This window comes from Candoia aspera, chromosome 1 (genome assembly GCF_035149785.1).
Source record: "Candoia aspera isolate rCanAsp1 chromosome 1, rCanAsp1.hap2, whole genome shotgun sequence".
In the NCBI taxonomy this organism is placed as follows: Eukaryota; Metazoa; Chordata; class Lepidosauria; order Squamata; family Boidae; genus Candoia; species Candoia aspera.
The window spans coordinates 76,087,526-76,159,614 of NC_086153.1; the positions used below are offsets into that span (position 1 = coordinate 76,087,526).

At 40.3% G+C, this 72,089-nt stretch overlaps 1 protein-coding gene across 1 annotated transcript; it reads left to right on the forward strand.

Annotated features, from left to right (window-relative positions):
* The first annotated feature begins 1,167 nt into the window (after positions 1-1,167).
* Positions 1,168-58,096, forward strand: THBS2 (thrombospondin 2). The gene is made up of 22 exons (XM_063307435.1): positions 1,168-1,278; positions 3,395-3,469; positions 5,342-5,898; positions 9,845-9,929; positions 16,550-16,746; positions 24,038-24,181; positions 26,116-26,212; positions 28,308-28,478; positions 29,143-29,319; positions 30,195-30,368; positions 31,460-31,587; positions 31,717-31,869; positions 33,226-33,444; positions 35,153-35,260; positions 36,020-36,179; positions 38,929-39,047; positions 42,422-42,656; positions 50,821-51,048; positions 52,269-52,540; positions 54,346-54,443; positions 56,037-56,176; positions 57,551-58,096. The coding sequence occupies exons 2-22, from the start codon at positions 3,397-3,399 to the stop codon at positions 57,556-57,558; spliced, it is 3,543 nt and encodes a 1,180-aa protein (XP_063163505.1). The 5' UTR covers positions 1,168-1,278; positions 3,395-3,396; the 3' UTR covers positions 57,559-58,096.
* Positions 58,097-72,089: the final 13,993 nt, after the last annotated feature.

Consider the following 72,089-nt stretch of genomic DNA (forward strand, 5'->3'; position numbering starts at 1 on the left):
CACTTTTCTCTTTTAGCTTTCTATGGGAAGTTTTAATTGTTATCCAGAACTGAGAGCTGTCTATCTTGTCGACCACTTTGGATTTTTTCTAGTAGAAAGCAGAAAAGAAATAGTAGTGATGACAATAATGTCTCCTCTATTTTTCTCCCCTTCATGTGTAGAAGAGTTTGTGGAAATGCTGCACAAGCTGAGCGGCTTGGAGACCATGCTGAAGTTCATCAAGTTTTCCTGGGAACTTCTTTTACTAGGGATCAGAGTTCCCCAGCAAGCGATGGCACCTAGCTCAAAGCTAAGCAGCAGTAAACCTGGTTAGTTCTGGGATAGCAGACATCAAGAAATCCAAGGGCTGTAGATTAAATGGGAATTAGAATAAACATATTGAAAACAGCCATGGCAAAGCACTTCTCTATTGTTGCCAAGAATCAAAATGGTCCCATCAGTGTAGTCACCAGGATGAGTCATAGTCTCTGGCAGACTCAGCAACATCCTTGTCTGATAAACAGCAAGCTTAGTTCTAGTTCATACTTGGATGGGAGACCACCAGGAAATCCAAGGGTTGTAGATTAAACTGGGAAGTTGAATGAACATCTGGAACCACATCCTCACTGTGACAAGAAAACTGATGGGACAGCCCAAATTTGACTAGAGAGGTTCTTTATCTTTTAATGCAGGATTAAGTACACACCATGCACCTCTACACATCGCTGGGGGCAGCTTTGGGGCCGGCAAACCACCCCTTTCTTTCCTTCCCACCCATATCGCGGTAGCTTCGTTCGGATTCAGCGGACTCAACCTTTGGAGGCCAACCGGCTCCCTCCCTTCCCAGAATTAAAGAGCAGCAGTTTAATGCAAGCCGTGTGCGGCGGGGGGAGCGGCTGGGAACGGGTCTCTCCATTTCCCGCCTGGCTCCACCCCTCCCCTGAACGAAGAGCTGCCAATGCGCAGGGAGGGGGCTCGGAGGAGGAGTGCTGCGGTTCGGCATGTGGCAGGGCTGGGGATCGCCCTCCAGGTAGACGGCAACAAATTGTCTGCTTGGAATTGTAGTTTCCTCTGTTGGCTGATTGACAGCCCGCGCCCGGCTATATAAAGCGGGCGAGCGAGAGGCTGGGGAGCGACTTCAAAGACCTCTGAGCGGCCGCGCGTTCCTGCGCACCCCGACGCGGACAGTGCTTGGAGGGAGCTGGGCTTCGCGCTCCCGTGCAGCGGGCGGACCCTCTAGTCTTCTGGGCTTAGATTTGGCAGCTACAACCCGGAGGTTCGTGGGAACGCTCCTGGCAGGTAGGGGTTTGAGCCGACGCTTCTCGGAGAGGCGTCGAGGAGGGAGGAGAAAACCTTCAGTAAGTTTCCTCGTAAGGAAGCCCCGACTCGCGGCTTCGAGGAGTTTCGTCCTTCCTCTGCCCCCAGCGAAACTCCGCGAGTGAAGCGAGGTACTCATGTGGGACAGAGTCTCGATTTCGACAGGCACCCCGTGCATCTAATTCACAGTGCAACTGTCTGCCTGTCTGCTCCGAGGCAAGACCCGCTGAATTCATCGGGACCTGCTCCCAGTGATGTTTGGCCAGAATTAGAATTTCGGTCTGCGTCCAGACCCCTCTCCCCACCAACACGCACGGCCAGGGCACCGACTTTCTAATTTAATTAGCCCATACACTTGGCTCGTGCGTAAGAATTCATTCTTTTCCTAATTCCCTCTTGTAGAAAGGAGCGAGCTTTTCAATGGAGATCTAAACAGAAAATCTTTCTTTAGGAGTCATAGAAAGCACAACCCAGCGCTGGGGTGTTTTTCTTGCCGCGAGCCCCTTTAGGTGGGGGGAAACGGGAGCTATGTGCAAAGGGCTCCCACCCAAATCTGAGGCACTCAATCTTTGGGCAGAACTGCCCAATATCTAGTAACGTGTGTGCAGAAGTATGCAAGGCTAGACGTGTCTCGCCCAAAGAGTGTTGAGGAAGCTTGCAATGGCAGAAAGCCGTGTTCTCCACCCAATGCACAAGCCACAAGAGCGCCTTTGGGACACAGCCTCTGAAAAAATTCTCCTGCACAAGCTCTGTGAAATGAATATGACCTGCATAAGAACTTCCCTGTGTTTGATTGAGCTTAGCACTGGGGGCCTTCGTTTCCATCTGGGGCCCCTGATCGCATTCAGATGGACTTTCGGTACCCACCTATAGTACAGCCTTTTTACACCCCTGTTGGTTTCCTAAGGACAAACCCATGTCTATAAAGCCTGCTTTCAAAGTACAATCCAAGTAAAATGTTGCCCTTGCAAAAAGTTATGTATATGTGTACTGCATACTCTAATAGAGGTAAAAGAAATTCTTAAATCTCCCAGTGAGCTGAAATTGTGCTTAACTTTATCTCGCTTGGGGGTCACAGTCATATTGTGTGTGTGTGTGTTGATATACAGTTGTGTAGCTTACCATGTTTGTCAATGACTTGGTCACATCAACCTTTTTGACTTGCGGACATTTCTACCGGGTATGAATTTTCCTGCTTTGATGTGGAATAAATACACAGTTATGAGATCCACTGTGCAACCTTCAATAGATGTAGCAAATTTATATTCTACTTTTTCACTGCAAATCATATTAAATTTTCAATATTTAACATCTTGATAGCAAAACATTCAAGCAACAGTTAGTTATCCAATGAGTCTTCCAAGAACTCCACACAGTTGGAAACTTGTATTCCTGGCTAGATCATGAAATCTAAATGTTTTTATTAGTAAAGAAGCATAGAATTGATGAAAATGAAGAGTCAGTTTATGCTGATACAACAATAGATACAGAGAAATAGACTGTCTGCTATTTTTCCAGTGGTCAGTGTGTATATGTGTGTATATGGACTGGGTGTATGTGAGAGAAATGGGGATTTGCTGCTGAAGCATTAGCATAAGTTATATATGTGAAATCCTGCTGGAAATACCATTATCTTCTAAGAATGTAGCTCTGTAACTGGCCAAAAATGGGTTTAAGAGATTCAATAGCTAATAGACTATCCAGCACCCAGATGTCTCGCAGAAAACTTTTGAAGAAATTCTGTCCATATCATATATCTATTTCCTTGAATGTATTAGGAAGGCTATTACAGACTTGGGTTCTTTCCTGCCTTCTTTCCCTGAGTTTCAAATGAGCATTTTCACTCATGTCATCAGAATGAACACCAGATCAAGCTGATTGGCTATGCTTCTACTTCTGTGTGTGATCAAAGTAAAGCATATCGATCCTGTGCAGCAGCAGAAAATTATATATTCCCTATATACAACAAATAATTTTATATACTGTCATGCAGAGGAATTTTCTTAGCTGGTTTTCTTTCATGCTAATTGGAGATGAGTTAAGTGTTTAAAATAGGGAAAGGAGCCTCAATAATGGAAACATCTTGGTTTGTTCCTAGGCATGATGTTACACCGGAGTTGGTTACTGGGGCTAATGATCTGTCTAGCTTTGTGGATTTCATCACAGGCTCAAGGTAGGTCTGTGGATTTCAGTATTGTCTGAGCAGTTTCCAGCAGGCGAAACTTTAGTAACTGTATCATAATTTCTAACAAAAGTAAGGCTGCAGTTGTATGCACATGAATTTGGCTTGCACTTAAGAATACTGGCTCAAGTATTTCTTTCCACTGTGTGCCTAAAATAGCAAGTTGGAATAGACAATGGGCCTATCTCAAAAGCTGTGGTGGCAGAGGAGGGGGTCAAGAGGTGGAGATATGTAGATGAAGAACCTCTCTCCACTCTTACCTAACCACAGCACAGACATGCCATGATTAAAAAAAAAAAAACTGCCATGTCCCCATGACATTGCCTTTATCTCATCACCAGCCCATGAATGAGGCAGGATGATGACGACGACAATGACGATGATAATATAATTCATTGAACTTGTATGCCGCCTGCTGACCTTAGCTAAACTGGTATTGAAGTTGGGTTTTCCCCCTTCTTCCAACACCATCCAAAAGCAGCCTCAAAGTTTATAAAATCGGCTAAGCTTCTCTTCCTAACTTTGGAGGAAAATCCAGTTGCTGCAGTGGCTTGAAAGAGGCAATAGAGGCAGAATAGATTGATTGACGTCATGCCGATGGAGTTTTCTGCCACCTTACGAACTGGTGGTGGGCACTACAACTCAGCAGCAGGCAAAGGTCCAACATTTAAAATGGGCAGCAACTCAGGGTCAAACAGCTAACTACATGTGAGGATTTAGGCATCAGATTCACTTGTGATTAAAAGGGCACACCTCTTCCTCTTCCTCCTGAATTACTTGGCTAGTAAATGTATTTGTAATTTGGTTCTCTCGGAGAATTAAGACTCAGCAGACAGTTCGAAATCCACTGATGTTACTAGGTTTTGCTTATATGTTGCTCTTCTTTGAGAAAGCTCCCAGTGGTGTCCTTGACTTAGCAGATGCTCCAGGGTTGGATCTTTCTTGGTAAGCCAGGAGATTTGGCTTGAACTTTTATTCAGTTTTAGTAAGCACATCTCTTTCATATATTTCACTAGGAGACAGTAGCAGCTAGACAAATTTGCTTCATGCCAAAGAGCAGCAATTATTCATGCTAAGTATGTAAGCAGGTAGTACAATGATGTCACGCATGTCTTGATGTTATCGTGCAGATGGTGGAAATGATATCATTTTTATATTTCAAATTTAGTTACTGCCCATCTCACTCAAAGAATGACTGTGGGTGGTTTAGAATAACATTTAAAAAAATGATATCATGACATTAATGATGAATTTAAATCATTCCATTCACACGATAACATCATGAAGTATGTGTTGTCATTTCCATGAAAATACCCTGGAGGTAAGTTCCACTGAAACCATGCAAAGTTACTTTTTAACATGCTGTGTGGGTTCACACAATGTCTTAAACCATATGTTGACCCATCTAATTATGGATTATTCAGTAGACAAACTATGGTTTAGCATGTGCTTTAAGTCCAGAGCTTGAGGTATACCTGAGTATGAGACTAACTTAAATGATACCTACTGATTAATTCCCTAATTATTTATCCAAAGTGAGTCATTGATAAGAGTAGTAGGTTTGGATCAGAAATCCTTAATAAACATTTTTTGTTTAGGTGGCTGAGGCTGAAAACAAATCAAACTTTCAGCCTAAATTTCCCAGTCTGTAAAGTTGAGATACACATGTCCTACCTTATAAGTTTGTTTTGAGGATGAATGAGAAAACAGCTGCAAATTGCACTGTAATTTTAAAGAGCAATGATAAATAGTCATGCTAAAACTGTGCCAGAGAGAGAGAGAGATTTATTGGACAGATGATGGTCAGTCACACTGGACATTCCTTTGTTGTAACCATGTCACTGTTTGGCGGTGGCTTTGCAGATGGTGACAGAGAGGATGGGACCACTTTTGACTTACTGAAAATCAGCAACATAAACAGAAAGACAATTGGAGCAAAACTATTTCGGGGCAACATTTCTAATGTCCCAGCATATCGCTTCGTCCGGTTTGATCGCATCCCTCCAGTTAATTCAGAGAAATTAAGACAGATTATTAAACTGATGCAGCAAAATGAGGGCTTCATACTTACAGCCACCTTGAGGCAGGATAGGCGTTCCAAAGGGACCCTCCTTGCATTGGAAGGTCCTGGCATCTTTCAACGACAGTTTGAGATTATTTCCAATGGTCAAGACAATACACTTGAACTTTCCTATTGGGTTGACGGCGCCTGGAAACAGCATTCTTTGGAAGATGTGGAATTAGCTGATGTACAATGGAAGAATATCACGGTACAAGTTACAGGAGAAAACTACAGTATCTATGTTGGTTGTGACCTTATTGACAGCTTGAGCTTGGAAGAACCTTTCTATGAATACCTGAAAGCAGAGAAAAGTAACATGTATGTGTTCAAGGGAGCTACAAGAGAGAGCCACTTTCGGGTAGGTAACCTGCAAGACAGATGATCTGTAAAGTACAGGACCTGCCGTGGAATGTTATTTATATCTACTACTGAATTCAGTGAGTCTGTCTCTCAGGGAAGGTGGCATAGGATGTTTACTTGGAAACTGAAAGGTGTGGTAAGTATGCTGGGGGCTGTGATCATTTAGATCAGTTCATGGCATGGATATCACTGAAAATTGCAGTCTGAACTGATGTCTAGTTCTCCTCCTCCTCCTCATAAAATGGCTCAGGGACAAAGCACTTGATCTGTATGCAAGCTAGAAGTCAGTGACCGTCCCAAGGTACTAGTGAGCTAGCACTTTGGGGAGGAAAGGCCAGAGGGTCATCTCCATGGTTCAATGCTTTAATTTATTTTTTATTTTATTTATTAAATTTTTATCACTGCCCATCTCCCCCACATGGGGGACCCTGGGTGGTTCACAATAAAATTAATTAATTAAATTAATTCAACTTTCTCCAACCTAGTGTCCTCCAAATGTGTGGGGACTAAATTTCCAGAATTCACAGCTTGCATGGCTGGAGAAGACAATTCAAAGTACTGTGTTACACTTTACAAAGTAACATATAAAACAGGAAATGACATATCCAGCATTTCTAAACTATACAATATGGGGTGAGGGGGGGAAATAAGGTATGAGTGGCCAGTTTGGCCAACAATTTTCTGGTCTGTATGACATCTTGTTTCAGTCCTCCACGTCTGATCTGTTGGAGCATGATCACCTATAAGTTAACCATTTACAGGTAGCCCTCGCTTACTGACCACAATTGGAACTGACAACTCTGTTGCTAAGCACCGTGGTCTCTATGCAAAAAAATCACATGACTGTGCTAGACTTACCATGTCATTTCTATTTCTGTTGTGAAGTGAATCATTGTGGTTGTTAAGCAAGACATCACGTGATTGCAACTTGCTATTTCACTTCTGTGTTCTCCATTAATTCTGCTTGTTGGAAGCTGGTTGTGAAGCTTGCAAATGGTGATCATGTGACCGTGGGACGATGTGATGGACTATGCAAGGATTTGTCGCAAAGGTTTTTTTTTCCACCCATCATACCTTTTGAATGTCGCTAAACAAGTCAGTTGATAAGTGAGGACTACCTGTAGTATGTTTAACAAAGCACTAGAGCTGTCTTTCCTTCCCTGTGCTACCATCAGAGAGGTAATGCCCTCCAAATATAATTAGACTTCCATTCTCATCTTCTCATGCTGATTCATGCTAAGGAGAGTAGCAACATCTCAAGGGTCTTAAATTCCTTAATTAGCCCTAAATTAGACAGCTTCCCCAGCATTGAAAACTTAATAATGAGCTCAATTTCCTGAAAGCTTATGTTTTAACTGCACAATACTCTTAAAATACTCCTCATGGAATTAACAAAAATGTCATCCAGGTGAATTTTTGAAAGTCCGTTGTGTGTAGAATGTCTTTAGTGAACATAAAATAGCTATTCAAAAGTCATTGAGGGCTGCTGATCATATGTTGCATGACATCAGGAAGGGAAAAGAGGCAGCTTTGGAATATGGGTGCTTTAATAGGATCCATTCAAACAATACCTTGCAAGGATCACTTTGATTCTTTGGATTATGGTATTGTCTTAAGGAAGGACTGCTCAACTAAGATTGCTCTTTTGCACAACTGAAAAACAGGAGACAAGTATATCCAGCTGTTATATATTTATTTCTAAGTTACTACCTTTGCTTATCAAGAACTCAAGGCAGTATAAACAAAGAAATCAAGCAATACACACAAGGATTTATTTATTTATTATTCAAATTTAATTACCGCCCATCTCCCCCAAAAGAGGGACTTTGGGCAGTTTACAATAAAATCAGGCTCCAAACATAAACATTAAAATCTCATAAAAACGACATCACAATTATTATAACATGCAATAAATAAATATAAAATCCAAGAAGGTATAAAATCCAAGCTGGTGGGCGGGACTCTAGTGTGCTAGCCACCCCCAAGAATGGTTATTCACTTTCCCACCCCAGGTGAGACTGCAGAACCAAGTCTTCAAGGCCTTCCGGAAGGTCAGGAGTGAAGGGGCCTGCCTCACCTCTGGGGGCAAGATGTTCCAGAGGGCGGGGGCCACTGCAGAGAAGGCCCGTTTCCTGGACCCTGCCAGATGAACTTCTCTTGCAGATGGGGTCCGCAACATGCCCTCTGGATGATCGGGTGGGGTGGGCCGATGTAATGGGGATGAGACGGTCCCTCAGGTAACATGGCCCCATGCCATGTAGGGCTTTAAAGGTGATAACCAACACCTTGAATTGGACCTGGAAGCAAACTGGCACCCAGTGCAGCTCGCACAGTAATGGTGTTATATGTGCCGACCTTGGGGCACCAAAAATAACCCATGCGGCTGCATTCTGGACCAGCTGAAGCTTCCGGATACTCTTCAAGGGTAGCCCCATGTAGAGCGCAGCACAGATCCACATTCAAGATATTAGTAGTACTACTAACATGAGTTAGTAGACATTTCCGATGGGACAGAGGCTGCTCCAGATTATGGTATCTCTTTGGCCTAGGTGTTATTTGTCAATAATTGAGCACACTAGTTTGATTTAAAAAAAAAAAAGTCAGTTGCACTCTAAAGGATGTGGGGGGGAGGTAGATTTATTTATTTATTTATTTGTTTGTTTAGTAAATTTGTAGGCCACCCATCTCATATACATGACTCTGGGCAGCTATTTACAGTCCAGTGGGTCACATTTTTCAGAAGTAAGTCCCAATGAGTTCAGCAGAACTTCTCAGAAAATTTTACATAAAGGATTGTGACCTTAGTTGTTCCTAGCATTTCTAGACTGTGGGAACATGTCTATAAGGCTATCTCCCTGGGGTGTGCTAATTGATGGATTACACGCTAACAGCTGTATCTGTTCCCAGCTACATCTATCCTGTCTTTTGAAAGATGCTGAAGTACATATTCATGTCATGCTAGTCACACTGAGGAGACACATGTATATCTTTTTTCTTCAACGGGCCCTGAAAGGGAAAAAGTAAAATTAGAAATGGCTTTTTCACTCTCTAGAACAGGAGTGATGAACCTGTAGCCTTCCAGATATCCTTGGATTTAAACCTTTATCACTCAGACCACTGGTTGGACTATAGATAACTTACTCTGCTAATGACATGATGGTGGTGGAGACTGGAGTGAGTTTTCCATTTCTAATTTTTCTGCTCTTTTCTCAGCTCTACAAGCTGATTATGATGGAAAAGTGGTTAACCTTCTTTTCAGCCCTTAGATCTCAACTGTTCACCAGGAATAATATATAATTTGGTAAACGTACAGTACTAAATCTATCTAGGAGAAAACATGACTAATCTTATCAGAGATTATTTCTTACTAACCTCTTCCCAAGGAATGCTGAAAACTATAATTTCATGAGGTTGGTAAAGGCTGTTATCAGGAAATATTCATTATCATCCCAGGATTTGGGTGGTAAAAGCCAGTATGAGCTAACTACTATGCTATAAATTATGTCGTTGTTATATTTCTCTACAGTATAGAGTTATTGTACTTTTTTACACCCTTCCTCCATGGGAGTCACAACAGTATGCATCATTTTCCCCCTTAACATGATTTTATTGTAATCCAGTGGTATAGATTAGGTTGAGAAATATACTTGACTAAGATCATCTGATGAAGTCCATGTTAAGAAGGGCTTTAAATTATGGTCTTCTAATTCTTTGTTATTACTCCTTTATTATTGTGTTTGTGTACCACAACACTGAATATTAGAACTTTGGAAAATATTCTGGTGGAATATTAACTCCTATGCCAAAGAAATGCCTTCTTTATGCATGAACCAATGTATCTGAGAAACATTTTTATCATAGTAAAAATTGCATTTGTTACTTTATGCATAGTAGACAAAAGGATATCACTAAAATGTATGAGAAATACTTCTGTCTGTTTTCAGGGTCTCCTACAAAACCTTTCTTTGGTTTTTGGAACTTCAGTAGAGGATATTTTGGACAACAAAGGATGCCAGAGAAGTCAATCAGGTAAGAAGAAGATGTAGCATTGTTAATTCTGCATTTATGTACATCATTTTCCTTCTGTGATAGGCCATTTCCCTTCTCTATGAGGGAAGAAGAATGGTGGGGGCAAGGGGAGAAGAGAATGGAAACTGAATGAATAGAATGGAAAGTTTAGTATCGTTGGTAATTAATACAGTTAGGCATGAGCTGTTCTGCTTGCTGTACTTCTGACTTCTCTGTTGGGCATCCTCCTGAGGCACTGAACTGCAACTCCTAGCCAACATGGGCCTTTGCATATGGTACCTGGGAATTCCTAGAACTGTAGTTCAACCCATCAGGAAAACGCCATCCAGGGAAGGCTGCCCTGCTGAGTTAAATAGGCACACAGCAGCGACAAATAACTTCCATTCCTTGCAGGGATGAAATTCTAGTAAAATTATTTATTAGTAGACCTCTTCTCTTCTCTTCTCTTCTCTTCTCTTCTCTTCTCTTCTCTTCTCTTCTCTTCTCTTCTCTTCTCTTCTCTTCTCTTCTCCTCTTCTCTTCTCTTCTCTTCTCTTCTCTTCTCTTCTCTTCTCTTCTCTTCTCTCTTCTCTTCTCTTCTCTTCTCCTCTTCTCTTCTCTTCTCTTCTCTTCTCTTCTCTTCTCTTCTCTTCTCTTCTCTTCTCTTCTCTTCTCTTCTCTTCTCTTCTCTTCTCTTCTCTTCTGCTTTTGGCAAAGTATAAAATACCCGTTAGCTCAAATACTCCTGACCTTTTTGTCTTACTTTCAAAGTGTCCTTGACATTATTCATCTTAGGAAGTCATAGAGAGAAATTCAGAGGAAAGCTACTGAAATCAGAAGTTTAAAATGAGACATGCTCCGGTCTACCTACATAACTATTACCCCTCTTTTACTGTGTAGAAGCACTTTTATTAAGTGCCCAGGGTGAGAGGATGATGAAAACAGAGGCCCGAGTCCCACATTAAACTAAGCCAAAATGTATTTTGATTATTTTTAGTTTCATATATAATAAATAGTTAGCTAATTGTGGTTTGTTCAACGAGCCACGATTAAACAAATCATGAGCCCAATCATAGACTACAAGGTCTGCACAATGTCCTCATCAGGCAAGGGGAAAAAAAGCAGTCCTTGAGCTAGAAAAGCCTTGCTGGAGATAACATTTGGGTGCAATAATAATAGCAGCAATAACTTTGGCCCGTCACAGCTCATCATTCATGTAGGCAGCAGGGAGACTTCAAGAAAGCTTTTGAGAAAGCACTTTGTAATTGGATTGGTTTCTAGGGACAATGGCAGTCCAAACAATGTAGGAATAGCTTTAAAAACTTTTCAATACTTTTATTAAAAGAACTGCTCCCTCTCTTCTGTGCTGTAACCATTTAATTAATTATGTAAGTAGTGAACTGGAGAGCCAGTGTGGTGCAGTGGTTAAGGCACCAGGTTGGAAACCAGGAGACTGTGAGTTCTAGTCCTGCCTTGGGCACGAAGCCAGCTGGGTGACCTTGGGCCAGTCCCTCTCTCTCAGCTCTAGGAAGGAGGCAATGGCAAGCCACTTCTGAAAGACCTTGCCAAGAAAACTGTAGGGATTAGTCCAGGCAGTTGCCAGGAGTCAACACTGACTCAAAGGCACACACATACACAAAACAGCAAATATATATTTAAAATACTTTTGGCAATTAGTCCCTTAAAAGGCACATTCTGCAGTACAGCTGCTTTTCCCCACCGCCACTCCTAGGAAGAAACGGACAGGTGTGTGCATATCAGGCACAGTCTGAAATTTAAAATGGGAATATTAAAATAAAGGAAGAAGAATAAGAAGTTTATCATGCAAAAGAACAAGAGGAGGAGGAGGAAAAGGAGGGAGATCTTGGTTAAATAAGAGAACAACTGCCCAGAGTCCCTCTTCTGGGGGGAGATGGGCGGTGGCAAAATTTGAAAAACAAATAAATAAAACAGTAAATGTTGATTGCTAATTGCCACCATATTGCCTTTGGAAGTGATGGCTGATCACATACAACCTCAGCTCTACTAAGGTTCATTTTGCCACTAGTCTTCCTCAAATTATGTTTGACTGCTGGTGATTTCATGGATATATCTATACAGTTTTCTTGACAAAAATACTGGTTTGCCATTGCCTACTTCCAATGGTCACCCATCTAAATACTAACTAAGTGTAGCCTTGTTTAGATTTGTGGAGATCAGACAAGGCTACTTAGGTGTTGCCATACTGTGACTTTAGGAGGCAAAATCACAAATCAATTAAATCTTAAAATCCTAGCATGAGGGAGCTGAAGCCTCTTGCCATTTTGCCACAGATGATGGGATGATGGCACCCTGAAATGCCTGAATCCATCTGGGCAATAGCAGAAGAGAGCTGGGCATATAGGATGAAACTTCATTTAACACACTAATTGAGAGAAGGAGTATCCATTATTCACAGATATCCATTAAATATGAAATAACATCTTTGTGAATATTATTTGTGTGATGATGTAATTAAACAAACGATGCCATCCACAACACAAATGATATAAATCGATGCATTTGACTTAATATATGCAAATTAAAATTTGATTCATTGCATACTAATTCCTTTTACTGAGGTCTACTAAATAGTGGCTTCACTATTAACAAAATTGCGGTATTTGTAGTGTAGTTTAACTGACAATTAGATCTTCATGAAAGGTGATTTTTGAGCATCAGGAACACACATAACCCCTTAGGAAGATCTGGAAGCCCCATTTTAAAGATAAATCATGGAAATAAATACAGAAATCATAACTTACCTGGATCTTGTATTTGTGAATATCAACAGTATCTTGAGTTGTTCTCAACATCAGAAAAAAATTGAAATGCATACCTTCTGTAAATTAAAAATGAACTGCAGGTATTAGAAACCCTGATTTCCAACTTAGTAGTTCATTGATTGGTTTATTTAAACCAACCCTATCTCCCAAACTATATTTTCCAAAGTACTAAGTGGGATTGGGTAATCTCTGCCTTTCTAGATGTTGGATTAAAATTCCTATCCACCAAAGCAGGTGTGTCAAGAAATCAGGAGCAAAAACACCTGGAAAGTCATAAGCTATCTTCCCATCTATAATAAAACTGACAAGTCAATTGACTGAATATTAAAGTGTATTTTAAGATCAGTGTACATCCACCCAAAATGCAACGAATTGACATGTAATCTAGGGTCCAACTTATATCTTTAAAAGTTTAGATTTGTATTCTGTACCATTAAAACAAAATTGAATAAATATATGACATCCCATGAAGACATCATTTATTTGGGATATATTTTTGCACTAAGAGATAGAGGACAAAGAAGGATGCAAAATCTTGTTAGCAGTAATGTACCATTTAGAATTGTCTTAAGCAAATGATCAGGAGGAGGGGGAAGGGCCTGACTTGCCAGAAAAGATCAGCCCAGACATAGTTTTTTGCTGGAAGTCAACTGCCAACAGGATTTTTTTTCTCTGTTACTGTTTGGAATGTCTATAGCTCCATTATGATGACTGCAACCTTAATATGCTTGGTCAAGATTCAGTTGAGGTTGGTGTCAGAGTCTCAAATTAATTACCACCCAAATGTTGCATGTGGGTAGCCCATAAAGCTTTTGTGTTTACATGGTAGGGAGACATCATTTTATTCCATCAGGTTGACACTTAAGCATATTCCATTCCATGATACATTTCTCCATTGTGCAGTGTTGCATTTTTAGGGTTTCCGGTCTGGAGACAAAAATAGCCATGTGATTTAAATTTCTCAGTACTGGAAACAATTCATTATAGATTTTGGAAAAGCATTTACTTAGCTGTTGTCACCATGATTAAACTGATTAGTTTCATTAGCAGTAATTTTTCCCCTGCCAAACAGTTTTTCTTGACTGAAAGTTGTATTTCTGATTATTAACAGATCAAATATCCATTTTTTTCTCCCATTTAGCCACATTGACGTAGTGCTATTATTTTATTTCCATTCTGGTATTCCTTCTGATTTTCACTACTATAACTAAGCATAAAATGATGATGTCAGTCTGTTGCTCTTCCTCTAGAGTCACTGGTAAAGCAATGAAGAAATATCAGTGGATTTCGGAACACTTTAAATAGCAACGTCTAGAGGGCAATACCTTTTCTTATTGCCTTGGTTCTTATAATTTGGCTTTGCTTAGGGAAGATACTGTAAGAAGTCTCGATATGGGACATGGCTTAAAAATTTATGAAATCATGATAAATAATTAAAATATTCTGAAATAAGGATTCTAGCAATGCTGTTTTTATTTCTCTTTATGGGTATGTAATACGTAATGCTAAAATGTACTGGAATGCAAGTGCTCCACCAGTGCTAAATATTGCCAGACTTTATTGTAGAACCTGACCACTCCAAAAAGTCAATTTATACAAGACAGACGATGAGCTTCCAAACTTGTTTCACAGGAAGTGATGATGCAGAGTACGGAAATAAATTTTTAGAAGGAGATGCAATGGCAAGGAAACAGAGTCCAACTAAATGCTTGAGGAAAAATTCTGGGGGAAGAGAGGATCATCTGTGGGATGGATTGCATAGTGGATTGTTCTTCAGGTTTGGACCAATTTGTGGAAGTCATGGAGATCCATGGCTATTAGGCCTGATGGCAATGTGGCTGCCTCTGAAGGCCATCTGCTGGGAGACTAGTGGGCTTCCTGGTGCAGTTGGTTGGCCACTATGAGAACAGACTGTTGGACCAGATGGGCCAGGGCACTGCTTATGTTTTTATGCTAGGGATATACCTGGTATGGGCCATAGTAAAGGCAAGAATAATATTGTTGCAAAATTTTGCATGGAGCAGGAGATTGAATAGGTGACCATGAAGGCTGCTCCAAACTCTAAAATTCTGTGAGTCTTAGTCATATTGAGAGCAAGCCTCTTCACCTGTAGTTCTCAAACTTATGCCAAGAATCTAGAGTTTAAGAATTGTGCCTCTGAATTTATCTTTTTTTTTAAAAACTGCATTTGTTCTTTTGGCAAAAGTGCTGTCAGCAAGCATAGTGCCAGCATTAGGCATGCTCTGACAGAAATATGCTGCTTTCTGCCAACTCAGTTTAGAAAGTGTGTTGTCTATCCAAAGGGAGTGAAACATACATTGAAGTAATAACAGTAACGCTTAAGGAATCTTAATTTCTTCAATTTGGGGGGTTGGAAAATAGAGTTTAGAGGGTAAAAGATTGCCTGGAGAATCCATACAATGCAATCCTAGTCATGTTCTCTCAAGAGTACCCCCCTTTTGTTCAGTGGGGCTTTCAGTAAGTTTAACACTACCCACCCTCCAGTCTTATTTTCTGTGCCTTGAAATATCCAAAGAAGGCAGAGATCCCTTAGGGCAAAATGTAGAAACAGATTACTGTTCTCACAGTGGAACGTCCTCATTCAGCCTCATTTCAAAATATGTTTCACAGGGTTCTTTCATCCCCTCTCCCCATCCATTTGATTTTCAGGGAGCTAGGAAGCTGCAGAAAGAGAGGGGGCAGCCCCCTTCTCCATCCCATTTACCTTCCATTCTCTCAGCCAGACCAACTAATCATGGTGCATGTGATGCCACTATCCCAGAGGAAAAGCAGTGCAGAGGGGGAATGAAGGTCCCGATTTCCACATAACGCTGCCCTCACTCTGAACTGGCAAAATAGTTATTAGGGCTGTACAGTGCTTTGGATTTGATTACGGAATGAGCTTTGGACTCTGCAGAGGTGCAAACATAACTCCTAGCTGGAACATGAAAAGATTTGGGAATCAAATCCAAATCATTGTAATGCCAAGTGCAAAAAAAGGGGGCGACTTTCCATATCACATTACTCTCATTGATGGTCTGATATTCTCTCTCTCTCTCTCTCTCTCCCCCCCACCAAGGGTGTCTGCAGGGTGTAGTCAAAAAAGTCAAAATGGTGGCTGTGGCCACACCCTGTGGACACCCTGCTTCCTTCTTTTCACTATGAAAGGGGGTACATTTGGTCGATGTGGAGTTATTTTCCTAAAGCCACACGCCCATTACTACTCACCTTTGTTCAGCCACCTTCAGTGATGGTAAGAAGTGTCTCCAATAACTGACAGCATTCTAAATCTGTTCAAGCAATTTGTTTGGACCCTTAAAAGTCCTTTAAATGGATGATTACAGTGTCTTGAATGCATTCCTATTATACAGTCATTTCTCAGGGAAGGCGGTCAAGACCCAAATATTTCTTTTAGCTACTTTACCTTTTTTGCTTCATTTTTAAAGTAAATATCAGGAACCAGAATGCTGAAAAAGCTTCAGGAGTTATTTCAGAAGGGTAATGTTGTATATGATACATGTTATGACTGTAAATGAATTGCACAAGTTTTGCTGTTTTCTGTGGCATTTCCAAAGAACTTTTCCATTACCTTCTGAGATTGGAGAGGGTACTTTTTTAGATTTGGGATCTAAACTGTGAAGAGGAATAACTATAATTGAAAAGAGCTGGTGTCCAGCCTCTTTCCTTCTGGGATATAATTTGGATTGAACCTGCTCCAGAAGAGACCCTCTTGCGGTCCACCTAGCACATCAATGTATAATTTGAGCCAAAGGTTATAATCAGTGGGAAACGGTTGCATATACATAGTGAGTCTCACTTGGTTTTCTTTCCTTGCAGCTGAATCGAACACTATCAGTGAGAACACAGACATCCTTCATCTCAATCCTCCAGTCATGACAGAGTATGTTGGAGAAAACACAGAGAAGAAAGCAGAATTCTGTGATCGCTCTTGTGAAGAGCTTGGGTCTATGTTTACTGAACTCACCGGACTACGAGTTGTTATCAACGGCTTGACTGAAAAGTTAAACAGTATGGTAGGTAACTTCAGTCATTCCTGTTCTAAGTGGTATCTGGCCTTGGGTTCCCAGGAAATAGTTGGAAAATTGGCTATCATTTCCAGCAATGGATGATGGAAATTCTAGTCTAACTTCTGGGTTCACATGACTTATAATAACTTTTAAGTTATTATGAGGGTTCTCTCTCTCTCTCTCTCTCTCTCTCTCTCTCTCTCTCTCACACACACACACACACACACACACACACACACACATTTATTTAAGGGAGAAAACATTGATCAATATCACTGGGAATATCTTGAGCCTTTTGCTTGAGGTTCTACTAGGCATTCATAATTAGATTCCCAAAGCACAGTTTCTTTCATATCCTTAACCCAGAACACATAATGCTTAAAAAGTCCCTCCTTGCTGATTCTAAGGTATGGGCTATGTAACATCATGTAAAATACATGTACCATGCTTTTCAAAGTAGGCTGGTTCCAGGCTCAGTCATACTTGAATTCAGTTCACTGAAATCAATAGAATAACTTAGTTCACAATTTCCTATGAGTCTAGTCAGGTGTAAATTAAGTAGCCAAAATAGTCAGGCTGAACTGAGCTAACATTAGGGTGGCTGAATTGTGTGTGTGTTTATGTGTGTGTGCATGCATGTGTGTGTAGGGGTGGGGTAGAGGGGCAGGGTAGAAGGATGATTGGAAGGGGTGTTCTCATTGGATTTGGAATATTGGAAATTATTTAGAACTTTTTTCTTGTTTTTGCCTGGTCCTGTTGGATTTTGGTGAGATGCAGCTCAGTTCCTCTCTGCCTTGATCACTAACAGCTCCTTTTTGGGGCTGTTCTGCTGGTCTATTTCTCTATTCATTTGGCATATATATTGGAATCAGGTGGTAGAAAGGTATCTCAGCTGGCAAACTTATGCCAGTTCCAAAATGCTTCAATCGCTTTAGTTAAGATGGTAACCAACTCTGTGCTATTAATCAAATTCACACATTTTTATTTGCTTGCTTGCTTGCTAGATTTATTTCTGCTTTTCCTCCAATATCAGAAGCTGGCTTGCATGGGGCTCTCCCTTCATTTTGTTCCCATAATAGCAACCCTTTGAGGTAGATTGGGTTGAGAGAGAATTACTGGCCTCAGGTCACCCAGTCAGTTTCTGTGGCTGAGGTTGAACTTCCATTGGCACCTCCCTCATCTTCTTCCAGCACCTGAACTGCTACACCACAGTGGCTCTCACCATACATTTGAAATAGATCTGAAGTGGTCTCATGTGTGGAACAAGAGTGGAATCCAGTTTTGAAAAAGTTCTACTGGAGGAATAGTTTTTCCACAGGATGTATTGTGATCTGCATAAGCTTGACAAGCATGAATTGTAACATTCATTGAAATTTATGCCTGAAGAAAGAACATGGCAATTGAATTGCTTGCTTCCTTTTTGGCTAATGCATTAGCTGGGTAAAAATAATATCCTTTCTGTAATGGTTGCCTAATCCCAAATACTCAGTCTCACAAGCTCGGGCTTAAAGATAACTGATTTATTAAAGGAATAGTATGCAAATACAGAGAAAGCTGAGAATGAGCAAAAGCGCGCCAAATACAAACTTAAAAGCTTTGCCTGTGAGCCAGTCCCGCCCCAATCACCCGTCAGTGCGCACCCCCTCCCAGGTGCTAGGAACCGTTACACGCGCCTGGGAAAGTAACCTTGAACAGGATCGCAAACCCAAACACACATTCCAAGGCTCCAAAACAACGGAGGGTGGAGGAATGGAAAAACCCTGAACGAGCGAATGAACATGGGAAAGAGCTTGACGTGTGAAACGTTACAATGTTAACAGAACATTGAAATGGGGAACATGACATATCGCCCCCCCAAAAAAACAATGCTAGGGAGCGGGCTTGTCTGGGTAGGCAGAGTGAAAGCGTGCCACTAGTCGAGGCGAGTGGACATCAGGGGCAGTCACCCATTCAGGATGAGGGCAATGCTTCCAACGAACGAGGTACTGCAAAGTGGAACGCTGGCGATGAGAGTCTAGGATCTCTGCTACCTCAAAGTGTTGCTGGTTATCAATCATGCGAGGAGGTGGTGGAACCGGTTGGGGATGCCAGCGGTCCGACGGCAGGTAGGGCTTGAGCAAACTGCAATGGAAAACAGGATGTAAACGTTTGAGGTTGTGGGGCAAATCGAGTTTAAACGTAACAGGGTTAATTTGTGCCACAATAGGAAAAGGACCCACAAACTTAGGACCAAGTTTCTTGGAAGGTTGTGGTGACTTGATGAATTTGGTTGATAAATAGACTTTATCACCTACAGCAAAGGGAGGTTCAGGTGAGCGCTTTGCATCAGCATGGCGTTTGTAAGTGGTTTGGGCATGGAGCAGAGCTTGCTGAATGTTGAGCCATGAGTCTTTGAGAGAGTCAGCCCAGCCAGTGAGTGATGCTGGTAGGGGTTGTGGATGGGGAAGTTCAGGAATAGGAACGAAGTCCCAAGCGAAGACAGTCTTAAAAGGAACTTGGCCAGTGCTCTGATGTACGGCATTGTTATAAGCGACTTCTGCAAAAGGGAGTAAGTCGACCCAGTTGTCCTGTTGGTAATTGACAAACGCTCGCAGATATTGTTCAAGAGTAGAATTGACCGCCTCTGTAGAGCCGTCCGTCTCCGGATGCCACGCGGTGGAGAGGGCTTGCTTGGTGCCTAGTAGTTTTAAAAATGCCCGCCAAAATTGTGAGGTAAATTGTGTGCCTCTGTCACTCACCAAACGGGTGGGGATCCCATGAAGGCAGTACACGTGAACGAGGAAGAGGCGTGCCAGCTGTTGCGCGGTGGGGATAGAAGTGCATGGAATGAAGTGGGCTTATTTGGAGAAAAAATCTTTGACCACCCAAATGACGGGTAGATCAACGATAAAGTCCATGGAGATGTCCTGCCAGGGGATGGATGGGGTGGCAACGGGTTGAAGGAGACCTTGAGGTTTGCCTGTTTTGCGCTTTGTAGCTGCACAAACAGGGCATGATGCGACATAGGCTTTAAGCAACATTGGCCACCAGAACTGCCGCCGAACGAGGTGGAGTGTTTTTAAATACCCGAAATGCCCAGCCAGCTTGTCATCATGGCAGCACTGGAGGATTGTCTTTCGCAAAGCATCAGGCACATAGAGACGATCATTGTGCCAGGCAAAACCGTCGGTGAAAGTTACAATGTTTTGATTCGTTTGTAACCAAGTGTCATTTTTAAGGTGGAGGAGCAACTGTTGTTGCAAATCCGATGGAATTGGCAAGCGCGGCGAGCAGCTGGGAGGCGGGGCGGCTGGAGTTTGCATTTGATGCGCCCGCGCCTGACTGCGCGTCACCACAGCCAAACTCAATTGCTTTTCGGTCCAGACTGTACCTTGGACCGTTGGCCCTGGGCCAGCATCTTGGGGTCGGCGGGAGAGCGCATAAGCTAAAAAGTTTTTCTTGCCTGGTATGAATTTAAGGGTGAAGTCAAAACGGCTGAAAAACTCAGCCCATCGAAGCTGTTTGGGGCTGAGTTTACGACTGGTGCTTAGTGCCTCGAGGTTCTTATGGTCAGTCCAGACTTCGAAAGGGTTTGAAGTCCCTTCCAATAAGTGCCGCCAAGTCTCTAAAGCGGTTTTTACAGCAAAAGCCTCTTTTTCCCAAACGTGCCACCATCTCTCTGTTTCGGTGAATTTGCGCGAGAGGTAAGCACAGGGTTTTAAGGCGCCAGAGTGGTCCGATTGGAGCAGCAGTGCTCCGATTGAGAAATCAGAAGCATCCACTTGTACAATAAATGGTTTGGCAGGGTCTGGATGCTGTAAAATTGGTTCGGTAGTGAAGATTTGTTTGAGCGCTTCGAACGCCTGTTGACAGGTTGGAGTCCAGTTAAGGAGCGCTCCTGGGTTTTTTGAACGCTGCGTATCCCCCTGCGCTTTAGTTTTCAACAGTTCAGTAAGGGGGAGGGCGATTTCAGCAAAATTTTGGGCAAATGCCCGATAGAAATTGGCGAATCCAAGGAAACTTTGTAATTGTCTCCTGGTACGTGGAGGCTCCCATGCCACAATAGCTTCCACTTTAGCAGGGTCCATTTCAATGCCCTTAGCGGAAATTCTATATCCTAGATAATCAATTTGTGATTGATGAAAGGCACATTTAGACAGTTTAGCATACAACTCTGCTTTTTTCAATTTAGCCAGCACCTGACGCACCAAGTGAATATGTTCTGACATGGTTTCAGTATAAATCAATACATCATCCAAATACACCAGTACTCCCTTAAATAGGTGGTCGTGCAGGACCTCATTGATAAGTTGCATAAAAACCCCAGGCGCCCCCGACAAACCAAAGGGTAAGACTTTGTATTGAAAAGCCCCGAGAGGACAGTTAAACGCTGTTTTCCACTCGTCCCCTTCCCTTATGCGAATGCGAAAATAGGCTTCTCTTAAATCCAGTTTTGAGAAGATTTTGCCTCTGGCCAGATGTGATAACATATCTTTGATCAGGGGCAAAGGATATTTATTTAATATTGAGACCGCATTGAGCCCGCGAAAATCGGTACAAAGCCTCAATGAGCCATCCTTTTTTGGTCTAAAGAGGACAGGAGCCCCTACCGGGGAATTAGCAGGCTCAATGAAACCCCTAGCCAGGTTTTTGTCAATGAACTCCCTTAGCGTAGCCAGCTCTTTGGGAGACATGGGGTAGATTTTTGGGTGAGGTAACTTTACATTAGGTAAGAACTCAATGGCACAGTCTGTTTTTCGGTGAGGTGGCAAACGATCTGCTTCTTTTCCCCCAAACACATCAGCTAGATCCTGATATTGACTGGGCAAGCCCTCTAGTGGTGAAAGAGTTCGTACTGTAGTAGTAGCCACCCGACCTCCCTCCATGTCCTCTAACAAGTCCTTTGCAGGTACTTTATAAAATCCATCAGCAAACGTGACTGTTCTATGTAACCAGTTGATAAAAGGGTTTTGTTGCACAAACCAAGGCATTCCCAAAATCACCAAAGGGCCCCCTACTGGAGCTACGACAAATGGCAGTTTTTCCCAATGGGTGCCCATTTGTAAAGCCACCAGTCCAGTAGAGTGTGTGACTGCCTCCCCCCCTGCCATGGTCCCATCCAATTGCGTGAAGACCATGGACCGTGGCAGAGGGAACGTGGGCAGCTCCAGGGCAGCTACGACGTCAGGATGCATCAGCGAACGAGAACAACCCGAGTCCAGCATGGCCCAGACTTCGACAGTTTTAGTTCTAGAGCCCAATTTCACTTTGACAGTCGTTGTAGGGAAGTTCCCACTCACCGAATCGTGGTCGCGCCCGGTTTCCTCCACCTGTCCCAAGGCGCCCTTCAGGACAGGTGGAAGGCGTTTCCCGCCGGCTTGTCGAATTGTAATTCCTCGTCCTCATCCCCGAATGGGAGGTCCGGAGGGTCGAGCTCAGCACAGGCAGCTTTCAGCTTGCGTGGCAGGGAGGGCGATTTTCCCGGTGCTTTCTCTGGCCGCTCTTCGGGTCGGCGCCTCGGGCACGAAGTAGCGCGATGCCCCTCTTTTCCGCATCTTAAGCACTGACCTTTGGAAAACCGTCGCTCCTTTTCCTCTTCCTAGGTTTTTGGTTTGGGGTGGCTGGCAAGTCCAGTCATCTGCGCTGCTCTGGCCAGTCGGGATTGTCTAAGTTCTTTAGTATGGGCATAGGTCTGCAGGGCGTTTTCTGCGCTGCCCGCCAACTGAATCCATCCGTGTAACGTTTTAGGGTCGTCTCTTCCCAGCGCCCAACGGAGGATTTCGGGTTCTAGCCCTTACTTGAACATCTCAATTAAAGTTGGTTCGGACCAATCTTCCACCTTTCCTGATAAGGCTTTAAATTCAAGCGCATAGTTTGCAACGGAGAGGGACCCTTGGTAGAGTTTTCTCAGGGCGTTTTTTGCTGTCTCTTGGGCTAAAGGGTCTTCGAAGTGTTGTTTAAGTGCCCACAGAAAGTCATCGAAGTCCTCTAACTCGGTTGCCTCGGTTTGGCACAGTTGCACATACCAATCAGCTGCCCTCCCTCTCAGTTTGTTGGCAATAAAATTGATTTTGCCATGTTCCGAACGAAAACTTCAGCCCCAGTCCTCCATGTAATGCTTAGCATTAGTCATAAAGAAGGAGAGTGTAGTGGGATCCCCATCGAACTTCACCCCAAAGGGTGGGAAGTTTCTTACCGGCTCGGCTGGCTGTGGCGGCTCCGTAAACGTCAACGTACGCCGAGCCCCCAGGGGTGGTCGATCTCTGGGCAGTCTTGGCTCTCGTCCTCCCTCCTGGCGGGACGCTCGAGTCCTGCTCCTTCCCCTGGGTGGTAGGGTGCTGTGTCTTGGGTAAGCCAGCTGTGACGGCTCTTCCTCCCAATCTTCCTGAGTTGGCTCTGTACCCCTGGGGAGATCCTTTAGGATTGTCACTATCAGGTTCATTTTGTCCTCGATTGCCTTTATGCGAGCCGGAGTGACCGGCTCTTCTGCGGGTTGGTTGGTTACCACCACCCTCGGTGACAAGGGGATTTCGGGTTCCCAGGATAGTTGTGGGGACCCCCTCCCCGTTGCACTTTCCACTACGGATTTGTGTTCACTCCTGAGGCTCTCCTGCATGGATAGCAGCAACTCATCTAATTGAACATCCCGCATTTCTCGACGGGCTGCTCTTTGCGCTCTCGAAGTTAGAGCGGGCCGGGTCCTTGTCAAATCCTGCTCTTCCTCGCTCCCTTCACTCACGCGAAGCTGTTGGTCGGTCATCGCTAGCGCTCCCTCTTACCCAATGATTGGATGGGGCTAGCGGAAGATGATTGAAATGATTCTCAGCTTTATGTAATGGTTGCCTAATCCCAAATACTCAGTCTCACAAGCTCGGGCTTAAAGATAACTGATTTATTAAAGGAATAGTATGCAAATACAGAGAAAGCTGAGAATGAGCAAAAGCGCGCCAAATACAAACTTAAAAGCTTTGCCTGTGAGCCAGTCCCGCCCCAATCACCCGTCAGTGCGCACCCCCTCCCAGGTGCTAGGAACCGTTACACGCGCCTGGGAAAGTAACCTTGAACAGGATCGCAAACCCAAACACACATTCCAAGGCTCCAAAACAACGGAGGGTGGAGGAATGGAAAAACCCTGAACGAGCGAATGAACACGGGAAAGAGCTTGACATGTGAAACGTTACAATGTTAACAGAACATTGAAATGGGGAACATGACACTTTCTAAGTATTCTGAGTTTCTAAACTAACAGCAGGTAGAGTTTTACATTTTTTTGTTCATGGTATATTCAGTTGTAATCATTCATCTGTTTATTGTACAGTCAGAGGTGAATAATCAAATTGTATCAGAATTGCTTGGCCCCAATAAAGCACTGAAGAACCAGTCAGCTTGCTGGCAAGATGGCCGTGAATTTGCAAATAACTCACACTGGGTTGTGGACAGCTGTACAAAATGTAACTGCCAGGTGAGCCTTTTCATACTATGCACTGTTCCTTCATCCCAGTCATGATGTGATGTTTTGAAAGTCTTCATCAGTGCCCAGGATGAATGGAAAAATACCAATGGACTGTCTTAATAAGCTTCCTTTTCTGTTACAAATTTAATGTTTAACTGACAGGGTGGTAGGGTTGTCATTTCAAACCTTAATCAGATGCTGAGCTACCACAGACAGGAATTTTTATTTGTGGGACTGTCTCTCCGATTGTTCCTACCCATCCCACTAGATCCAGCAGAAGGGGCATGTTATGGGTCCCTTAGAGAGCCCTTTCTGTTGTTGTGCCTGCCCTGTGGAACATCATCCCCCTGGAGATCAGATTGGCCCCAACCAATGGCTGTGTTCCTGGGCTTGGGAGTTGGGATGTCAGTTATTGCTCGTGAGATGGTTATGCTAATCACAGTTTGATTCCTGTTTGTTAACCTTGGCTGCTGGTTATGTATTTTATTTTCATTGTTTGTTGTGCCTTTAATTTGTTAGCTCCCCAGAGTCACCATGGAGAGATGAGTAGCCATACAGATTGAATTAAACAAACAAACAAGTAGGAATTTATCACATAAAATAGCGTAAAATGTTCAATTATAAAATGGTGATCAGTTCATAATCCAGTCCATGTGAAACTCTTTGGAGGAGTAAATCCAATAGATCCCAGTCTTGTGCCACTGGAATCACATAGCATCTTAAGTGGGGTATGAGATGAGATGACCCAGACAGGATTCTTCCTTGTTAGACTGTTTTCCTTTACATGGAAATCATTTAGGATGGGAACCTTTCATGGTGAAGGCCATCTCCTAATTCTGCTTCTACTCTTCACTTTTTAGTAGCCAGGCTCATCCTCCTTTCTGCAGCACCCTCGTGCTACAGAAGCAATGAAATCAGGTGTCATCAGCTTAAATGCTTCTTTATATTTTGGCCAAGTACTGTCACTGATGGAACATTCCAGATTTTAGTTTTATCTGTAGCACCAAACTAGTGGACATAGAACTAGAGTCTCTTGCCCAGAAGCCAACCCGCAAGCCCAGGAAGGCTAGAGTGATGATGAAGTGCAGCCTTTTGCCTCTTTCTGTATGAGTGTCTTATGGTGGGCAAGCTGTGAGAAGCTCCAATTTTCTTTGCCATCTTAAGCGACCTGGTGTGCAACAGGGTCTTCCCTTGTAGAACATCCAGTACAGAAAATGGTACTTTGGGAGCTGCTGGGAAAAAAAAATGTTTACAGTTGGAGCAAAAAGCATGGAAACCTGAGTTTGCAGCTGGGTCTTGCATCTCTTCTTCCAAAGAGATTGAGAACAGTAAAAAGTCTCCCTAACATGGTGAACCATTGTAAAAAAGAAAAAAAGTGAGATCATTGTCCTCTTTTACTGTCAGGTAGGGGACAGTTGTTGAAATGAGTGTCCCTAGTGGGGAAGTGTCAGAAAAAGCAAACTATGTCTGTTGATAGTTTACACATGTACAAAAGGGGTGGGGCTTGCACCATGGTGGCTGTATCTTGCCATCTTGCCTTTTTTTACCCCTACCCTAACACACACACACACACACACACACACACACACCATGGATGTTGCTGGATATAAACTAAGCAATCAAGATTGTGACTGAGAGAATGGGGAACAGAAGGGCCAGAATGGGGACATTATCCAGAACTCGTCTTGATCAAGGCGATTCATCTCTTAGAGCCCCAGGTGTTCTTCTGAGTGACATCTCATTGAGATATGTATGTTACTGCTTGAAAATAGCAAATGCTACTTTTATATAATTTGGTATGCCTTTTTTATCAAGAAGAAAATCAGCTTACCCAATTCAGTTCCAATAATCTGCATGTTGGTAGCTTTGTTTTTTTTTAAGAGAATGATTTAGTTGACTTCATTTCTGCATCATGGTTTGACTTTGTTTTTCTTTGCATGTAGAACTCTAAAACAGTGTGCAATAAAATCACATGCCCGCCTGTGCATTGTGTCAGTCCAACTTTTATTGATGGCGAGTGCTGTCCTGTCTGCTCTCATAGTAAGTATGCTATATTTTTCCATCTTGTATGCTGGGCCTACCATCAGTGTATTCAGATAATCCAAAAACACCAATTCAGTAACCAAAGAATAAATGTGTAGTCACAGAGGGAAATGAGTGCAGAGTGAAATAAAATGTGAATCCCCAAAAGAAGAACAAGGATCCTTGCTGATACTCTCTCTGGCTTACCCCGCCCCCCCCAAGAAATCAAGTTTCCGAGAGCTTGGAAACCAGTTTACATCTGGGCCCTATGTGTCTTCCAGAGAGATTGACAGCAGTAGAAAGGAAAACTCTTCCCAAATTCTTAGGTACACTGGCTGCTTGTGTTGATCTTGCTGCACCATATAAGGCATGGACTCTATTGTTTACTAGGTAGTATCTAATGATAAATGAGTAATTATGAATGTCAGTTTAGTGGATAAGCAGACTTCATTTAACAGAATACATGAGAAGTATTTTTGACCTCATGAAATTATTAATCAGCATGTCTAAATAATATATAATTTAAGACTAGAAATTATTAACCCTGTGCTTTATTAAAATATTTTATTATAATAACCAGTCATTCAACTAAATAGGTATTGCACTTTGCTCGTGTCTTTCTCATTTCATCTGGGTGAACTTAACCAGTTAGAGTTCTGCTGACCCTTTACTAGTATTGAGTTAGTGAAGGGATGCTTATAGGATACCACCAATAGGGGCACAATTGAGTGCATTGCAGAATTTTGATAGATTTTACCCACCTTTGGTATCCATTTGTTTTTAAGACTGTAAGGCATACCAGATTCTGCAGGCCTTTGATCTGGTCCAGTACTTCTTTACTTATGTTCTAAAGCTGTCATCTTTGCTATCACACAGCAGATTCAAAGAAGGCTGCAGGGTGGTAAAGCTTTGTATATTAGATGTCTCATTTACCATTTTCCCTTGTCCTCAGAGATGTTTATTGTTTATTCCCATTCTGGTTCACCAGCAGCAAATCCTGGTCATAAACAAGTCGATCAGTACTGTGAAATTCAAAAGCCAGTGGACACAGCCTTGTTTGTCTACCAACCATAGACAACAGTTGAGGTCCTTACAGCCTTGTTTCTTTGCACATTAGCTTGCACAGCAGAGAATTGTCACTTTTTATGCCTCTTTCACAGCCTAAAAGAGGTTGGGTTGCTGGTGGTGCTAACTGTGCTTCCTGAATCAGCACTATATATTTTGTCAGCAATACATAAGTTATTACTATTTTCCTCTCTTTGACCTCTTCATATCACCAACAAATTTTCCTTTCCTGGTGAAAAGTCTTTTTAAGAAGCAGGACAGAGTCAGGAGTATGGCATCAGAAGGAAATGCAACAAGACTGCTCACTTCCAGGGGCATGACCATCACAGGTGTCCAGGAGGGTGACTGTCACGGGGGTCCAGGAGGGTGACCATCACAGGTGTCCAAGGTGTGCAAGGTCACAATGTGTTCTAACATCACAGTGCAAGCTCCATCCCTTGCATACTTGTGTGCAGCACTATGGTGCACATACAAAAGGCAGAGGTTGTGGCATGACATTGCAACACTTATTTTGTCATGTTGGCATCATTAGGAATGGATGTCTGTGATTATTTTTGCAGTTGGTTCAATTAAACCCTGCAATTTGAAATGGTATAGTCTTCACACAGGAACTTCATACTGGGACTTTCTAGCTCAGTTTTTAGTAGGGGGGTTGTTCATTTGAAAATTCCTCCATGTGAAATTCATATTCTAATTCAAAATCAAAACAGGGATGTTTTGGACACTATCCTCTTAGATAGGAGATTTTTTCTTTCTTTCTCGGAACAGCTGTATACAAAGAACACTTAAAAACCAACAGCAATCTCTATGTACCTAGATCTACATAGAGATGAACTAAATCATCCAACTTGATATAAATAATAACTATGTGTGATTGGGATTTGGGCTGCATACCACCTTGGAAATTTAACTTATTACAGAGCTTTATTTGAATCTCCTGTCCTTCTGATTCTTAACTCATCTTTAAATTTTGGCAGGCTAATGTTTGTACATACTTAACCAGACAGTCAGAGTATTTAAGTCTATCTGTGGTTCTCCTGATTTGTAGCTGATGATCAGGAAGAAGGCTGGTCTCCCTGGTCAGAGTGGACAGAATGCTCAGTCACATGTGGATCTGGAACCCAGCAGCGAGGAAGATCGTGTGATGTCACCAGCAACACTTGCCGAGGCCCATCCATTCAGACCAGGACCTGCTCCCTTGGCAAATGTGACAATCGCAGTGAGTGTTATAACTCATTATTTTACTTTGCATCCAATACAAGGACAGTAAATCTGGAATTAATCTTAAAGGAAAAAGAATGTACTTAGATGAGGTATCATGAGTTTCATCACCTGTTAAGATATGGTCAGTCCTAAATAGCTTTATAGAGCCAATTTGGTGTAGTGGTTAAGTCATCAGGCTAGAAACTGGGAGACCTTGGGCCAGTCACTTTCTCTCAGCCCTAGGAAGGAGGCAATGGCAAACCACTTCTGAAAAACCTTGCCAAGAAAACTGCAGGGACTTGTCGAGGTAGTCTTCAAGAATTTGACATGATTGAATGGATTAAAAAAAAAAGCTTTATAGTTAACATATTTTTCCCCAAGAAGCCAGTGGCAATTGATTGGTGAAGATATAGTTCTGTCTGGCCCACATGGAATGCTTATAGTGCCATGCCCAAATCTTGCCCTGCTGAGTTTTGTTCATCAAAGCAGCACATGTATGATTGTGTGCCATTAGTTGATGTGGCTAGAGGTCTGACTAAGAGCTAGCTGGAATTGTCAGAGATATTTGAATTATAAATCAAGTGAGATCTACATACTCCTAGGGGTGACTGGGAATTTCCATTAGATCCTTTGAGGCTGCAGATGCAAGCTCTTCATTCCTTTTTTTTTCTCTTGACCAGTACGTCAAGATGGTGGCTGGAGTCACTGGTCTCCCTGGTCTTCCTGTTCTGTGACTTGTGGAGTAGGCAATATCACTCGCATACGACTCTGCAATTCCCCAGTCCCTCAGATGGGTGGGAAAGGCTGCAAAGGAAGTGGACGTGAAACTAAAGAATGTGAAAGAGACCCATGTCCAAGTGAGTTTGTTGGTTGAAATCTCTGTCTTGTATTAGGGCTGTAACCTAGATACTGTATGCATGAAAAGCATGGGCTATAAAAAGCCTTCTTTGGGTATTATGAAAAAGTTCAAATTCTACATGCTGCACAGTGAAAAACAAAACAGAAGCTCTTCATGTGATTTAGAATCTGGATTTACCAGGGTCCCCAACTGCATAGAAGGCTTCCACAGATAAAATAGGGATTTTTTTCTGAAGGGTAGCCCAGGGCATCAGAGCTAGTAAACTCCTTCTTGTGCATCAGCCTTGCCTTTTTTAGGTTCATTTGGAAGTCTGAAAAAGAAAGAGCAGCTTTGATGAATAGCAGAGAGGTACTGGGCTTATGTGAGGTCCAACACACACTTTCTGCACCACTTTTGAAATGTGCATAGTCCTAGTATGAAATGTTATGGAAACTTATCTCAGTAATAATTATACCAACATCAACAACAATAAGCAGAGATAAATTTTGAAAACATCTCAGTGCCATCTAGCATGACTCATGTAAGTTACTTTAATAGAAAATGTGCATTTTTTTATTGATTGTGTTTTTCTTCTGGAATGCCATTAAGGTATAGCTGTTTTAACTGCAGTTACATTGTCTGCAGAGACCTGCACCAGATGCAGTCCATAATCACTTTGTCCATTGCGAGTAGGGGAATTATGGTGCAATGTTAGTGAATTCCTTTGAGTCTGCAAATTGTTTTTTGGAACGTTGACAAGACAAAAAAAGAAGCTTTGCGTTAATCACACTAATGAAATGACTAGTTAAAATAAAGTGTATGTTGTTGCTGCAATCACTTATTGAGTTTTGTTTTGTTTCTTATGCTAAAATCTTGTTGACTGCCTTCCTCCAGTCAATGGCCGATGGGGTCCTTGGTCTCCGTGGTCTGCATGCACAGTTTCCTGTGGCGGAGGTATTCGTGAGAGATCTCGTCTCTGTGATAGTCCAGCACCTCAGTATGGTGGAAAGGCCTGTGTAGGCGATGTCATTCAGCGTGATATGTGCAACAAACAGGATTGTCCAATAGGTGAATATGGAATACACTGGAAGGTCACATGAGATCTAAATGAATATATCCAAGTGAGATATTTGGAGGAGTCATAGCTCTTTGGTACAGCAGCTGATTTACATATAGAAGGCATCCATTTCTTAATGATTCCCCTCACACTGTATATGCAGTGTCTAACATTGCTTAGTGGAACAAGAAACTCTGAATAATCTGTGAACTGTTTATACAGCTTTATTGAATTAACAAGAAACATCTCTGATGAGCAAGAATGCATCAGTAGAAAAGTATATAAAATTGAGAGTAAAAACATTTCAAGTAAACATTTCAGCATGTTTAATTAGATTTTATCAGATTGGCTGAAGTTTGGCATATTTGTAGACCAAAGCTACGTAATACCAATTTTTAAATTATTAATCAACAGGTGTTTTTTTAAATAAGCAATAAGAACTTGAGTTTTATAATGGCATTGATTCATTTGAACTAAAGTGGTACTTTGATTCCCTTTTAATGCAACCTACTATTTGTAATTATTTATAAATCCTAAAGGGAAATAAAAGAAGAGGCCAGACTCTTATTTTGTTCCATCTTTCTTCTGCCTAATCCAGGCAAGAAGACCAGTTTAGGATGGAATCTAATCTAGTTGAATTTCTAGATTCAAAATATTTGAGCTTGGAGCAGCTGTTCTGACTTTAGTGGAAGTGTTCAACAACTATCCAGACCACACCAGAAATGTTCTGAGCTTGAGTCAATCCCCTTTCCATCTGAAAACATCTGTTTTGACTTCTAGAATGTTTGGAACAGTGTCCACAAACTTTCTGCAAGGTCAGAACAACCTTTTTTTGAGCTCAAAACATTTCAAATTAAAAACTTTTTTCACACCTCTAATAGAATTGATACTGTGCATAATATTTCATACAAAAGGATTTTCGTTACTCATCTGCTCAAATACCCTTAAAATCTGTTTCAACAGATTAGAGGATATTTTGAAAGAGGCTTTGAGGAGACATGAGGTATTGCAGAGAAGATGGGAAGCTGCTTCTTCAGAAGGATGCCTTTTGGATTCCCTCTTAGTCCTACCATAGCAATGCTCTTTTATTGTATTTTGACAGATGGCTGTTTATCAAATCCTTGCTTTCCTGGAGCAGAATGCAGCAGCTATCCTGATGGCTCATGGTCCTGTGGCGCATGTCCTGCTGGCTATCTTGGAAATGGAACATTCTGTGAGGACCTTGATGAGGTGGATGAGTTTCACTCTGCCTGAATTACTTTGGTTCCACTGAAGGAACACAGGTTTTGATTACTGTGATTTGACGTGTCTGGTCAAAAAACTCACTATTTCTTTTTGCACTTTTTTCTCCTGGGGCAGTGTGCTGTAGTGCCAGATGTTTGCTTTAAGTTCAACCAGAACCACCGATGTGTAAACACCAACCCAGGATTCCACTGCTTACCATGTCCTCCTCGCTACAAAGGAACTCAGCCATATGGGGTGGGCCTAGAGGTTGCCAGGGCAGAAAAACAAGTAAGTGCCAGAACAGCGGGGAGATGTATTCATTCTAGACATCTTGTTGTTTTAGAAAGTAATTAAAACAATAGATTTTGAAAAAAAAGGAACATTCAAAACCAGCCCAGATGTTGACAAATTAGCCACAAAGTCATGTCTTTATACAGCAAGGATGTATTAAAATATTAGGACACAGAAGTAGATTAAAGCCATGTTTCTCAACCTCAGCAGCTTTTAAGATGTGTGGACTTCAACTCCCAGCATTCTGAGAGTTGAAGTCCATGCAACGTAAATTTGCTAAGGTTGAGAAACACTGGATTAAAGGAAAATGCTACCCTTGGGTCAAGCTTGGTTTCTGGTGCCTGCATGAACATATCCATTGCAACATCAATAGGGACAGAAGTAGCAATATGCTTAATTGATTACGTGAAAATTTAGAGCCTCTTGTTTCTCACAGTTAATAATGCATTTTTGTCAAGCACTACCCCCAAGTGTCAAGGGCCAATTTGTGAAGCGGTTTGACATAGCCAGATACTTCTCTGAAAGGTCTGCGTTTGAAAAAATCTTTATGTAACACATGTGAGAAGCAGGCAAGGTGAGAGGTTACATTTTCTAGAGAGCCATATTTTTTTCAGATTTTTGTCACCTTGGATTTTATTCAGTCATCATCCATTTTCCGACTGATGCAGTTTATGGATTCTAAATGTAAAACTAATATTAAAAGTATTATATTGAAGTTATAATGTAAGTCAATGGCAAAACAGAAACAGCAGCTGCGACTTATTAAAAGGAAATTGCAGTCCATTAGCTGTCTCTATTGGTTTTTTTTAAAAAAAGCAATTTATTTGTTGGTTGCCTGCTAAAAAAGTGAAGTCTTTGTCACTATCAGTTCTGGCGACTTCATGGACATGCCTAGGCAATATTCTTGGCAACAGCATGGAAGTAGTTTGCCATTGCCTCCTTCCTTCCTTTCTTTTTTCTTCATCTTCCTGAAATTACAAAGGAAATGGATGGGGCTGAATGTTCGTGCCTCACAGTAAATTTTATCTTGTTTAATTACATCCAGAAGCCTGCAGATGTGAGAGATAAACTTGTGAAGGAATATGTCATTCGACTTAAGGCTATGCTTTAGTTAAAGAGAGGCTTATTCGTAATTGCTACATTGACAGCAGTGCTTAAGTTACTAGCTCAGCAAGCAAATGTTGCTTGGGTCTTTGGCCAGGTTTTTAGTGAAAGGTTGTTACATCTGGATCCAGCTACAGAACATGTGCTCAAGGCTCAACAGCTAATGGGAAATTAAAACGTCTGTTTCTTGGCTGTTCTGATTAATCAGATGTTTTTGGTGTCCTATTTGCATAATGATCTGCTTTTCAGGTATGTGAGCCTTCCAACCCTTGCAAAGATAAAACACATAGCTGCCACAGTTCAGCTGAATGCATCTATCTGGGGCATTTCACCGACCCTGTGTACAAGTGTGAATGTAGGACAGGCTATGCTGGTGATGGATTCATCTGTGGGGAAGATTCAGACCTGGATGGATGGCCCAACAGTAACCTGGTCTGTGCTGCCAATGCTACTTATCACTGCATAAAGGTAAAGTATATGAAGTAGAGAGGTCCTAAACATCTAAACTGAAAATAGTTGTTTTTTTTTAAATAGTCTTCCACAGGGCTGGCTTTATCATGGTGACTACCTATGCAGTGATATGATGAGCAGCAAAGGGTTAGAAGTCAGAGCTAAATATATTACACAGATGATGAAGACAGTTTGTTCTCCTGAGATGTGGTGAAAAACACATCTGTCACATTGGCAGCACTGAAGCTAGTTTCAGTTACAGTTTCAGCCCAATTCTGTATCTGGAATAAGAACAGGCACGAAAATGTGGAAATTATTCCTCTTTTACCACTTGTTAGGCCACTGTAGATAGAAAGAAAATAAATGATATATTTCTCTTATCTACCTATATATGTTAAAAGACTTCCATGTTTTTTCTTTTCCTGTCTTGTGGCCTGTACTGATTATATTCCTGTGATGATTCACCAAAAAGGGAGATGAATAGATGGTTAGGAGAGAATTGCTAAGACCAAATTTATTAGAAATCCTAGACTTTTTGGGATGAAAGCTGAGTGAATGCAAATGTAAGTTTATTGCAAAGTACAATGGTGGTGGTTTTCCAACAAGGTATATTAACTTCATCCCAAAATAGATCTCTGATAATTAACTCTCTCAACAAGTCAGCCAAATATACACCACACAGGAAATTCTGTATTAAGTATAACTTTTACTAAAGCAAAATAGTCCAACACAATAGAATGCCAAGGTACAGTATAACCCAATATCAAGTGAATTGAAATTATATTCTCTAAAAATGTATGAAGTACTCCATAACTCTGAAACAATATTAGTGATTTTTTAAAAAAAAATGAGAATTCATATTTAGTTTCATTTGCAATTTCTTCTGTTATTAAAACTTTAGAACCCTATTTCCCAAATATACAAATTTGTAAGCAATATTTGAACCAACACAACAGTTGGAGAACTGCATAGCCCAAAATATAATTGTGCTGCAAGCTGAATATTAATTTGGAAGGAAGAAAAAACAGCAGTGAACAAAACATAATTGTCTATTTTCCTTAACTGAAATATACTCAGTTCCTTATTGTTCTCGCTGTACCTTTCTTGAAGTTGATTGGCTAATGGAATGTTTGTAATCTGAAAACTGAATGTGACTGTATAAGACTGTGGAATGAATGTATTTCTGTTCTTTAATGACAAAGAAGCAATGTCAGATTTTTACTTGACTTTACAGTTCAGATATCATATCCATCTGTACTTACAGTTCATCTTTTGGGTGTTCATTAGCACATACTCATTATATATTTTACAATATTTAAATAAATAAAATAGCCTAACTAATTAGGCTAATTTATTTAGAAGACATAAATTTAATGTCTAACTTATTTAGAAGACATTATTCCCAACAGCTCAGCCCATAAGTAGATTTAACTGAGATTTAAATGGCTTCCTTTGACCATCTACCAGAAATAACAGGTGGTAAACCTCATTTGGTATCATTACAGTTTAGCAATATTATTTAACACAACCAAAGGCTGCTTTTTCTTAGCACCTGAAAGTTTATGAAAAGAAATAAATACATATATCTCTTTATCCAGTATAATTGTAGAAATAAATTCAGAATTTCCAGGTTGAACATCCAAGCCCTTTGTTGACCAAAGCTTGGGATTATTATCTATCTCTGAAATAAAACTCTGTACTAATCCAAGACTCTTTGTTTATATAGGATAACTGTCCTCTCCTGCCAAATTCTGGACAAGAAGATTTTGATAAGGATGGGAAAGGTGATGCTTGTGATGAAGATGATGACAATGATGGTGTAGTGGATGATAAAGTAAGCTCATATTTCCTACATTAAGCCATGTTTTCCTTTCAGAAGAAATAAATGCGGAAACCATCAAGAAATTTGCAGTTTCTTTGAGGTGTCTCAGTTTTCTATGACAAACTCTTTTTATTGATATCAATGGACTTTACATGCCCCATATGTAACACAGTTGTCCTAAGTTTCCATGAATGGGCGCAATTTTTCAGTTCTTTCATGCATGCTACAGCATTCATCTAGGGATACTGAAAGTGTTGGACAATGATGCCTAGGATAATCCATTATAGTTTTTAGGGTGTGTAATATATGCATTTGCTGTCATAATTCATAGCATCAGGATGAGGCCACTTGCAAATCCTAATGAAACAAAGTTTTTAATATAATCATTCATTCATTAATTTTATATATCAGCAAACTGGTGTGAGCCTAGGAGTGCTTTCTAATCATTATAAATGTGAAAACCTTAAAAGCTAGGAGCAAAAGTTAGATTACATGTCTGCCAACAGGTATATGCAACAAAATTGTCAGATCTTTCAAGGAAGAGTGTTTTATGGATGGGGAGAGTGTGGGCTAAGAGAAATCCTGTTCCCCAGTAGCCATTTGTTATTCCATGGAGGGTGGTGGCCGCTAGGAAAGAGTTTTGGAAGTTTTTCTTTACTATTGGAGTGGAATATGTGGGAACATATTATTTGGTTCAGAGAAAAGTGAAGGCTTCCTTCAAAACTTATCTGTGCTCCCATACTTATTCTCTAATCTTGCTTCTTCTTTTAGGACAATTGTCCACTTCTTTTTAATCCCCGGCAATCTGATTATGATAAGGATGAAGTTGGTGATCGTTGTGATAATTGCCCCTACGTGCACAATCCTGCTCAGATTGACACCAATCATAATGGAGAGGGTGATGCATGTGCAGTAGATATTGATGGAGATGGTATGTTCTTATTCTCTTCCGTTCTAGAAAGTAGTTTAGAATAACTCTCATTCCATATCAAGATCTCTTCCTGGATAATCTCTAATTCAAGCAGTATGGCCTTTACTCACACACACCCATCTATAATACTGAAGACAAGATACAATGTATGGGTGCAATCCAGAAATGAGTTTATTTTCACATTTATTTTCTTCATGTGGTGTTCAAATACTAACATACTTATATCTTTGGCTTATGACCACCCTTTTCTAACTGAAAGGACAAACATTGCTAGCAACAAGCAAATGCTTTGGCTGGAACTGACTAAAGACATGATACTGTACTTCCAATTTTCCCATGAGGGGAGGGGGAGATACATTTATGGAAAGCTATGTTTTTGATCAAAGTTTTCCATGAATTGAAGAGGTGAGATCATTTTTTGACAATTTCCCCAGAAACTACGGGCTATGGTAATCTTTATTGGACAAATAAAGATTACCTTGATTACCTTCACCTTGTTTTTCAAGCTACTCTGAAATACAATAGGCTAAACGGGTCACTTAAGCAACTCTTTATGGACAAAGGCTATATTGGGAGAGACACTTTCTAATACTATCACATTCACTTGATATCTAAATTTAATAAGGAAGGAAAGTATAATTATGGTCTAGCAATATCATAGTCTTTGATATATATTTTAGTATTTCATATGTTTATGTAGGCCACCCAATAATGTTCTGTGGCAGTTCACAAGAAATAAAAGAAGAAATTATAATAAAATATTTATATAGAGTATACATGAAGCGCCATATCTGATGTGCCAGTCAAATCAAATGTCTTCACCCAGAGTGCTTGCCAAAATGCCTTGAGCAAAGAAAGGAAATTATTTTAGATGTTATAATAATAAGAATCTCAAATTACATGTTTGGCTCTGAAAGGGAGAGAAAAATCAATGGTGATATTTAACATTATTAAACTGGCAAATACAACCTGAACAGTAGCCCAGTCCTGAAAAATCTACCAACCCAAATAGCTTTGATGTTTTTTCAGTGCCTTTGGGTTTATGCATTTTGGCATGACTTGCAGCCTGAAACATTAATGTCCTAAGGATGTTGTTGCAGCATTTCTTGGCAGCTGAATCTGTTTTCAGTACTGGCAAGACTAGGGGGCAGAGGAGATACCCTATTAAACCTTGGATTCAGTTCAGTGAATGTGTAGAATACTGGATATGTCTGTCAGCAGAAATCCAAAAGCTTCCCATAGCTTAAAATTTACATTAAAGATCAACGTTATTTGGTTGATGTTGTTCTGGCAAAATTGCAAGAAAACCCCCCAGAAATTAAAGCGTTATTGTAATATACAGGAAAACCCTATCAACTTCCATTATTTTCAGGAAGTATATCTCATAATACATTTTCAAGGAGTACTTTAACATTCAAGATTGGGCAAGAACTGTTACATCCCTGAAAGATTTGTAGTAAAATCAGAAAGGTTTTTAGACACAGTAGTTTTACAATGAGCCTTTTCTAAATTATCTGCTAAAATAAAAAAAATGTGTTTGGTGAAAATAGGAAGATGTGTCTAAAAGGATTTATTTGCAGGTTCACTTTCTGGTTCAAATTCCTGTGTTGACAGGTGTGGGTTCTCACAAAAAATTAATGTAGATCCTGCAAGTCTGTTTTACATCTAGCTTTCATCAAAAACTTGCAGGATAGGGGTTTGGGAAGACACCTAGACGATTTTTTACCACTGATCTGAGCACTCACCTAAGATTTGCTGTTCCCAAGACATTGAGAGTCTTTTCAAAATTAGGACCTTGAACTGAGTAGTGCCTTTGGCACAAAATTATCTGGCTGTGTTCTTAAGTACTACTGTATAGCATGCAAAGATTTTGCATAGGAGAAACAGGGCATTATAGAACTAACCTAAGAGATGACTCAGGGATGTGATACCTTAAAGATATTTGATCCAGAAAGCACAATCCGATAGATGGTATCTGTAATTTTGTAATTTTTTTTTGATGGGGGCTTCAGTTTAAAGAAAGCATGACAAAGCAAACACACCTTCTTTAATAGGCATAGGAGATTGCAATAGATATTTAACTGCCTCACTCAGAACCTGAATTGACCTGTGGATTTCATTAATAAAAGACAGGTTAATGGACGGCTTGGATCATCATAGCTTTAAAACTGGATAGATTCATGAAGGAATAGGGAGCTACTACTAACCAAAATGATAAAAACTCCTGACTTTTCATTCTTGTGTCTCAATGTCCCAATGCATATTTCATTTCCTGCCCTATAGACACATATGCACAGAGGACAAGTCTTTTAATCTGGAAGGTTCACTGTTACCTCTGGGCTAGGCACAGCATGCCTGAAAATACCAATTGTAGCAGAACACAAGTTGGAGAGGGGTAGATCTCCATCTTCAGCTTGCAGGCACCCAACAGGCATCTTGTTGGCTACTATGAGAAACAAAATGCTGGTCTAAAATAGGACTTGGCCTGATCCATTTGATCTATTCTTATGTTCCTATACAGCATCATGGTCTATTCAATATAGTCTGCATGCCTCAAGTCCAGAGTGACCCATGGGCTATGAAACTTGTGGGATAATCCCAGGCTAGTCACTCTCTTCTGACCTAACTTCACTCAGATAAAATGGGGAAAAAAACCTCCATTCCTGTTTGTACTAATTCTTGAAAATTGCTGTTTGTGAGTGGAATCTGAACATCTGGCTTCATTTGTATTGCTTTTTCATCCTGGCAGATGTTTTCAATGATCTTGATAACTGCCCATATGTCTATAACACAGACCAGAGAGATACAGATGGAGATGGAGTTGGTGATCACTGTGATAATTGTCCCCTGGTACACAATCCTGATCAGGTAAATGATGTATAGAAAGGGAAGATGGGCAGTGATTTTAGGAATTTTTTTCCTAAAATTACTTTTTTTTAATTGTTTCAGCACTGAATATAGCTCTTTTTCTAAACCCAAATTCACAAGTTGCTGACAAAAGAATGATAACATTGCTGGTTGCTTTAGAGATGCTTGTATTCCCCCAATTGCCCCTTTTCCACATACTGGAGAAAATTCCTTTTAAAGGTAGGAAAAGAAGAATTGATGTAAGAAACTGAAGGGAATTGAGAATTTCTGTTGATAATAACCTTCATCCACCCAACCCTCTTCATACTAGGGACTAACTTCCATGGCAATAAAGGTATAAACTTAGTATGTTTGTATGTTTGTATGTGTATGTGTGTATGTATATGTGTGTGTGTATGTATGTGTGTGTGTGTGCGTATACACACAGACACACACACACATACACACACAAATATATATATTTGTTTACCTTCTTTCTGCCATTGTGGACCTCAAAGTAACAGTTATGGGGCACCCAGATGTTATTCTGCCCATGCACTAAACAGATCATTGTCTGTTTATGCACCCTCAGAAGTTCTCCTTCTGTCTCCTGTTTTTCACTCACTCCAGAATCTGCTGAGGCAAAGCCCATGACATCTGTCTAACTTGCATAATGACAGCTGTTCCTCTCAGGGGCAGAAGAGAAGCTTGCTTGCAAAGAACATGAAATGTCTGTGGCAAACAAAATGGGGTACAGGCATTTTGCTGCCCAGGGTTGCTTTGAGCAACTTCTTACCAAACCTGGGTTGATGCAAAGAAGACTGGGGAGCACATGACATTTCTGTGCATAGGAATGAAATGAATTGTGCGTTTGAGTGAGCTGGAGGGTTTCTCCATGTGTGAGTACGTGCTTTTTAAAAAAAATTGGCTCACCAGGCATTTGAAAATTGTTAACACAAGTCCCAGATCACAATGGTCTTTATCGCCTTGCATCACATCAGTGCTATGTTCTATTTATTCGTGATTCTATTTGGAGGGGAAAATTGTTTAATTTATATTGAATTCAAATGATTCTTTTCAATAACAGGCCATATGCTTATATTAAAAGCAAATATAATCAACAATCTGTATGTTTGGAGATTAGCAAAATGTTTGAATTATTAAAGAGCAGCTTTCAAGTTTTCAAAGATCCAACTCAAAATATTTACCTTTGATTTCGGTGTATGATCTGGAATTTCTAATTGTATAAAGTTATTGCCGTAGGCTTCCTGTATTTTTTCTTTAAAGGGAATGTTATTGAGAGCAATATCAGCCTTCATATCTTGCCCAAACAAGAGAGGTTTTTCACAAGAGCATGCATGCAGCATAGTTTGTCTCATCTGTAAGATCTCACCAAGGGAACGAAGGCTAGAACAAGTACAGTTGAGGTCAAAGTCTTTCCCACTTTCATTGACATTATCACACTACCTTTTCAACTACTTTTAAGTGCTCTTAATAGATACTCTAGGACAATGTCAAATGTTTAAATGTTTACCCAATCATAGCAGATATAATAAAGGTTCCCTGCTAGCAAAATTAGGATGGAGTAGCAATTACAGGGAAGGAAAAGTCTCTACTGAGTTGAACTTGACTCCTAATGTTTACATACACATCCATGTTATTTTCTCAGCAACAATGCAGAAGTTGTTTTCCATTGCCTTTTTTTCTGGAATACTTGTTTCCCTAGTCTAGTCTACATCTCTGGAATTTCTAATCTGTCTCCCATCCAAGTGCTAACCACACTGGACTCTGTTTGGCTTTTTTGAGATATTCAAGGTCATTTAGAAGCCGCCATCTGCTGTGATAGTCATAATTATATTCAGTATTTAGGAATTAAGTGGATGAATGAAATATGTTTGTTTACACTTTTTAGTATGCATTCCAAAGGTCTGCTTCTCTCTCAGTTTTCTTCTGGAGCTTAGCCAGTATTTGCTGTATATATGAGGTAGATTAAAATTCTCCCTAAACAAATTCATTTTTACAAGTTCTTAGGTCTTCAGTATTAAGTATCACTCTGTGATAAGAAGAGTATAGCTATGTTCGCTGGTCTCTCCTTTCTCTGTCACATCCCTATTGATTTGCATACATTTTGGGAGGATCTAAATCCATGGTACTTGGCATTTGTAATCATGCCAGGAATCTATATGCATAAAGCATATTTCCCACTTTTGATGGGTGATATGTACAGGGTTAAGGAATGAAGCATGGAGAATAGGTGAATAGTGGTTCCCAAACTTCCATCAACGTTGGAGATGTACTTTATGTTTTTAGATTTAGCTACTTCAGAGAGCCCTTCCCCTCACTGTATGCCTGCGAGAGAATATTGATCTCCAGGAATATGAATTAAGATCTCTGATGCAAAATCTAACATAGAAGCCTGAGACAATCATAGTATTTGTGATCTGCAGTAAGTAATTGACCAGATGGGCCAGATCCATAGCTCTAGAAAAAGCCCAATCCAGATCAGGTCACTTGATAGGTGATGCAGTTCAATTCAATGCATAGGTCTTGAGTGAAATTCAGAGAAACAACTCCATTCTCTCACAGACATGAGAAAAACTTAAATGACAACATGGAGTCACTGTGTGTGACTTGGGCAGCCTTGTAAATTTGTTTAATAAATAAAAATAAATAAATAAATAAAAAGACAATAACTTATTTTTTGGCACAAAGGGATAAAGTTTTAAAGTAAGATAGTCTGTTATGAAGTTATAAACTAGATATTATTGCAGCACTTTATAATTTTAACCTTATTCTTTAAATTGATTTTTGGTAGCTTGATTGGTCTGAGCAGAATATTCTTATTTGCAGTGATAGTAGGGTGTATCTGTGTAAAGGGAATGGGTCTTCATGGGAAATTTAAGAATCATTTAATATCCTCTGTACTCTCCTGAAAGGACTGGTGTGGCCTCTTTGCAAGGATCACATTTATTTGAGGGTATTTGATCTATTGGCCATCAATTCAAATATTTCCTCTTCCCTCCTCTCCCCAAAGAAATATTTACATTAATACATTTTATCGTGCCACACCATCCTTCATAACATGTTGGAGATCCAAAACGGGAACAAAACTTTTCAGAGGTGCAGCATTTGAATGAGGAAGTTCATACCAGTCCATTCCACACTGGGTAAATGGAAAGCTGTTTCAAATTGTTCGACTTTGCCTCATGATCTGCTGGCACCCTAGGTACCCCAAATTAGAATGTATACATGATGTGTGTGTTTGTGTATGTCTCTCTATGTGTGTGACATAAATAGATTTTAAGGACGGTATTAACCCTGTGATGTCATGGTTTTTGTTTTGTTTTTTATTATTGAAAAACATTTTTAATCTTTTTATCCTTTTTCCTCCTTAGACTGATGTGGACAATGATCTGGTTGGTGACCAGTGTGACAACAATGTAGACATAGATGAAGATGGTCACCAGAATAACAAAGACAACTGCCCTTACATTTCCAATGCCAACCAGGCTGATCATGACAAGGATGGCAAAGGGGATGCCTGTGATCCTGATGATGATAATGATGGTATCCCAGATGACAGAGACAATTGCCGCCTTACATTCAACCCTGACCAGGAGGATTCTGATGGTAAGGTTATTTCCCTGCAAGAGAGTTTGTTTACCACAAACCAGTGTGCAGCTACAGAGCACCTCTTGTATCTTTCACATGGAGTCTCGATTTCTGTTGGGCACATGGATAGGATTTGACACTAGCTTTCTCTAACCTAATGACCTGCAAATGGGTTGTGCTACAAATCTCAGATTCCCTTAGCCAGTCAGGGGAACTCTGTGCTTCAGAATGCCAACCTTATTATATTATATCTGACATGAAACTGTTTAGTGTTTTTGCCATTGAGCAGCCTTTAGTGCTGCTTGGTGAGTTCACATGGGGTCTCCTTCTAAAGGTGTCCTGAAACTTAAACACTAACAATGCCACATCTGCTGAGTGGCAATAAAAAAACAATGCTGCAGTTGATCAAACAAGAGAACCATTATTGCTTTATTAGAATTAGATGATCGTTTGTGTGTGGGGGGGTTGTGGGTGTAGAGAATCTTATATGTTGCTTATCCTAAGAAAGGAAGAAAAGGAAATCAGAATTAACCATCTGAACAGAGCAGGATCTTGAGACAAAGTCTGCAGTAAAGAAAAGCAACTAAGAGTCGTGTTTCACTTTGGAAGGATAAATTCTGATTGTGGCTTTGTAAAAAGCTTTCAATTCATATGAAGGCAGTTCCCAAACTGGGCTAAGCCAGAATAAGACAATACATTTTTATGTTTACTTTTACCCTGCCAGCTCAAATTTGAAGCTGAGTGTGAAATTTGAACTTTTTAATACTGGTCTGATGCCCTAATCACTACACAACACTGGCTTTCAGTATAGTACCCAGAAATCCAGGTGTTTATCTACCCTGTCTTTGTGATTCCAGTCATTCAAACCGGTAGGTGATTAACTGTCCTATGACCGAGAATCTCCTGCTGAGTAAGCTGTATCATTCATATTTGATTGTCAAGGCTCATATGGTTAGGATTCTGTCAAGAAATTAAACTGAATGCTATGTTCGTTCTGTAACCCAAGGAACTATTTTTCAACTAGCAGGCCTCAAAAACATTGGTGGGTGTGATGCATTTCCAAATTTCTTGAAGGATTAGTAGTCTTGTCAGCAGCAATCAGCAATATGAACCAAATAATTAAAACCACACTTGGACAAAGAAGTCACTTCTTTGATGTTACCAAAGAGAATAAAAGTGGAGACACACACTTACCCCCTTAAGTGTTAAGATAAACACGTATACAGCTGGTCAGTACTTGGAGTTCAACTTGGCCGGTAGCCAGTCAGTGGAATGTGGAGTCATTTTCTCATAAAGAGGAACTATGAAAAGCTTGATACTTGCTATCTGTAGTTTTAAAAAAAACTTTTTTGATGTTCCATGGCCAAGTTTACCCTTGAAGGTTAGAATGGGAAACTTTGTTCTAAGGGGACATGTCTCAATTGTGCAATACAGGTTCCTACTGATAAATATTAATGTAAATTCCTAAACATATAGAATGTATGAGAATTTCTCAGAACTGGGTAGGAACGCTTTTCAAAAAGAAAAGCTGCTAGCCCTCATGGTTGCAAAAACAGTTTTTAATGTGTTGGAGGTGCTTTGTGAAACATCAGAAGTCAGAGAGCGGTTCGAAACCGCGCGGCGGGGTGAGCTCCCGTTGCTAGTCCCAGCTCCTGCTCACCTAGCAGTTCGAAAACATGCAAATGTGAGTAGATCAATAGGTACCGCTTCGGCGGGAAGGTAATGGCGTTCCGAGTCGTCATGCTGGCCACATGACCCGGAAGTGTCTATGACAACGCCGGCTCTAAGGCTTAGAAACGGAGATGAGCACCGCCCCCTAGAGTCGGACACGACTGGACTTTACGTCAAGGGAAACCTTTACCTTTACCTTTTTATATAAATCTGACATAGCTAGCAAAGCTTTGGAAAAAACTTCAGACTTCTTATAGGTGTACATTAAAAATAATAGATCTGTAGTACGGATGAGCATTTTGTGAGTTACTTAGTCCAGGAACTCAAAAGACTTTTTGACATTTTAGTTCTGGACTTTGGCATCTACTTTGATGCCCACTGTTTTTTAACCTCAATAACTCGTTAACGCAAACCATAATAAGTGTTACATTATGAGACCCAGCTCTTCAACCATTTACCATCTTTAGAGATTTGGTGGTTGTAGACTCTGGTCTCTTGAATGGTTCAGCCTTAAATGCCATATTAATCAACCGCATAGCCACATTCCAAAGTTTCAAAGAATGCTTATTTCACTTTTAGCTTATCACTGCTATTTTTGTGAAGTAAACAGTTTCCCACATAAAGAAAGAAAGAGTAGCCAAAAGCTATTTTTACATGATTTGCTGTAATGCCTTCTTCACTCATTTAATACAGATGGGACAAAAATGCATGGCCACAGTCTTAACTACTCATGGCAAAACATTGCTGAAGGCATTTGATGACACAGGGATAAAATGAAATTTAAAATCCCAAAGCACTTTTTTAATATCAAGTTCTGTTGTACTCAGGACTTCTTAGAATATAAAGGATTCATTTCCCCCCTAAACAGTTCATATTCTAGTTCATATGTAGTTGTGGTATTGCCGTTATTCGGATTTTCAGCATCACGATAATCTGACTGAGAGTTGCCACTAGACCAGTTAACCTCTAATAATTTCACATGGTTACTTTGGAAGAGACACCTACCAATTATTTTTTTCCTTCTTTACAATTCATAAATGTACAAGAACACTTGAAGTATAAACCTGGCAATTCAACATTAACACATGTTAGTAGGTATGTGGCGTATAGCAATCACAACATAGCAAAAAATATAATGTTAATGAACAGCCAGCATTTAGTTATCAAGCTAAGAAGAATAGATTGGGTCTAAAGAAGGCTTACTCATTCTATAGATGGTTATATGGGTGCTAGAAGAAGGCTTTGTGATTCTACTTTGTGTATGAAGAGTATCTAGAAGTACTTCATGGTATAGAAATGAGTTGTGCATCTTGTTGGCAGATGCTGGGAAAGCCTTTAGCCCAGGAGAGGTCAAAAAAGTCACACACCAAGCATTTCTATAAAAATAATTTATTTACAGAAAGCAAAACAAAAAACATATTTAAAGGACTTAGCTCCCTTTGGAGCAAGCCTTGCTTGGCTACATATCGGCAGAGAAAAAAAAGGAAGTGAGAACAAGTCCGGGCAGGTTTCCTCCCCCCCCAGGTGATTTGCATGAAGCACGTGAGAGGAGACAATCACTTGCAACCTTTTTCACCCGGCCAAAATGACTAGGCACATATAGCAGTCTTAATCTGTTAGTAGGAAAACCTCAACACTCCCCTTTTTACACTATAGACTAAGTTGCAAACCAATCTTCTCTGACAACAGGAAGAGGTTTGGTTAAAATATCAGCAATCATGTCTTTTGATTCACAATATTTTAACATTATTTCTCCTTTGCTTATATCTTTGATATATTGATATCTAATATCGATATGTTTTGTTCTACTTCTGCAGGCTTCAGATTTTGCCATAGCAATGCAAGCTTGATTATCCTCATAAACAGTTATAGGCTGGTTCACTTCCATGCCTATATCTTTTAACAAATGTTTAAACCATGTAACCTCATTACAGGTTTGTGTTAGAGAATAAAACTCTGCTTCTGCAGTGGAAAGAGCAACAAGTGTTTGTTTTCTAGAATGCCAGCCTAAGCTAGATCCAGCAAATTGAATTAAAATCCCAGAAGTGGATTTTCTGTCACTGACATCTGCTCCCCAGTCAGAATCGGCAAAAGCCTGCAATTTCTCAGTTCCAGAGGCATTTAGCTTCAGGCAATAATTCTTTGTTCCTTGCAAATACCTCATTAACCTCTTCAATGCTGCTTTTCCAGTAGATGTAGGCTTCTCTACCTGTCTACTTAAAATGGCCACAGAATTTGAGATATCTGGGCGAGAATGATTTGCAATGTACAGTAAACTTCCAATTGCAGATCTATAGTTCTCTGCCTCAGTTAATTGAGTTTCTCCTATATCTTTCTGAAAATCTATTATCGGAGTAGAGACTGGTTTACAGTCTTGCATATTAAAATCCTCTAGGAGCTTTTGAATTTTACTACGTTGGTTTAACAGAAAGCTACCATCCTTGTCTCTGTGTACTTCCAAACCTAGGTAATTGGTCACAACTCCAAGGCTTTTTAATATGAAATGACTTTTCATGCAGGCTTCAAATTCAAGCCTTTGTTTTTCTGTTGATGTGAACAGCAGCAAATCATCAACATAAATGCACAGATACATAGCGCCTTGTTTGTCCTTCATATATACAGGGATCTGCTTTTTTTCAAAACCAAAATTCTGCAGTTTTTCATCTACTTTTTGGTTCCAGGATCTAGCAGCTTGTTTTAACCCATAGATTGAGTTCTGCAGTTCACAGACTAGATTCTCCCCTTTTTCATAGCCAGGGGGTTGCTGCATGTATAATCTGTGGTCTAAATCATCATAGAGAAATGCAGTTTGAATGTCATAGTGGTTAACTGACATTCCCTTGAGTGCAGCAACTTTTAACAGTAATCTAATTGATTCACCTTTAGTAACTGGTGCAAAAGTCTTGTCAAAGTCTAAATCTTTCCTTTGAGTGAACCCTTTTGCAACCAACCTTGCTTTATATTTTTGGATTTTGCCATCAGCATCCCTTTTCAGTTTGAAAACCCACCTACAACCCAGACAGCGTTCATTGGGAGGTAGATTTACCAGTTTCCATGTTTTATTTTCTTTCAAGGATGCTAATTCCTGTTGCATGGCAGAATGCCAATTTTGTGCAATCTCAGGTGGTAAAGCATTCACTTGTTCTAAAGACTCAGGTTCTGTGAATATGTGAAAAGCCTTTACTGTTTCAGCCTGAAAACGTGATGGAGGAACGCCTTTATTACTCCTCTGAGATCTGCGAGGTAATACAGGGCTTAAATTTTGACTCCTATCACTTTCCTGAGAAGCATCTGTCTCATCAGACAGATCTTCAGTTTGCTTTTCTGGTTTAATGTCCTCATCAGGCAAAAGATCACCATCAGCAAGTCCTTGCTGTTCTCTTGTGGTCAGTTCAACTGGAGCACTAGAATTTAATCTCCCCCAGTTTTGTTCAGCAAAAGAAGCGCTTTTGCTAATTATTAATTTCTCTCCCATTATGAACCTGTAGCTCCTCTGGCTTTGTTCGTAGCCAACAAAGATGGCTTTCTTTGTTGTGGGGCCTCCTTTCCTTCTCTGCTGTTTTGGAATGTGAACCCATGCAGTGCTACCAAACACTCTAAGATGGCTTACCTTTGGTTTCACACCATAAAACAAATGGAATGGAGTGTCCTGAATCATAGAGTTATACAACCTGTTCTGAACATAAGTGGCAGTCGATATTGCCTCTCCCCAGAACTTAAAACATAATCGTGAATCTTTTAACATGCATTCCATCACATTTTGCAAGGTTCTGCCCTTTCTTTCAGCAACACCATTTTGCTGAGGGGTGTACGGGTTAGAAAGAATTTGTTCTATCCCTTTTTCCACTAGGAACCTTCTGAATTTGTGAGAAAGGTATTCTCCTCCTCTATCACATTGGAGTGCAGATACAGGCCTAGGGAATTTTCCATTTGCCCATGTCACAAAACTTTTAAATTTCTCAAATGCCTCATCTTTATGTTTTAAGATGTAGATAAATGTGTATCTTGAGAAATCATCAATGATGGTCATTGCATACCTTGCTTGTCCAAGACTTGGAGCAAAAGGACCAATAATGTCAGAGTGTACAATTTCCAAAGGTCTAGTTGTAACTCTGTCACTGTGCTTACTCACAGGAGCTTTTAGTGTTTTGCATTCTTTGCAAACTACACAATCTAAGTATTTATCACAGGGTTTTATCTTTAGGTCAGCACACAGCTGTGGCATTTGTGCTATATACTTGAAATTAGCATGACCAAATCTCCTGTGCATCAGGTGTACACATTGGTCATGATATGGAGTGTTGCCAACTGCAGCCTTGCAGCTTGGCTTCCTTACATTGTGCACAATGTACAAGGAGTCTTTTAACATACCAGTAGCACACAATTTCCCATTTTTACGTATCTCACAACCATTTTTCTTAAATGTTATGATATACCCTGTTGCAGCCAATTGTGCCACAGATAAAAGGTTTGATTGTAAATTTGGCACATACAACACACCTTTTACAGTTTCTCCTAAGCAGGATAAATACAAGTCACCTTGTCCCATAATTTTGGTCACAGACCCATCAGCCAAAGATACACTTTGTCTTTCAGTTTTAGACAGTGACACAAAAGAGCTTTTACAATTACATAAATGACAACTGGCCCCAGAATCTAACACCCATACATCAGAATTACCCTTCTCAGCAACCTGTGCAATTTGGGTTGTCTGAAGAGCCTTCTTCTGTGTTGCCCTTGTGTTCTTCTTCTCTGTCTTTCTACTCTTGGGTCTCATGGCACAGTCTCTTTGCAAATGTCCAGCTGAACCACAAGTGAAGCATCGCTGGCTTGCTAGTGCTGTGGCCTCAGCTTCCTTTCCCTTCTTTCCCCTCATTTTCTGGTCTTGCAGCTTTCCAGAAGAGATGGGGGGGGGGATATTTCCTCTCTCTTCTCCCATTCAGCGAGTAAGCGCTGTGTAACATACGATGGGGTGAGGTCTGCTTCAGGCATAGCCTCCAGGGTACAAATCAGTGTGTCCCACATTTCATTCAGTGAGGACAGGAGGATATATGATTTTGTGAGAGGTGTAAATTCCATTCCTCTCTCCTGCAACTCAACAAACAGCTGCTGAATATAATGCAGGTGCTCAGGAAGGCTATCTTCTTCTGCAAGGTAGGCTCTGTACAGCTTTTTCGTCAGAGTAACTTTACTCCCTGCTTTTGCCTTTACATATAAGTCTCTCAAAGCGTCCCAAAGTTGCTTTGCAGACTGCATGCCTCACACGTGGACTAGCTGATTGTCCTCAACTCCCAAGATAATGGTGGCTCTAGCCCGCTCATCCTGTCTAAGCCATTCAGCACTGTGATTCTGGGGGTTTTGCTCACCAATTGGCAGCCAAAGATTCTCTCTGCGAAGATACATTTCCATCTTCAGGGCCCAATTCAAATAGTTGGTCTCTGATAGGCGCTCCAGAGGCATCGCTGAGGGCTGGGAGGTAGCCATGGCTTCTTCCTTCTTTTGCAAGTCACCTCAGCTGGCTTCTTTGTCCTGTAGACCAGCAGTTGCTGGAAAATCTCCAGGTGGCTCCAAAGAAAATCTTCACAGGTCTTTGCTACCTGCCTTTAAATTGTGCATGAGGTGTGGAACTGATCTCTCTTTTCTCTCTGGGTTTTATTACGTTGTTTACTGGGCACATAACCTGTTGGCAGATGCTGGGAAAGCCTTTAGCCCAGGAGAGGTCAAAAAAGTCACACACCAAGCATTTCTATAAAAATAATTTATTTACAGAAAGCAAAACAAAAAACATATTTAAAGGACTTAGCTCCCTTTGGAGCAAGCCTTGCTTGGCTACATATCGGCAGAGAAAAAAAAAGGAAGTGAGAACAAGTCCAGGCAGGTTTCCTCCCCCCCCAGGTGATTTGCATGAAGCACGTGAGAGGAGACAATCACTTGCAACCTTTTTCACCCAGCCAAAATGACTAGGCACATATAGCAGTCTTAATCTGTTAGTAGGAAAACCTCAACACATCTCTGTGCATAGGGTACAAGAATATCCATTAGAAAGGAAAGATAGCAGAAGAAATTTCCACTGAAAAACACAGTGGTAATTTTAGTCTGTCCTTCCATAAAAGTATTTAAGCAGCTTCTGAATCTGTTAAGCATGCAGTGCCTCTGTATTGTAAATCTTGTATAACATACTGTACTCTAGATTAATTCCAACATCTGCCCCAGTTCTGTGATTTTCTAAATATGGATTTTAACTGAATCCTAAGATATTATAGCATCTTCCACCTATCACTGACTGAAAATGATCCTGGTATTACTTTAACACAGTAATTACAATATTCACTGGTAAAATTTGATTTTTATTTTTTAGGAGGTAGCATAGCTGTTGAATTGTTGCACTGTATCATTCAGTACTGAGTAACACTGTCAATGTCCACAACTCCACATGCAGAAAAAAAGAATTGCATGCATAAGGTTAAGCAATTATGTATGATGTGAGCTTTTGAAAATATGTGTGATTCAGGTGATGGCCGAGGTGACATCTGCAAAGATGATTTTGACAATGATAGTGTTCCAGATATTTTTGATGTGTGTCCTGAAAATGATGCCATCAGTCAAACAGATTTCAGAAAGTTTCAAATGGTACCCCTGGACCCTAAAGGAACAGCTCAGATTGATCCAAATTGGGTAATTCGTCATCAGGGCAAAGAATTGGTACAGACTGCTAATTCAGATCCTGGCATCGCTGTTGGTAAGTATTAGAATCCCTTCTGAGTGTACTAGATTCAGAACAGTAACAATTGACCACAGTTAGAGGTCAGCTTTATCTATTCATAAGGGTCCCCGGGTATTCTGTGGCATTGCTAGACTTTGTTTCCTTGATTACCAGCTGCCACTGCTATATCAAGAAATGCCTTTGAGACTCACCTGGATTATTTCATCAGTATCAGAAACTATTCATTAAGCAGTCAAAATTCAGAGCCCTACTAGGTCAACATAATTAACAACATATTTCTCTGAATTACGTCATTTTTATTATTATTATAGCAAACATACATTGCAAACGTGGCTAACTAGGAAAGAAAATTTTACATTCAGTTTAATGTTTGAAATGTAATATTTCTCAGTTGTGGAGACCTTCTATCTCTTTGGAAAATAATTTGTTAGTAATTAAAGTTAGTAATAAAACGTTACGTAGTACTGATTACAAGAAACTCAAGTTTTATAAAAAATATTGATAAAATAGCTGAACCTTTTCATCTAAAAATAATGAGACCATGCACTGATATTCTGTGTCACTATAAAAGAGATAAAAATTACTCTATCCCAGATTATATCTCACTTATTAATCAGGACTTGAATGGTAAATAGTTTGAGGCTAATATCATATAGCTATTTACTATATGGGATTGATAATTACTACAGTTATTCCCTATGGACATATATAAGATTGTAGAGTGAATTGATGGAACAAGAAATAGGACTTGCCCAACCAATCTTAATGCATGGGCTGGATAGCAATTGTGGAGGTAATATTTACGTATTTAAGCATTGAATCATTTAGGCCTTTATGGATTAATATCAATGTCAGCTGGGCCTGGTAACTTGCTGACAGCCGGAGTTTAAGGACCAGTGCTCTACTCAATGCCATCACCTGGCTTCTACACCATTTTTGAGGACAGCTGCACATGGCATACATCAGTAGATCAAAATATGAAGGTCGTTGCCTTCTCCAAAGGTCTATAGATGTATTGTTAGATAAATCTGTTTCACACTAAAGCAAATATGATAATTAAATCAAGGGAAAGGATAAGTAATGAGGAAAGCCAAGAACTAAAATATATGGAAGACGAATAATATTGACATGAATCCTGAAAAATAATGAATGTATCAGACCAAATAATACTGACAATAGATGGGTGAAAAGCAATACCTGTAAGAACTGACCATCTCTTTTCCATCCTGCTTCAGGCTATGATGAATTCAGTTCTGTTGACTTCAGTGGCACATTCTATGTCAACACAGACCGAGATGATGATTATGCTGGATTTGTCTTTGGTTACCAGTCCAGTAGTCGCTTCTACGTCCTGATGTGGAAGCAAGTGACTCAAACATACTGGGAAGATAAGCCAACCAGAGCTTACGGATACTCTGGGGTGTCCCTTAAGGTGGTGAATTCCACAACTGGTACTGGTGAACATTTGAGAAATGCTCTTTGGCACACAGGAAATACACCTGGACAGGTAACTAGCTGAAAAGTCCCCTTGACAATGTGTTGTCAGAGTTGTCAGTCCAAAGTTTCCTGGAATTATGAAGTAATTCCCCTGCCCCCATTTAATTGCAAGTTAAGCCATGATCATGGTCAAGGTATCTCCCCTGCCAGGTAAGCATGAATTGCAAAATTTATTGATTTATTGATTTATTTATTATTCAAATTTCTATTACTGCCCATCTCCCCCCAAGAGCGGGACTCTTTATATATAATAACCACCCCATGTTATTATTGCATAAATGTTAAGAATGAGTCATTGGTTCTAGTTTGTACTGAACATTTCCTTTCCATATACAGCAGCTGAGCTGTTGCTGACCTTATTATTTTAACTTACTTTACTGTCATCATAACCTGCCTCATGTTGAGTTTTAATTACAAGCTGCTTCAGGTAGCACACATGACAAGACTGACACTTCATGTCAGGTTTAAGTACGTATGTGCTTAAGGTACAGTGAATAGGATTCAGGCTGATAATAATTTATTGCACAAGTTTCATTATTAATGGCTCTAGATGTTAGATCTGGGCAGATTGGTGGCAATTCATCTCGGTGAGGTATCATCTTAGGGAGTGGAGTTGCTCCTCTTCAACAAAGCATTGAGGTGAGCTCTGTTTGCTTTAAGCAGCTGTTTTGCTAACAGCATCTACCTAACACAGAAGCCCTTGCTGTCAATCCAAGTAGTGTGGCGTCTCTGCTGAACAGAAGTGGAGTGTGGCTTCGCCAGGTCACTTTCTGTGGGGTGCTTCAGTTGAAGCTCTGACAAAGCAGTGTCCCCTTTGAAAATATACCTAGCCCAACCAAGTTAGAGTCCCCTTTTCAGGAGAGATGGGCGGTGATAGAAATTTGAAAAATAAATAAGTAAGTAAGTTAGTTAGTTAGTTAGCTAGTTAGTTATATTTTATAAGGTAGAGCAACAAAAATTTGCTAAACCCACCTGCCTAAGAAGTGTGGGCCAGGTTTAGCTTTTATCCCAATTACACTCAGTTACTCAGTATTCACTCCCTGCATACACTTAGCTACTCCCCTCATATCAGTGAATCACAGCCAGTTGCTCTTCACAGAACAAAATACTTTGGAATATGCCTGCTTTGCTAGTCTCCGCTCTCTTGCAGCTCTTCCTATCAGCTCCTTCTCTCAACCCGTTGTCTACCATAGCAACATCTGCCTGCTAAGTCATAGCATCAGAAGGGTGAAAATCTCCAAGAGGCATAGAATAGATATATAGAATTACAGAGTTGGAAAGGGCCATTGAGGCCATCAAGTCCAACTTCCAACTGAGGTCAGGAATTCAAATTAAAGCATCCCTAGCTGATGGCTGACTACCTTTCACTTGAAGACATACAATGCAGGAAGACTACACTTTTCTCCAGGTCTGGTTCCACTACCTTACTGTGAAGGTGGTTATCTTACTGTGAAGATGGTTTTTATTTTCTAACATTCAATTGGAATCTGTTTTCCTGTCACTTAAATCCATCATTTTATATCCTGCACTCTGGAATAAGAGAGGAGAGGACTTGACCTTGTACATGATACCCTTTAATGTATTTAAGGGTGTGGATATGAGTTGTAATCTATTACTTGTGAGTAGAGTGTAATGAGTGAATAAAAGGAGCCAATTGTATGTGTTTGTGGGTAGCTCTTTATGCTTGATGTAACCTATCTACCTTTCTTAATCTAAGCTTAGATACCATAGGAAGTTGGTCAATTAGCCATAGCATGTTATATATGAGGGTTTTTTTCCCCCAATGTGTGCCAATGTGTTTTACCATTTTTACAGGTGCGTACCTTGTGGCATGATCCCAAAAATATTGGCTGGAAAGATTACACTGCCTACAGGTGGCATTTGGTCCACAGACCAAAGACAGGATTAATAAAGTATGACATTTTCTTCTGATGTATGCTATTGCTTTTCCATCTGATCATGAATACATTTTTTTAAAATGCTTTGTAAGCAAATGCCAGGGTTATCATTTCATTTATGGCAGCCAGTTTCTTTTTATAGTTGAAACCTTTGGGCGGATTCTGAATAGTTCCTGTTTTCTCACTTTCCCATCCCATCAGGTGTGTTCAATTTATTTTGAATGGTACATATGAACAAAGCCATTATTAATTTTTTTTAAAAAAACCCTCCAGCTCTTGGAAAGTATGGTTTCTATGAAATAATCTGGTTCTGGGTAGGAGGTGAGGAGAAAAGAAAAATGATAAAAGAAAGCTAAAAAGGGTGATTGAAAGAAAAGATTGCCCCTCTTTTCTTAAAATTAAAATGGTTATAACTAAAATGGCCTTAAATATTTTTTTTTCCAATCAGGACATCTGGAGATGTGTTTTGACAAAAACACCAATCTTTCACACAATTATTCACAAAAAAATGTTTTAATAACATTTAAGTTTTACACCCATATACATTCCCATGGGTGTACTATCTCTATTCTCTTGGGAATCTTTGCTGCATTTCACCACCTAGTTTACCTATGTCCGCCATTACCCATTCAGTTTCTCACACATATATGCTACGTGAATGATCCTCCCATGTATTTGTTTAAGATATGTGGGAATTCCTTTGGCCCAAAGATATGTGAAGAATTCGGTCTTTGCAAATCATGACATGAATTTACCTGCTGGATTGTTGTGTGAATTGGCTTATCTCTATGCCTTCTGGGTTTTTTTTTTTTTTTTTCATATTTTGCAAATCTAGTTCCCACTGGCAAAAAAGGAGTAATCTGTTAAAAATGTGTATTATATATTGGGCTACTGCTCCGTTTTATCTTGTCCTGACCAGCCTCCATACGTAGACAGGCGGTGATCTTCCTATCAGTTCACAGCACAGCTTGAAAAAATTTCAGACCAGATACTGCTCTTGAACTTTTAAACTTGTTGTGCTTAGTAATTATATTGCTTTAAGTTTTAATTGGACATTTTGTGGAAGCTGCATACACACTGTATACAGTCTGATATGCAATTATGTATTATATGTTCATTACATCTTCCAGAAGGAAACAAAAAAGACATTTGCTATCCTTACATTTTGTTGAAATTCATTACTTAATTAATTTGAATTAACTTTTAACATAATTCAGCATGGCTAATGCTTGCCATACATTTCTTCCCCATAAAAGAGTGCTGATAATGTATTTATGTAAGTTAATTGACATTGCAATTAAAGCTAAGAAGTTCTTTCTTCATGCCTTTTCTGCAGGTCTCTGTAAATTCCAAGTGGGCTAGAAAAATGTTTTCAAAATGTTTCATGCTCAAGTTGTGGTGTTCTAAGTTCAAAACATTTTTCTGAGAAAGTTGGGTTGCCCCAACTTTATTAGAAAGGGTTCTGATCATCCTAGAAGTATTCCCAGTTAGTGAAATGGCCCTGTTTTGAGTGGGATGTTTCAAATTCAAAACATGTTGTGCATCATTTCTAGAAAAATGAATTATTTCAAAGATCGCATCTAACCTAGATTATGTTTTCCCTTACAGGGTTTTAGTTTATGAAGGAAAACAGGTGATGGCAGATTCTGGTGCAATCTATGATACAACCTATGCTGGTGGAAGGTTAGGTCTTTTTGTCTTTTCACAAGAGATGGTATACTTCTCTGACCTCAAATATGAATGTAGAGGTAAATTGAAATTTAAGATTATTATTATCATCATCATAATTATGTGTTTCCAAACATTTCACTTTCCTTAGACAATGTACGGGATTCCTGGACATATATGGCATACAGCCTGGAGAGGAGATATCAAAGGAGAATGCCAAATTGAGCTGCTTCCTATATGCATGCTCATTATTGGTTACGACATATACATTTTGAGAGCTTCCACAATGTTCAATAAGGCAGTTGATGTGAATTCCTTAGCGTTAGATCTGACACGACTCCTTTGCACTGACACATGTTTGCCTGATTTGTGGTCAACAAACAATGACTGCATTTCTGAGTCAACTTTCCAACTGAACATAAACTCCAGTTTTGCTTTTAATTCCTATTAACTGCTAATATTGCAGGAGATGATGCTTTTTGCTATTCAAAACCTTTTAAGAGTTAATAGGCTGCAGTGGCTAAAATAAGTGGAATATGCTTGTGAATAACTGGATGGGGAAAATTATCCCTAGCACAAATAGCTTTTGGCTAATTTTCAGAGGGCATCAGGATGTCTCCTACATTATTGTGCAGATGTTGATTAAGGTTAAGTGTGTTCCTAAATCATTTGCAGCAATGTGTTTCAAAAAATGTACATAGCAAGAGTTGATAGTATGCTGCTTTATATTAACAAAATTGTAATCCAACAAATCTGGGAAATATTAGGTCAGAAAGGCTGACATAGAGTGTTAGATTTGGGAAACTAGTTTAAATCTCTTCAAAGCCATGAAATTGAATGGGCCTTGAGTAAGATTAGCTAAATCTACATTACAAGATTGTTGAAAGAAAAAAAAACTTGTTTAGGATGTCCTGGGCTCTTTGACAGACAGTCGGGATGCAGATGTAGTAAATATTAATTTATTGATACACTTGAAACGTAATCTGATTTTTACTCTGCGTATTTACTGTGTTCTGATTACTTGTTCTCTGAATCTCCTTTGGAAGATGCTGAGGCAAAAATAGTTTGCAGTGAAGTTTAATATTCCTGAATGACAGTGTTTAATTTTCTGTGATCCAAATTTTGTCTTCTTTAGGGTAGCCTCAATAAAATCAATGAGACCTCAGTTATCTATGTATAACTTTAGGCCCATTGAAATAAATGAAATTCATATAAGTTAATTTAGCTCTAACCCATAGTTTACATGTAAGATTGTCCAGATGTTTTTGCTGGGGAAGGTGACGACTGGGGAAGGCAATGGCAAACCACCCAGCTATAGTCTGCCAAGAAAACCTCGCAAAAGCAGCGTTGCCCCAAAGGGTCAGACATGACTTGGTGCTTGCACAGGGGACCTTTCACCTTCACATAGTCCAGATGTGGCAGTCATACTAACCAATTGCTTTTTTCTGTTGCAGATGCATGAATTATTGCAGCTGTATAACAAGCAATGTACTGTAGATGCTGTTCAACCTAGACACCTCTGTACATCCTAGTACTCCAAGTCCCTTATTTTTTCTACCTTTCCTTGACCTTATGCAACCCTGTTGCCAGGAGGGATCCCTCCAACCCTACACCTAAGTGCCTCCAAGGAGTTTGGATTAAATGTGACCATTGAACTCACTGCTGATACAGAAACAGATTGACATGTGTATTGAAAACATGGCATAAATATTTGTTAATTTGTTTTAGATTTTTTAAAAGCGACGTTTACATATAAAGTGTAGAAGTGTCATTACATTATGTATTATATAGATATAAATATGGCAGAAAGCGAGGGTTGGGTGGGCAGAAAACATACCAAGCAGAAGGAACTGGTTAGAGATAATGTGGGTCACCTCTTAAACTCATATTACTTGTTCAGATGAGAGGTGGGCCTTGCTATCCCAAAGTCCAGAATATATACTGTAGCAGAAGGACAAGCTTTACTAACTGTGCTCACAGAGAAGCAACAGGAAATTAAAGTAGAGAAAAGAGGGTACAGTGATGTTCAAGTGCTAATAATTTCCTATCATCTTTTTAGATCAGTGATCTGCTTGGGATTTTGTATTAAAACAAGTGCTCTTTTATAATCAGTGTTTAACATTTCAGTTGGGTTCCGTGAAAGTAATTACAGTTCAGATCATCTGTTGGTTTCTCTTGTAACAAAGCAAATTTATAAGAATGTTGGTTACTTCAGGGTTTTTCATACAGTTCTCATGAGCTGGAGTTGAGACAGTCCAATATTTTGGGAGGAGAATAGAGTTACATTAATATTCCAACCGAATTTTAAATGATAAGTATGCCTTTACAAGAATTGCATGCAATGACATCGCACAGACATTGTCATGACATACCTGCAATTATGTGAAGGAAAGCAATTTTTGAAGGCTGACTGCTTGTATACATGAAGCTCTTATGAAAGTAGTTTGTGGCCACATCTCATGAACCACTTTCCTACCTCTTCTACAAGCAAGCACTTTGATTTCAAAATGCTTCTTTTGGGTTCTGATAAAATAGAAATGCAACCATTACCGAGATCTAGTAACATATTATAGTTCCAGTTATGAGGATATTGATGTTATTTATTATTGTGATGGGCAGTTGCATCCTTCAGTAACTTATTTCAAAATCTCACCAGAAAGTCCATTAACAATGAAAGATCTCAAAGAAGATGGCTACAGAATGCCTTTAATGATATAATGAGCAAATATGGATGTACTTGCTCATATATGCAATTGAATTTTTAACTGCTCTGAACTGTCAAATAATTAAATAACCATTGAGAACTTATAGATGGAACCTCAATATTTACCATTTTCCTCAATGCTTGTAATTTTTATCGTATGTGTGCTGTATATAGGACCTTTTGAGAAAACTGTACTAAAGGTACTGTACATCAGCCTTTTAGTCTAACCAGATGCAAGTTACTCAGTTATAGACTAGTATGCTCATATTTAACACTTTTTGTTCTTTTAACTTGAACAAGCTTTGTCTGTAACATATACTTATTGGTACAGTTTGATTGATGGATGAGGTTTGCATACAGAAAAACACAAGCACCTATCTCAATCCAAAATTCAATTTTGTTACCCAACGGGTGTTGGTAGAAATGTGAATGCATGGAGCTTAGAGGACTGTGTGCATGTATAGTTGACAGATGCCACCCCCCAGGAACAAACTTCTGCCAACTGAGAATTGAAGTGTTTGATGTTCTTGTTCAGCTCTGCACACTGAACCCTGTTAGATCAGGCTTAACCAAACTGAACCAACCCTGCTAGATCAGGCTTGGGAATTACACAGAGAATTTTATATTCAGACAAGAACAGTCATAGGGAAGTCCCTCAAACAAATGGAACAGTAAAAGTCAGCTCATCCACAGCTTTGTTGACAGTCATGAATGGTCATAGCAGCTTCCTGGATGCAAATCTGACATTTCTCCTCCAAAATTTGTAAGGCAGCCACTGGGGGTGGGGGATGTCTCTCTCTGTTGCTGCCCATCCCAATGGCTGTGCAAGGAACATCTCTTGAATTGCTTGAGGATGTGATAGAGAAAGCCACATGTCAGTTCCTCTGCTTTGAATACATTTTTAAATGGATTTTGATGTTACATGCCTTATCAAGAATCTGGTGTTTCTGGCTTTATTGCACATTCTTTTTTTTTTCCTGTCATATTAACAGACTTTTAAAGGATTTTTTTAATGAGGTTTGTTGAGGGTGTCTTGCAAATCATACTTTTAATGCATTGAAAGTATAGCTGTTAAGTCCCAGAGAAGAATTATTGAGGGAAACTTCATTAATGTAATAATGTTTTTGTATCTTTTAAATAAAAAAAAGACATCAGTGCTGGGACTAAGATGTTAATATTTTGATTGTATCATAATTGCCTATGCTATGTAAATTATTTATGATGGTTTCCCTTTTCTTTGTCTGTAGCATGCCTGTATGTGAGAGAGGAAGGGAGTGTGTGTATGTGTGTGTGTGTGTCTGTGTGCATGAGGGGATCAATAAGACTTACATTTTATTTTGCTGAAGACTGTAAATAACTATTTATTGTTTGCACGGACAGAGTTTCACCATTTAATGTCCCTCATTTATTCAATTTTTCCTTTTTTTATACATTTAACAATAGACAATAAACTATACAAAGGCTTCATTGAAAGTGTTCTCTTTACTTTTGCATAGCTTAATTTGAAGTCATGAAAAAGACAAAAGCCCCAAATGCCCATGTTCTGGAATTCATCCTTTGCTGATCCTGAATGTTTTATACAATCGGTATTGACAGGAATGGAATGGAACATTGCGTCTTTTATGTAAGCCAAAAGAATGGCTGATACAAGGTCATCTCGTAATTTCCATTCAATTTGATGGCACTTGGAGTAGAGTTATCCTAGTGGACTGCCTCTGCTTTTTATGTTCCTTTAAACAAGAGGTTGACCTGTTTCTTGTCAAGACCAAGTACATGGGTTTCTTTACTGGCATTAGGGCAGCCTTTATGAATAGCTGTATAGACCACATCCTCCCTTATCACACAACCAGTAAGCAACATGTAGATAAGGGAGAACCAACACAATAGCCAGGAACAATCTAAAAGGAAACAATACAGCCAACCAAGCCAGGTAGGCCAATCAGAAACAGGCACCCAAACTACAACCCTGACCAAGATAGGTAAGAGAAGCACCACACATAACAAGCCAGCAAACCCCACTCCTTAGTACCAATGCACTGGCAGTATTACCTGCTCTGATAGGTAATTTGCAAGAAGAAAACCAAGTTCAGCGTACACCAAGAACCCAAGGTTTATGTTTGCCTATTTGAAGTCTCTGTATGATCGGTGTATAATATTCACACCGCAAGAGCTGCTATTAGAATCAATTCTGCTAAAGTTCACAATCTACCTTCCAATGAATGCATGATTAGAATAGTATCTCACTAGACTCTCATTTTCCTTACCTTGGACTTGGTGCTTAGCCCCATTTACCACCCTGATTTGGCACAGATATCCCAAATACAGATGGAACCATTTCACTGTACTCATATAGGACAGAGCTAGCTACAGATAACCCTTGCCCCACTAAGGTAACTGGAACCGGAGCAGAGATGAATACCGTATCAACTTTTTAAACTTAATCTCCCAGCTATTTTTGCCAATGGATAGGGAAGATTTGGGAAGCAGATTGGTTAACTAACATTACTCAGAGTGATTTCCTTGCTCTGAACAATGAGCTATTTTCTTCTGAGGGAACCATTTTTTGCAGAACTAACACTATCATTAACCTGATCCTAACAACATTGAGTGGCTTCCAACAGAACTGGTTTAGGCTGCAGTATCCCAATAATACTCTACTGCATCTATATCCCATATGCCTGCTATTTCTGGCATTCATTCTAGGGATATATCTGCTGTGATATATGCATACTATAAAATATCCATATTGCAATATATGTGGGTACACTATATGTGATATGTAATGAAACGTGGTTGTGGGTGAAGGTGGATGACATTATTCCTGTTACCTACACTTCATTATCTTTAGACTGATCACCTGAAAAAAGGTAGCATGGATCATATAATCAGCTTTTTGATTCCTTAATTTATGAGTGTTTGACTAGAGTATACTCTAAGAAATCTTTTCCAACCGCTGTATCATGATATAGTTCCAGCAGCTTTGGAAACAGATGCTATGAGGGTGTTCCCTCTAGCAGAGGGGTGTCTTAATCCCTAGTGTGTAAATGAGATTTTGTCCTGATTTGTTATTCTATAGCTTTAATTTTCTTTATGGGTGACAGGTGTGTAAGCTGCTCAGAGTTTGTATTGATAGAAGCCTGGTATAATAAACAAGTATATCTGCTAGGCATGACATGCAGTCATTTGCATATTCAACAACTGAAATAACACTGATACCTAAGAGTTGAAATAAATGGCAATCAAAAATTTCTTCCAAATTATATTTCTTACATTAAAGAAGCAGAAAATGTTGGACCCTGAACAAAATTAGATCTATGTATTGATATGCCCTTAGTAGAAGTCATTTGTCTCTACTCTTCTGCATTTTTTAAATGTTCCTGTTGAAAAATATCTGTATATCTATATATCTATATTATGGATGATCTGTGGCAGGAGCGGGATGGAGGCAGAGCATCCATCCTTGCTCTTCCTGACCTCTCAGCGGCTTTTGATACCATCGACCATGGTATCCTTCTGGACCGACTCAGGGAGTTGGGGGCAGGCGGCATGGTCTTGCACTGGTTCACCTTCTTCCTCCAGGGCCAGTCCCAGTCAGTGTTGATAGGGAATGAGAGATCCAGCCTGTGGCTAGAACTCTGTGGAGTTCTGCAGGGCTTGGTACTCTCTCTGCTCCTTTTTAATATCTACATGAAACCACTGGGCAAGATCATCCATCACCATGGGATGAGGTATTATCAGTATGTGGATGATACCCAGTTATACATCTCCATCCCAGGTGAAGTAAGTGATGCTGTGACCATCCTCTCCGAGTGTCTGGGACTGTGTGGGCCTGGATGGGGAATAACAGACTTCAGTTGAACCCTGGTAAGACAGAGTGGCTGTGGATTAATGGCTCCTCTGTTTCTGGGAAATTGCCATCTTAATTCTGGCTGGGGTTGCACTGCCCCAGACAGATCCAGTGTGTAACTTGGGGGTCCTCCTGGACTCGCGACTGCTGCTTGAAGAGCAGATGGCAGTTGCGGCCAGGAGGGCTTTTGCACAACTCCGTGTTGTGCACCAGTTACACCCTTTCCTGGAATGAGAAGCCCTTCGAACAGTCACTCATGCCCTGGTTATCTCCCACATAGACTACTGTAATGTGCTGTACATGGGGCTACCCTTGAAGAGTATCCGGAAGCTACAGCTGGTTCAGAATGCGGCTGCGCGGGTAATTCTAGGTGCCCCAAGGGTTTCACACATAACACCTTTACTGTGTGAGCTGCACTGGGTTCCAGTTTGCTTCCAGGTCCAATTCAAGGTGTTGGTTATGACCTTTAAAGCCCCACATGGCATGGGGCCAGGTTACCTGAGGGACCATCACATCCCCACTGCATTGACCTGTCCCACCCAGACATGCAGAGAGGGCATGCTCCGGATCCCACCTGCTAGAGAGTTCCATCTGGTGGGGTCGCGGAAGTGTGCCTTCTCTGCAGCAGCTCCTGTCCTTTGGAACATTCTCCCCCTGGAGTTGAGACAGGTCCCCTTGCTCCTGGACTTCCGCAAAAACTTAAAAACCTGGTTTTGTCATCATGCCTGGGGCAGGAAGGAGAACGGCTCCTCCTGGGGATGGCTAGCTCCCTAGAATTGCCCTGTTTTGCTTACAAATTGAGAGAGAACCTTGCCATCTGGATTCTATTACATTTTAGTATATATTTATTTTATATTTTATTGTTTATTTATATTATATTATTGCACAGTATTTATATTACATTGTGGTTGTTTTTTATTGTAAACCACCCAGAGTCCTTCCTTGAGGGGGAGATGGGTGGAGATAAATTTGACAAACAAACGAACAAACAAACTTGGATTACTTCAAAGCCAAGTCTAATAAAAATGTATAATACAAGCAGTTCAGAGCATCACACTGTTAAAGGGCAATGTTGTTCATTTCCAAAGTAGAGCTTACTGCTACAGGCAGAATTCTGAGAGCAAAGGAACAAGAACCTGTGTGCCAAAGTGTGGGGGGAGAAAAAGAGATCTAAGATTCTCCTCCAACCTCTGATTAAAGTTGGAATTTGCAGGAAGAAGGATTTTTCCAGGTTACAAATTAGCACAGAAATAACATCTGTTTGAAAAGTCATCTACTCTTTAGAGGAATAGGAAAAAGTTAGCTAAGAACTGCTCTAGGTTTCATCTCCCTTTCCCCCCTAAGTGCTTAAGTCTAATTTATTGTCTCTGGTATTTATTGCTGCTCTGCAAGCTTAGTAACTATGTGTTTTTGCTACTCTGAACTTTTTTGCAGCAAATATGCCCCTAAGTAGGAGCAGACTAGAATCTTGTGGCCTACCAGAGATTTATATTTTCCTACATATTTTCTATTGTAGGATCTTTTAAGGTGCTCCCTGTCATTTCAATAGCTCTCTGTTTTCATCTCCTCCATAACTGTTTTGCAAGTCAACATTTAGTTAAAAAGGATTTTTTACATGTTCTTGTTTTTTTCTTGTTCTTTTAAATAAAGCTTGATTTTATTTCTCTCTGTGAGATTGGTCTAATTTATAAAAGGGAGAGGAGGAAGAAGGGGCTGGTTTCATAGCAACACATTATAAGCAGTAGCCAGCAAGTGGTGCTACAGGGTTTATTTCACTTTTTTTTTCCTTTTAAATTGCCAGAATACAGTATAACACATGATGTGGGATTCCTATCTTTCACATATTGGGATTAGGGGAGAGGATAGCAGTAAAGTGTTCTTTGGAAGCTGGGTGATTGCACGGAGAACTATGAAACTGCACACCAAAACAGGAGGCAGATCTAGGGTATGTAGACCCAGGGAGCTTCTAGAAGAGAAAAGTTGATCTTTCAACCTTTCATCCTACAGACTCAGTCCTGCCACTACAGTTCTCCTTTCAACAGTGTTAAAATTATTTGAGACAGCAAAGCTGGCTTCACAGATTATGTGCTGTGAAAACATATACCGTAGATCTTATAGGAAAATCAAAGGTGATACTAGAAGAGAATGTCCATTCACAGCACCTCTCTCACACTTTGGCCAATACACTCTTTACTAATACAAACTTGGAAACTAATAGTAAGAGATTTGAAGGATGGAGAGATCTTTCCCTGTATCTGCTTTCATTTCAGTGTGTGAAAGTTTACCTTATAATAATACAGCAGACCAAAAGGAATGTGGAATAAAAAAAATGCAGACCAATTCATAGGTTGACTATGATTTTGTCAACAATGAAAGGTTAACTTTCAGTGATGATTCTACTAAATTTTCAGCATGCAAATGAAGTAATCCTTCTCATCACTTTTATTATTACAGCAATAACAAATCTCTAAATTGGTGTTTATTGATGTTATTATCATTCATATTTTATATACAGGGAAGTGAGACTGCAAGATCAAGACCTGCTCAAAGTCAAGGCCTGTTTATAAATATGCAGATCTGGTGGGAGATGGGGTTACATCAATCTGATTATATAGGAATGTACATCTAATACATCTCTGCTGGTCAACCATCTTAATACCACTTTCTAAAAGACCATAAGCAGGCAAATGCATTTTTTGCTTAATAGAATCCTGTGTGAATTACTGTTACCCATTCTGGGAGTGATCAATGTCAACTCTCTGGCAGTCTTAATGCTCTTGAGACGTACCCAGAAAATATGAATGGGGTTCTCTTCATTATCTTTTGCCCAGTCTTGCCTGAAGTCTGCAGTATGAAAATAACTAGCTCCCTAAGCTTGATCGTGTTTCCTTTCTACTGTCTTAAGACACAAATATTCTGGGTTTTGGTTGTTCAGAGTCTAGCTGAACCTGAATTAAAACTCAGAGCACCACATGTGGTACAGCCACTGGCTCTGTAAGAAGCAGCACCTAAAATGAAAGCAGTATCTCAGAGGCTGAGATTTTTGAGATTTGAACAGCCTTATTTCAAAGTACTGTTCCATCTGGTTACAGGTAGTGGCCTTATTAAAAGCACAGATAACTTTAAATGTACGATAGCATTACTGAGAGGTTGATGGAAGCAAGAGATGTAGCAACTGGATGGCCCCAGCTAATGGCACGATTCCAGGGGGCAGGGTCTTTAGATCCCATACAAACTACATAACCATCCCTTGTACGATCATGTGTTTCCCTTATAGTAAGTAGAAAATTACAGAAATGCTGTTCTTAAGTCTCACGCCTTTCGAGAGCAATGAAAGCTCTTCAGCAGCCCAGCACAATTCTGCTTGTGTTGTTTTCTGCTTCTCCTCTACACTGGAGTCCTGTACATCACCATATGGGCTTCACACATGGCAACCTTATTTCAGAAGTGGCGGCAAACCAGAGCTCAACTTCAAAGGCAGACCATAATTCAAAAGCAAGCCCACAGGAACTGAAGTGACTGCAGGATATAACTGAAATGTAGGACACATTCCGTCTTAATAGTAAATACAACCGCTGGGGAACATTCCTGAAAAATTCTAGGAAAGAGAACTCGGTTTCAATTGAAAAGCCAATATTTTTGTGAAGGAATCTATTGGGAGAGTGAGCACATGCATACATTCCACATATGAATTATATATGCCTAGAAACATAAGAATTGCCCTCTGTATCCCAACACAACATAAAGTTATCCTTATGTATTAAGCTATAAGGCCACATCCTGCCTTATGTGCTAGACCTAATTTCATGTGGCAGTCGACCCCCCTCCCCAAGCATTTAATTGAGAGCTCTGATAAGAGACATCTGTTTCATCTTTGGCAACTTGTAGAAAGTGAGGAAAGAGGGTGTTCAAAACAGGAAAAAAATGACAGTCCAAAAAAGGAAAAGTGGGCATCAGAAAGAAATGTAACTTGCTTCATTACTGACTACCTTTGGCATCTGATCCTGAACTTACTGTCTTGGTGAGAAGATAGCCCTCAACAGAAGAAAGGTTGCTTGACTCTATCTTAAGGGTGCCTTGCCAACAGGAGGGTACAAACAGAGTGTCAGGAGTGCAGGGGCTACATCCTGCAGAAGAAGGCTCTGTAGACGTTGTTGGAGGTGCAGGTTAGGGCTTTGCCCTAATATTAGGATATAAGTAACTTGCCTCCAAATAGGAATGGATTCAGGTTACAGTATTATTAAAATACTGTATTGCATCAGCCTGAAAATAAGCCCCAGACCAGTGCCTGGAATGTCTAGAATGAGATTCAAGAAGGCCTGGATTGTATTATTTTGGATTCACAGGGATTCCAGCATCAGTTCCTCTTTAGCTTGGACAATCTTTGGGGAACAATTTTTGAAGGGTGCAGAGGAGTATTCAGCAATCTTCCCTCCATCCCTGCTGGTTAAAGTTATGTAGCCCATGTACTAGTTTATCCCCTTATAACTAAGGGAACTGTTTTAAGAGAGGAATAAAGCATTATATGCCGTATATGCAATTATATCAGAAATTTGGTAGCCATTGAGGAGTATTTCATATGTGTATGTATGTATGTATGTATGTGTATATGTATATATATATATATATATATATATATATACACACACACACACACACATACACATACACACACACACACAACATACATATACACACACACACATGCATACATAAACACATACATACACACACACATACACTACATACACACACACACAACACAACACACACACACACACACACACACATATTGTGGTTGTTTCCACAGCTGCTTTGCCCTGTTCCCCTTCATCCCAGACCCTCACAGCCAAAAGAGGATTGAAAGATGGGAGAACAAATCAGAGAACAATTGAGAGGGGGTGGTCATCCAGGAAACTGGCAGATCTAACTGGAGTCATAAGAACATGAAACATATCATGCTTGGCCTCTTCCTCCATGTTAATTAGCATGCCCTATATTGTCTATAGATAGCATCTGGAGGTGGAATAAGAGGGGAAACACCACTTCCAGCACGGAGCACCTACCACTATCCTTGGGCTGCATCAGCTGCTGGTGGACAATGAGATACAGGAAGCTGCTTGCCAGAACATTCTCTGGAAACGGTTGGTAGACATCCTGGAACAAGCAGGCTGTATGGTTTTGTGCTATGTAATAAAACAAGACAATGTTAATGTTATTTATAGCAGTGTTGGTGTTTGGCCACTTGAAGGTCGGGCACAGGAATTCAGAAAGTTTTGCATGACACCTCAACTTTGCTTGCCATTGCAGATGTCCTAAATTCAACGTAAGAAAATATCCAGTCCAAAGTATCTATACTGTAGGTCAACCTTTCATGATCAGGTTTTTAAAGATATAAATTGCTTTAGATTTTGCGGCTTTTATTAAATTTTGCAGCAAGCTTCTCATTTTGTGCTTGAGATGAGGGAAATACTTTTAGTGTGAATAGGAAAAAAAATAGTAAAGAATATCCTTTAAATATTCCCTCCGATAAAGTCTGCTAAAATATAGTTTACAAAACTATTTATAATTGCCAATCAGAAATGGTGGGTTTGTGGGGCATGGTTGGAACAGCTTTTCCTTCTGTCAGATTTTTTTGCTGCTGTGGAATACTTTTTCAGTTCATCTCAAAGTGTGAAATACCATGCCAAGCCATGGGGGTGAAGATCTGCTATGTGCTTATCAAACTCGGTGTCCAATATCAGATATAATTCCCTTGACTTAGCAAGTATTCTACATGTCCAACATTCCTGAGAGCCAGTTGCACTCTTGTATAGAATTCTTTACACACTATTCAACACATACTGGGTGTAGATATTTGACAATGGGCCACATGAAAATGGAAACATGTGTGGTCCAGTATGCTCATTTTGGGATAAAAGACATAAAGCCCAAATCCAATTTCCCTCAAGATTATCTACACAGCTCTGGGTGTGATATAATATATTCCCTAATATGTGCATACAATTTGCTATATAAGCAACAATTTGTAACAATCTTGGGAAAGGAAAGGAATCCCACTATATGCTACATCCCTCCCATATAATAATTAATTGGAGCATTGAGAGAAGATCATGAAGAGCTGATAGAAACCCTGTGCAGGCACTATTAAAACTAATGCAACTTTCCACACAACCAGCCTGCTTCCTATGATACCATCTATCACACAGATGTCTGCACTGTGGAGGCCTAGGTATGTGTAGTTGTATTTAAGTAAATTAAAGAAAGAAGCAATGAAAATTAAAAAAAATTAAAAGGAAGCTGCCATGCTAAATAGCCAAGCACCAATTTCTGGTGTTGTACTTACTTACTGAAATGACTTTGGGCCTCACAAGTGTCCCACTGATACACTGGAAAGCACTGGGGGAAAGGGGGGTTCTTTTCTTTTTTATAATTTTTATTGAAGAGATTTTTAACAAACAAAGTAAAAACCATAAGAGAAAATAAAGATGATAAAGAAAAATAGTAAATAATAAAAAAAGAAAATAGAAAAGGAAAAGGAAGATTATAAAGAAGCTGTTTCTGATCTTCTTGACAGCAGTTATAGATACATTTATATTTTGCCCTTTCTCTCTAAAGTTACAACACTCGAAAGCATTCTGTGGAATAAGGTTATATTCTAAGTTAACTGTGTGTTTTATGACAAATCACAATAGTGGCTATTTTAACGAGTGGCCAACATACATTCACAAAGTTTCAGATGTGCCCCAATCACAAAAGTTTACCTACCCTGAAGGAGATAATATCAATATTACCAGGAAGTATCTCAGTATTTCTGTATGTTTCCCTTTTCCACAAATTGTCCAACTTTTCCTTAGAAACCCACCACATTTGCAACATCTTTTAGCGTTCAAGTATTTGCAGTGCTTCTCCCATCTTAGAAAGCAGTCTTGGTGTGAAATCCTTCTACAAGAATTTAGAAGCCCCACACCCATAGATTCTATATGTTTTTAAAAAAGATCAGTTTCTATGAATGGATAGGGAAATATATATATATTTTTGTCAGTCCCATGACCTGCATGGGGAGTCCTCTAGATAAGCAGAAAGGATAATAATTGTTCGGTATAATCAACCAGATGAATTACAAAATAGTAAAAACAAACCAATAAATGGACTTTGTAACTCAATATGTGTTACCCCCAGTGAAGTTGGGGGAGGGGGGAGGGCAAGGACAAGCCAGAATGATGTAAGCAATGTTGCTGCATCATGATACAAGCCCCACCCCTTTTCTTTGCCTGTTGCAACACGACCCACATGCCCCAAATGGCAGAACTTGCCATGCAACGTTGTGATACTGTGACTGTCCTGTTCAGACTATGCACCAGACAGGTTCTGAACAAATACCTTTTATTAAATAACTATTTACAATAATTAAGTGTCCTGACAAGCAGGAACCACGTCGAGATGAGGAATTAGTCTCTAGTGTTTTATTACTGCTACAGTAGACAGAAAATCCTACCAAGCTGAAGAAGCGTGAGAAAACCCATACAGATAAACCCCAAAAGTCAAGGCGGGTCTGTTCTGTGTCTCTTTGAATGACAGTTCAAATTCTCTCTATTATGCATGCGTTTCCCCCCCTGGATAGGGGCCCCCTCCTGCTCACCATCAGTGCTCATGACATCACCCTCCCCTCCAGATTCACATTCCATTTCAGCCCCCTCCTCTCCAGAGTTCCCTCCTCCCTCCAAAGTCTCATGAGAGTTCATCTCCCCTTCCAAGCTCCCGTGGGAACTGGGCAATGATGGAAATTCTTCAAAGGAAAACTCCTCCAAGGACGAATCACTGCTGCTCTCCAGTTCTGATAACGCTTCTGGCCCAGGTGGCTGCTTCTGGAAAATAGCTAGATAATTAGAAGATTCTTCCCCCCGCCCCCTTGGGAAATGCAAGCCTGAGGTGGAGGGCTGTGGCTCCCCCTCCTCCTCTCGCTCTGGCCTCAGAGCCTCTGGTGGGTGAGGAGGTTGCCAACTTACGAACTCCTCTGCTTGGGATTCCTCTGCTTGCTCAGCCAAGTGAGGAATCTCTGGGAGAGTGTGAGGCTTGGGTTTGTGAGGGAAAAGCTGATGGAATTGTTGAACCAGTGCTGGTGCATGCACATCTCTGGCATTTTCCCATGTGTGCTCTTCCTCAGGGTATCCTTTCCAGTGTATTAAATATTGGATGCCCCTTCCCCTCCTCCTAGAGTCCAGAATTTCCTTGACTTTGTATTCCTCCTCCCCATCCACAATTACTGGAGGTGGGGGGGGGCATTTGCGATCGTAAGGCACTTGAGGGAGGGTCTTTGGCTAGCAAGGATCTGTGAAACACAGGATGGACTTTCATGGATGCTGACAGCTGTAAACGATAAGCCACTGGATTTATCTGCTGCACCACAGTGAAAGGGCCACAAACTTAGACTCCAACTTCTTGGAAGGCCTGGTAGAAGTCAAAAACTTGGTAGAGAGTCACACTTTGTCTCCTACAGCAATTGCTGGCCCCTCTCGTCTGTGAGCATCTGCAGCTCTCTTGTAAGCATTTTTTGCCCTGTTCAGCTGCTCCTTTAACAACTCCTGTGTGGCTTGTTGCTCTTTAAGAAAATCAGCCACCACTGGAACAGTTCCCTGTTGGGAGGAGGTGGGCAACACCTGAGGGTTAACTCCGTAGAATGCTTGGAAAGGAGACATCTTGGTAGAGGACTGCACAGAGTTGTTATAAGTAAATTCTGCCATGGGGAGCAGGGCTGGCCAATTGTCTTGCCGATAAGTGGTGTAACACCTGAGATACTGTTGTAACCATTGGTTAATTTTCTCAGCTTGCCCATTACTTGCAGGATGATGCAACAATGATAGCTGGATTTGGACCCCTAATGACTGGAAAAGGGCCCTCCAGAACCTGGAAGTGAACTGAGGGCCTCTGTCACTCACCAAGTGATTTATCGTGCCTCTATATCTAAAAACATGGTCTATAAACAACTGCGCTGTGGCTTGCACAGATGGGAGGCCCTTGCAAGGAATAAAATGCGCCATTTTAGTGAAAAGGTCCACCACCACTAGTATGGAAGTCAGCCCCTGGACCGGGGGTAAATCAGTGATGAAATCCATGGAATCTGTATCCCAAGGCCCACTAGGGGTGGGTAGGGGTTGCAAGAGTCCTGCAGGCTTCCCTGGGAGAGGCTTGGCTCATCTACAGGTATGACAAGAAGCTACATAACTCTTTATGTCTGCAGTCATCTTAGGCCACCAGTAGTCTCTTGGAGCTCTATGGAGCTCCGTGCCCGGCCGTTTGATGGTCATGGCAAAATCTCAGTACTTCTTCCCTCAATGAGGGGGGAATGTATAATCGCCCACTATGCCAGAGGATTCCTGCTTCCACATTAAATGGGGATGCGGTGTCTTGTAGACCCCTCTGGAGGTCATCCATCCTGGCC

Excerpts from the sequence above, each read along its gene's own strand:
- THBS2 (XM_063307435.1), top strand. The coding sequence starts at position 3,397 with ATGATGTTACACCGGAGTTGGTTACTGGGGCTAATGATCTGTCTAGCT. Across the intron at positions 28,479-29,142 it reads TGGCAAATGTGACAATCGCA|TACGTCAAGATGGTGGCTGG; the intron begins GTGAGTGTTATA and ends TCTCTTGACCAG. Across the intron at positions 39,048-42,421 it reads TGGTACACAATCCTGATCAG|ACTGATGTGGACAATGATCT; the intron begins GTAAATGATGTA and ends TTTCCTCCTTAG.